This window comes from Triticum urartu, chromosome 4 (assembly GCF_003073215.2).
Source record: "Triticum urartu cultivar G1812 chromosome 4, Tu2.1, whole genome shotgun sequence".
Lineage (NCBI taxonomy): Eukaryota > Viridiplantae > Streptophyta > Magnoliopsida > Poales > Poaceae > Triticum > Triticum urartu.
In genome coordinates this window covers 427225427-427297515 of record NC_053025.1, presented here as the reverse complement: position 1 = coordinate 427297515, position 72089 = coordinate 427225427, and the positions used below count along the sequence as shown (strand labels likewise).

The following is a 72089-nucleotide window of genomic DNA, read 5'->3' as shown; positions in this document are numbered from 1 at the left end:
GCGGCAAGGGAGGAGGCCGACCCGGGCGGCGACGGGCAGACCGGGCCGCGGGGGCTTCCCGCGGGCCTCGGGCGGCGGCGGCGAAGTGGTCCCGCCCCGGGGACAGGTGGCGCTTCCGGAGTGGCCGGCGGGGGGAGCGGACAATGTCCGGCCGGACGGAAAAGTGTCCGGCGGCGGGAGGGGATGGGGAGGTTATGGTTTCGCCCGGATTTTTGGGGAAGGAGGCCTTTATATAGGCATAGAGGGAGCTAGGAGAGTCCAAATGAGGTGCGGTTTTCGGCCACGCGATCGTGATCGAACGCTCTAGATGATGGAGAGGGTTTTGGTGGGTTTTAGGCCAGTTTGGAGAGGTGTTGGGCTGCAACACACACGAGGCCTTCTCGGTCCCTCGGTTAACCGTTGGAGTATCAAACAAAGACCAAATGGCACGAAACTTGACAGGCGGTCTACCGGTAGTACACCAAGGCCGCTTGGCAAGTCCCGGTCCAATCTGGAAATTTTTAATCCCCACACACGAAAAGAGGTAGAAAGGACCACCGGAGGAGATAGGAGCGCCGGAATGCAAAACGGACAACGGGGAAAATGCTCGGATGCATGAGACGAACACGTATGCAAATGCAATGCACATGATGACATGATATGAGATGCATGACAACGACAACAACACACAAAGACAAAAACCCGAACCCGAGGAAATAAAATAACTTAGTGCCGGAAACGGCAAGAGTTGGAGTACATATAAGGTAAATTAAATCCGGGGTGTTACAACCCCGCGGCCCCTGCACTTACCTGCGGACCCGCACGCGTTTGCCCTGCGCCCATGGCCACGCGCCCCGCCGGCGCTGTCAGCGACCTTGCTCCCCTCCTGCCCGCTACTGCGCTACTGCTCGTTACTGCTTCTGCTGTCGATGCTTGCCGTGTTGCTGCTGCTTTAGCTGATGCGCTACTACTTCTTGTTGTGCCGCTAGCTACTGCTATACTCCGCTGCCCAACCGCCGCTGTTGCTCTAGCTGCTCCTGGCCACTACTTACTGCTAGAGTGCTAGTCCAGACTCTACTAATGGTCGTGGCCATGGCCTAGCACATGGTGTGTGCGTCTGTGGGCAAAGCCACCAACAACCGGCCCGTGCAATTAGCTTAGACCACCCACAATGGGAGTAACATAGGTAGTAACATCGCACATATCTAGATGAAATAGATGGTGTGGCAATCAATAAATAAAGAAAGAGAGGCATGTGGTAACATAGCTAGTTACTACTAGTATGAGTAACATCACACATATCAAGGCAAGATGAGTCTATAGCCTAACAAATGAAGTGTTGAATGTTACCACACATATGTTACTCCCCACTATAGAGGTAGTAACATAAAGTAGTAACATGGGCATGTTACTACTCTATGTTACTACCCATTGTGGCTAGTCTTAGGTGCTAATTGCTAGTTAGGTTAACTGCTAGCCAATGACAGTGGCCCCCACTAGTAATTAATCTAATTTAATTAAAGTCTAGTTTAACCATAGACAATGACATATGGGCCTTCTATGTTAATTGAAATTGCAAATAAAACTTTGTTAAATATCAGCCAATGATAGGTGGGCTCGCTGTCCAGTTTGATCAAGTCAAACTGCTGACTGGACTAGCCTAGTCACTGACCGGTGGGTCCTCGCTGGACCTTTGACCAGTCAAAGCTAACCAGTTGACTACTGACTTGGCAGTCAACTGGGTCCCACCGTCATCCTCTGTGCTGCTCTGCTGTGTACACTATTAGTGTGCATGTAGCAATTTATTTTTTATTTTCAAATTTGAACTAATTCTAGAAAATCATATAAAACTTTGAAAAATCATAGAAAATAAATCGTAACTCGGATGAAAAAACTTTGTACATGAAAATTGCTCAGAACGACGAGACGAATCCAAATACAAGGTCCATTTGTGAGCCACATGTCCCTAGCATAGCGAACGTACAACATTTCACCTCTGGTTCATTTGTCCGAAAACGTGGAACACCGGGAATACTTTCCCGGATGTTTTCCCCTTCACCAGTATCACCTACCGCGTTAGGGCACACCTAGCGCCGCTCATTGTCATGTCATGCATTGTCATGCTTATGTTTGCATTATATTTATTGTTTCTTCCCCCTGTTCTCTCCGGTAGACTATGAGACCAATGTCGCTGCTGTCCCGGTCGACTACGGTATTGACGACCCCTCCTTGCCAGAGCAACCAGGCAAGCCCCCCTCCTTGATCAACCCGATATCGCCTATACCTTCTCTCTACTGCTTGCATTAGAATAGTGTGGCATGTTACTACTTTCGGTTAATCCTATTCTGCTGCATAGCCTGACATTGTTGCTACAATTGTTACCCTTACCTGCAATCCTAAATGCTTAGTATAGGATGCTAGTATTTCATCAGTAGCCCTACATTCTTGTCTGTCTACTATGCTATAATATCGGGCCGTGATCACTCGGGAGGTGATCACGGGTATATACTATACATATTACACCTGATACATGTGGTGACTAAAGTCGGGTCGGCTCGTAAAGTACCCGCAAGTGATTCCGATGTGGGGGCTGAAAGGACAGGTGGTTCCATTCCGGTAGTGGTGGGCCTGGGTTCCCGACGGCCCCCGACTGTTACTTTGTGGCAGAGCGACAGGGCAGGTTGAGACCACCTAGGAGAGAGGTGGGCCTGGCCCTGGTCGGCGTCCGCGGTTACATCAATTAAAACACTTAACGAGATCTTGGTATTTGATCTGAGTCTGGCCATTGGCCTATACGCACTAACCAACTACGCGGGAACAGTTATGGGCACTCGACGTCGTGGTATCAGCCGAAGCCTTCTTGACGTCAGCGACTGAGCGGCACGCGCCGGATTGGACTGGAACACCTGCTCTTGTATTCACTACAAAAAAATACACTTCTGTGATGATACATTTTTGTCACAGTAGGTCGCTTTTTTATCATGCATGTACATCCATGACAAATTTATGACAGAATCAAGATAGTCATACATGTGCTGTCGTAGAAGTGTTCCATGACATTACCAAAATTATCATCATGGAAGTGTCCACTTCCATGACGATAAATCATGCGTCACAGAAGTGCTTTCGTCAAGGGTGACCGACACGTGGCATCCACCATAACGGAACACCGTTAAGCTATCGGGTCGGGTTTTGGATCCGATAACCCGTTAACAGCCCCGACCAATGGGGATTTTCCACGTGTGAAATCATCATTGGCTGGAGGAAACACGTGTCGGCTCATCGTTGGGACAGATGTCAACCACTCATTGGACGGAAGGCGCCTATGATACGACGACACGTGGCATGGCCCAACAGAGGCCCATTCCTGTGAAAAGGCCGGCCCGTTTGACTTGGTCAAAAGCTGGCAGGCCAGCCCATGGAAAGCCTATTAACGGCATGTTCAAATATAACCCATTTACAGCTCGCTAACCCAAGGCTCGTTACGCCCTATCCGAATTAGGCCCAGTAGTGTCATCTGGGCCATCCAATATGATTCCAGCCCGTTTTCACTTCTGGCCCATGTATGGCCCATGACGTCTTTCCATATGAGGCCCTATGTAACTCTTGGCCTACTAACGGCCCGTGGTGAAACTGGCCCGTAATGAACAGTGTATCACTTTACACCCATTAATGGCCCGTGGTGAAACTGGCCCGTAATGAACAGTGTATCACTTTATACCCATTAATGTCCCGTTATTCCGTTGGGCCGTTTTCAGCCCATGTTATCTTTCGGCCTTCTCAGAGCCCATTTATTCTTGGGCTCATTTCTAGCATTCGTTTACTTACGGCCCGTTACTGTCATTTTCTGCTTGTGGGCCAAATTCAGCATGTGGTTACAGTCGGCCCGTTTGTGGTCCGTTAATACGTTGGGCCGTTTTCATAGCGTCATCAAATATAGCCTATTAACGATGGCCCGTTATGGTCGGCCCATGAACGGACGATTCCAACTCTAGCCTGTTTACGGCCATAATGCGGCCTGTTATTGGCCCATGTTTGGCCATCGATCATACTGCCCGTATAAGGCCCATTGATGACACGGCCCGTAGAAGGCCCGTTTTTTCTATGGCCCATAGAAGGCCCACTGTTTCTACGGCCCGTAGAAGGCCCACTATTTCTACGGCCCGTAGGAGGCCCAGTGTCACTACAGTAAATATTAGCCCATGGTTATTGTGGCCTAGTTTAAAAAAATAGGTTATTGCAGCCACTAGCAAACTGCGGAAAAGAACTGCAATGACTAGAAGCAAACAAATAAACAAGACAACAAGGAAATAAATAAGCAAGCAACTTACGCTAGGCTATCACGGCTATCACACATATTACATCCACTGGGCATCAAAGTTCGCCACCAGTGCAAATAAACGCGCCGACAAAAGAATATACAAAACTGAGAGCACTTTAGAAGGCACTAGGCCTGGCCAGGTCGCCCCCCCCCCCAAACAGCTGAAGAAGCTGAGTAGACCTCAGTTGTGTCAACAATAGATGCATCAACACTAGATTTAAGGCATGATGGTGCGCACGGCAGTCCTCTGACATCTTCATTGCATCTTTGACTTCAAGTCGGAGCTGAGCTGAAGCAAGCCTTTCCGCTTTAAGTTGAGACTGAAGAAGTCGAACTGATTGAGGCAGCGACTACACAGAGGTTGTCTCACACCTGCTGGTGAGTAGCTTCAACTCATTGTCTTCATCAAGACAGGACCTTGGGGTCATCTCGCTGTCCTCAAGATGGTTTGGCTCACTATCTTCCCTAAAGTTCTGCCTGGTGTAAGAGATACGAGTTTGAAAGAGAAACAAGGAGACACGTAACAGGTTTCACAATTATATAAGCAAATAAATGGATTTGTTCTTCATAAGGAACATGTTTTTACAACTACAATTTGAAACTGGTAGTTTTTGCAAACATCCAATCAGATGTAAACAGCAAAGCAAACAACAGTGGAGGAAATGATGCCTGCCCAAATCTATACTAGAACAAAGTTTGAAGGCTTGAGAAGGATGAACTTACATTACATGTTAACACTGGCTGGACAAAGCCCTTCTCCATGTTGATGGAAGGATAATTCAATAAATTCCCCAAAGAAAATTCTTTATAAGCGTTGCCATTATTCTACATTTTGCAAAGAGTAAATATAGATCAAATAATATTGGAAGAAACAGAGGATAATGAAGCTCAGGTGCAGACTGATGATACATAATCAAATAGCAATTAATTAAGTACAGCGTTACAAGGGAAAAGGGAGAGAGGTACTGACAAGAGCAATGCAGAGCCCATTATTGTTTTGAGATCGTATGATCCTTTGAGCAATGAGATTCATCTGAAATTAGTTTTCATACAAGAGAGAAGGTAAGGCACAAGCAGAAATTTAGGAGTTCAAATTTTGAATTGATATCATAGACAGTACCTGACGCTGGGCTCCCAGCAGTTCTAATAGGGGTTTGGCCACTTGAGTAGGGGTAAAGTGTGGTCCAGTTGGGCCTGTGTTTTCTGTGGCTGCTAATCTATCTGATTTAACAGGTATCACTACCTTTTCCAAATACCTAGTTTGTACTCCTTGACGACCTGCACTCACCCTCTTCCTTTTGGACACCTATTACGAAAGAACAACATTTGACTGGAAAAACATAGTGTGACGACACATGGAATAGGTACAGAAAATGAATAGGTATGGCATATACTCATATATGATGCTTAAACTAAGCAGATGGTGTAACAAAGTAGAAGTAATGCAAGAGGTCAGAAGCAAAATATGTGCGACCAATACAACTTTGCAAAGTTAGAGCAAGCACCTTGATGGGTGAATAAGATAGGCCATCCTCCACCATGCCAAGTTTGTTAGGCAGTGGATCATTCTGCAATATTCCTCTCGTGCGCCCATTCTCATATTCATTTTGATAATGTTCAAAATCTGACATGCATGAAAACATAAAAACAAGTGAGATTTTCTTTGTAATGCAGAAGTGATTCTAATCCAATACTGCCTCCCTGTAAACCCCTTTGTGCTATCTCTGCAATTCTTTTAAAAGATGCCATGCATGCTGTAATTTGTTGTGTGCAATAATATAATGTGGCCTACTACTCAAAATATGAGAGCTTCAGAAGTGATGACACTTTGCAGATGATAGCTTCAACATATAGTAAAGAAGAACAAGTCGACCTGACCTGAAAGATTCAAAATATACTAAGGGAGAACAACTCGACCTGACTAGTCGACCGCAAGAGAAGAGTATCATCTTAAAGAAGAGCAAAAGAGCAAGCAGATTGAAGATATTACAAGTCTTTTAATACAATGTCGGTTGGCCACCCGTGATGTACCAGAGCGCACAGAGAAATACTATTCTTCCGGGTCTCTCCATATGTGGCTCACATGCATTTCGAAACTAAAGTAGGAACATTTAGCTAACCAATTAAACATCTCTCAGTTTTACTACTATCAGCAATAATATCAGATATGAATTTATACAACTAAGCTTGTTTAGCTCGATGGGTGGAGCAGTGCTATTACGACATGAACCACGTAGGCTGATTGTGGTCATCATAAAATGGGGAAAACATAAGCATGATGAGTACAGTGTTGACCGTGGCAGTGGGATGGCAGATCTGAAGCTGCAAACCGCGCAAAGGGTAGTTAGCAACCGATGTTTGCTTTGAAATAACAACTAAGAGTTGGTATGGACAAGAAAGTACGGTCAACAAGTGACAAAGAAATGCAATTATGTAGTCTCTCTATATGTCGCGACATGCATTTGGAAACTCAAGTGGGACCTTTAGCTAACCAATTAAATGTGTCGGTTAACTAATATCAGTATCATATCACAATCATATTTGAACAACTAAGCTTTCGAATTCTGAGTGTTGTGTTGTTTAGCTTAAAGGGTGGAGTAATGCTAGTACGACAGAAAGCACCTACGCAGATCATAGTAGAGTAGATAAAGGGGGAAAACCCTAAGCATCAAGAGAAAAATCAGGAAAGTGGAACTAGCTGGACCAATGAGTGGCGCACATGCTTTTCGAAACGAATATAGGAACATTAGGTGACCAATTAAACGTTCTCTGTTTTAGTGATATGAGCATCATATCAGATTCGTATTTCAACACGTAAGCTTTGGGTTGAGGTCTTGAGGAGCAGTGCTAGCATGACACGAAGCACCTACGATGATGGTAGTGAATATAAAGGGGGGAAACCATAAGCTTTATGAGTATAGTGCTCGTGCCATGGCGGATCTGAAGGTGCAAACAGGACAAAGCTACTTCGCAACCAATGTTTGCTTTCAACTAGCCACTACGATTTGGTACGGACAAGAAAAGTACAGTAAACAAATTACGATCTATTTTCCGGGTGAGATCAATAACTTAAGCACATATGGAAGAGTACCACCTCTCTTGCGACGCCGTGTAGGCCTATGCTGATACGTTGAGGGTGCTGCGAGTGCGATGGCTGTCGGCGGCGGGGAAGAAGACTTTAGATGGCAGACGGCCGGGTCGGGGGATATATCATGTTGCCGTGCACGAGGCGGTCGTAGGAGCGGCAGCGGCAAGGTGGACGACGGCGCCGATGAAGTGAGAGGAGGCGATGAAAGGATGTTGGTCCGGCACCGTGGATGAGAGACGTCCATCTCTTGTAGTGGACGACGGGGTAGGGGTAGCGGCTCCGGCAAGGTGGAGGATGGGGTGGCGGACGGAGGAGGCTGGCCGCAGTGCGGAGGTTGTCGTGCCGCCGACAGTGTATGAATGGGGAAATGAAGGGGAGGGGGATCTCAAACTTTGGGACGCGCTTCTCTGAAATGGGGGAAAGTTACGAAGTTATCCCCCGTTTAAAATTTCGGACATCGCGTCGGTTGGGATAGGAGGGTAATCTCGCATCTCCCAAATATTTGCCGGTAACTATTTCGGGCGAGGAGAGGGTGTTTTGCCGCCCACGGTTGGCGCCCACGGTGTATGAACGGGGCTGACAGGTAGGGCGGTTGTGTCACGTCTGATGGAAGTTACACATCTGCCCCTATTTAAAATACAAGCCTACATCGATTTTGGACGAGGAGAGTTTGTTTTTCCGCCCACCGTGTATGAATGGGGAAATGGAGGAAGAGACACATGTCTTTTGGACGAGCTTGAATCAAATGTGTTTTGCCGCCCACGTTTGGCGCCCACCGTGTCTGAATGGGCTCAGAGGTAGTCGTGTCACGTCTGATTGAAGTTACTAGTCTACCCCTATCGACAGCAGTGTAAATCCTGTCGATAAGGATGTCAAGTGTCAAGGGTAGACAGTAATTTCCATCTCGCAAACACTTGCTTCGAGCAGCCCACAAATTATAGTGGGTGTTTAGCCGCTTCGTTCAAAACTTGGGAGAATTAGCATTCACGTTTGCCCTGGGACCTGGCAAACTAAATTCAAATCCAATTTGTATTCGATTATGAATATCCACATATAATTATACGTTTTGTTATTTATTTCTTCAAAACCACAACAAAGATTTATTCCACCTTTATATATGATTATGATTTAGAAATGTTGTGATCTTCGAATTCAGTAGGTTGGATACACTCTGAGTCAAACACTTATTTCATCCAATACAATATGCTCACACAACAAACAGTTCACCTTATGTCAATCATACAAGTTCTGAGGATTACCTCGCCTAAAAGATTCAGATCATTACAACACATGGACAACATAGGGGGTTTTGCAACATAATCCATTCAGAGACATGACACAAAATGCAAGTGCAGTAATCTAATGAAAATTTCAACTGGTATCTAAAGAAGAACCGGGATTATCTTGGGCTTCAGATAGCAGAAACAGCAGGACCTCCTCCATCTTCAAATGCAACATTCTTACTTCCTCCAATTCTTGGGTTGCTTGCATAATGCGTGCCGCTAATTCCGTAATTTCCAGCCTCAAGATAAATATTACCTCATTCATGGCAGCCACACCATCTCTTTCTGCCTCTAGTAGAGCCTCAAGCACTATAATATCTATGCTCAGACTGCTCTCTAACGGTGTTGCCTCTGAACTGCTACCATATGGTAACATGGATGGCGCACTGCTTCCACAAATAGATTCTGGGGTTGTACATTGTGTCCTAGTGTGAACAGCATCCTGAAAGGTTTCCGCTGGACATCAGTAAGAGATAGTTATCGTATGATCCAGGCAGTAAGCTTACATGGTAAACGATGGGCGAATTATTGCCGAGCATGGAAAACTATATTTAAATGGTTCGAAGCAGCATCAGCAGAAAAGAAATTAAAATGGTCAGATGAAACTAGGGATGTAAGTGGCAAATAAATGAAATCCGCCAGTCCCATCTAGTTAGTTTTTGCTACCTCCCTAGTTCATTTTCCTCAAAAAAACAAAAACTCTTTTGAACTATCATACCACTAGTGGACTTTAATCGGGATTAAACCGGACCCAGTTGACATCCCTAGTTGAAAGGGAGTGTACAACCGCTATATTTAAGTTGCCAAGGCATCTACGCAGTTGAAATAATCTAAGAAAGCACTTAACAGTGTGGCCTCATATAAACTACGAAGACAGTCATGTGATGAAGTTGAGAGGAAAAGGTAAGGACTCAAATGAAATAGGCATGCATTTCTTTACGATAGTACAGCAGGCACTACTGACATATTGGCCAACTCAGGTATAGCGTAACAACAAATAAGTATTCGAATCAAGCAATACAGCAAAGCAGACAACTGAACTATTTGTAATTCGGTAGGATTACACGTTGAGGGCACAAGCCAAGAAAGCAGCCCACTCGCATTACATTTCACATGTACTAAAACACACTGGCTTACCATATGTTGCTGTGAAGCCTAGATGCTATTGCAATGTTCTTTGAAGATATCGTCAGCATCCCGTGGTTGCAAATCTAGTTATTGTAGTTTATTCTGCACCATCTATTTAGGTAAAATTAATTTTAATCACATGCACTGGTCTGAATTGATCATCAATGGTTCATCTAAACTAATGAAAGAAGGGTGTGTGCATACACGACAATACTCCCTCCGATTCTTTTTACTTTGCGTATAACTTTTTCTTAGTTTTCTCGTATTAGTCTGCGCGTTGCCGATTCCTAGCGCTGGTTTCCTTTTGTGCCCCGCCCCATCCGCCTCTGCCCTAATTAATTGGCAAATTAGTCCAGAAAAATTAAACCAGTGCCCTCCTTGGTATGCGGGTCAAGAGTTATGGGCAGAGTAAATAGAATCAGAGGGAGTATATCTGCTTCCCTCTATTTTTATGCTTGTTCGAGGTGCCAACCCCAAAAGAACAAATATTTTGCTTGATGGGGTTGGCAGCTCCATAATTAATAGAAGCATCAAATTAGTCATGCAACTTGGGAAGATCAAGAACACACAAACAAGTAATGAACAGAGGCTCAGACCAGTGATGTAATAGCTAGCATCAGAAAATATAGGGTAAAACGAACAAAAAGCAGTGGAACCACATGCTAGTTTGCTGATGTGTAATTAAGCATAGAGAACATTAAGCAATCTGATGGAACCAACAGGTGGCATCAGAACAAAACTAAAGCATATTAACTATATGTGCATTGGTATGTAATTTAGCACATGTAACATGTTCACTGCTAGAAGTATGGCCCTACAGGTGCAAGCAGAATAACGCGTCTCACGAAAAATTGAATGATGCCCTGAAGAAATTCAAAGGTGTGGTGCTTATGCTAGGAAAGTGAACGTAGGCGCTAGCCGTTGGATAATAGTACCTGATTATCGGCGGCATATGGGTATTGTTGTCATACTTGATAGCTAAGGATCAGCGATGGTGCTCGTGTTGCGGTTGAGTTTGGGCCGGCTATCGCCGTCGCTGAAGCGGCTCCCGTGCTACGGTTGCGGCGCCTGTCGACATACCAGAAAGCTCATCTGTGGTAAGTGAACAGTTGCACGATAAAGAGAAGAACTGAAGGAGTACAAATCGAAATAACCTGATGAGGCTGCGGCGTCGGTAAAGTAGGGCCTATGGAGTTGAATATGGCGTCCGTGGAGCGGGTCCGGTGCAGTGGACGAAGGCTTCGGCGGGCGCGTTGTACAGTGCTTTCGGTGAGGCGGATCTGTTGCGGCGTATGAGGGCTTGTATGAAGGGCCAGTGAAGGGGCGGACGAGGGAGTCAGTGAAGCGCCTACGCTGTGGTGGACGAGGGCGCCGGTTAAGCAGATCCGGTGCGGTGGACCATGACGGCGGTCAAGGAGATCTGGAGCGGTGGACAAGCCAGTCGCTGAAGCGGCTCCGGTGAAGTGGTGAGTTGGTAGTTGGGAGTTCCAAGGTGCGGAAGGTAGATCCGGCAGGGTGTGAGGTCCACCGCTGCGGCAGAGGACTAGATTCGGCGGCTTGCCGTGGTTGGGGGGTCGGGGAGGGGAAGGGGAGGGGCTCTGGGGAATAATGTTGGGGGAAAGAGGGGAAAACAATGGATTTACCAAAGCAGCCCTTTTCCGTTCATGTGGCAGGGGTAAAACAGGAATATCGCAGGGCTAAACTTTCGGGCGCGTGATATTTCGATGTGAGCGGGAAGTTTGAAAGCTTTTGGCACCTAAAATTATAAGTATTCTGCTCTCGTACGGCCGACTATGATATCATGGCCGACAATTTGTTTGTTTTGCACGCAAAAAATGTGCAAGTTCTGAAAATCAATGTCTCCAACTCGAAACTTAGATTGTCCATTCAATTCAAATATGGATCATTGAGCTACTACAAGCAAATACCATCATACGGTCCAATTCAAATGAAATTCCAAATGTGTTTATCCTAAATATGATGACAAAAGCAAAAATGTGTATGTGTATGAATAAAGTGGACGATTATAAAGTTTGAACATGCCCGTATGTGTATATCTCTAGGTTTGATATATGAATTTGAAATCACGAAATCCCGGCTTAAAAATGTACCTCCGTTTAAATGAATTACAAAAGCTAATGATGGAGTCGAATTCCAAAATTCCAATCTTAGGTTTGTAATTCTGGTACATCAAGGTATATCACGCATGTTCAAAAGTATCGTTATCTCATAGTACAAACTGTGAAACAAATTGATCAGCCATGAGTGCACAATATCTCAATTACACTAAAGTCCCTCAAATATAGACACCTCACTCTTTATTTGAAGTCAACCCCCCCCCACCACCACACACACACACACACACAGAGAGAGAGAGAGAGAGAAGTCGTTCTCTCCCCCAAACACCAACACACGAGCACATTAACACCCCTCTCTCTTGTAAAGTCCGTACCCCAACATAGGTCTCTATCACTTTGTCTCTCGGGCATGCACACATCTCTTCCCTCACTCTCTATGTCTCCCGCTATCTCTCTTACCCAAGCACACGCACTATGTAGAGTGTATATTTCCCATACACACAAAATGTCTCCCCCAAACATCTATGTCCCTAGTTATGTGGTTCTCGCGCACTCACCTCACACACCACCCCCACTTCAAACAAGCACACTTTGTCTCCTTGTGCACCACTCTCCTCTTTCTATCTCTCCCACATGCGGACCCGCCCCAGCTCCTTCCCTGTATACATATATGTCGTGACTCTTTGCATAGCTCCCTAATGTATAATCATTCTCGATTTCACACATTGTTCTCTACACCATCTATTCTAGCTCTCTCATGAAGTCCCTATCACACACGCGATGACTCGCTTCCCTTGCGTCTCCGTTCATAGGCCAATTTCGGACAACATCAACATTGTCTCCCTATCTATACGCCATTTATGGACACAAACGACCCCTCTCGCCCCTCTCTTCCTCTCTCTCTCTCTCTCTCCGGCGCTAGCCCTCTCTTTCTCTCGCTCTCACACCCCTCTCCCCCACACACACTCAATGTCTCTTCCAAATAGTCTGCCCCCCCCCCCCCGCCCGCACCCGTGCTATCTCGCTACTACACATGTCACACCATTCCCCCTTCCCTTATACTAGGTTTACATCATCAGTGGTCTCTCTACTCCACATACACTTGCTCCCTCTCACACACAAACACGTGCACAAACACACACAGACACGCACAAACACCCATTTACCTGGATCCTCATCTCTCCTCATGTCTGCATGTGTATCTCACACACTCACTCTCTAATTATGTATATGTGTCTCCACGTTACACAACACAAAGATGAAGGAAATATGCCCTAGAGGCAATAATAATGTTATTATTTTATTTCCTTATATCATGATAAATGTTTATTATTCATGCTAGAATTGTATTATCCGGAAACATAATACTTGTGTGAATACATAGACAAACTAAACGTCACTAGTATGCCTCTACTTGACTAGCTCGTTAATCAAAGATGGTTATGTTTCCTAACCATAGACATGTGTTGTCATTTGATTAACGGGATCACATTATTAGGAGAATGATGTGATTGACATGACCCATTCCATTAGCTTAGCACCCGATCGTTTAGTATGTTGCTATTGCTTTCTTCATGACTTATACATGTTCCTATGACTATGAGATTATGCAACTCCCGTTTGCCGGAGGAACACTTTGTGTGCTACCAAACGTCACAACGTAACTGGGTGATTATAAAGGAGCTCTACAGGTGTCTCCAAAGGTAAATGTTGGGTTGGCGTATTTCGAGATTAGGATTTGTCACTCCGATTGTCGGAGAGGTATCTCTGGGCCCTCTCGGTAATGCACATCACATAAGCCTTGCAAGCATTGCAACTAATGAGTTAGTTGCGAGATGATGTATTACGAAACGGGTAAAGAGACTTGCCGGTAACGAGATTGAACTAGGTATTGAGATACCGACGATCGAATCTCGGGCAAGTAACATACCGATGACAAAGGGAACAACGTATGTTGTTATGCGGTCTGACCGATAAAGATCTTCGTAGAATATGTGGGAGCCAATATGAGCATCCAGGTTCCGCTATTGGTTATTGACCGGAGACATGTCTCGGTCATGTCTACATTGTTCTCGAACCCGTAGGGTCCGCACGCTTAAGGTTTCGATGACAGTTATATTATGAGTTTATGAGTTTTGATGTACCGAAGTTAGTTCAGAGTTCCAGATGTGATCACGGACATAACGAGGAGTCTCGAAATGGTCGAGACATAAAGATTGATATATTGGACGGATATATTCAGACACCGGAAGTGTTCTGGGTAATTTCGGAGAAAGTACCGAAGGGTTACCGGAACCCCCCCCCCCGGAGAAGTAATGGGCCATATGGGCCTTAGTGGAGAGAGAGAAGGGCAGCCAAGGTGGGCCGCGCGCCTCCTCCCCCCCTGGTCCGAATTGGACTAGGAGAGGGGGGCGGCGCCCCCCTTTCCTTCTCCCTCCCCACTTCCTTTCCCCCTTCTAGTAGGAGTCCTACTCCTACTAGGAGGAGGACTCCTCCTTGGCGCGCCAATAGGGCCGGCCGGCCTCCTCCCCTTGCTCCTTTATATACGGGGGCAGGGGGCACCCCTAGACACACAAGTTGATCCACGTGATCGTTTTCTTAGCCGTGTGCGGTGCCCCCTTCCACCATAATCCTCGATAATATTGCAGCGGTGCTTAGGCGAAGCCCTGCGATGGTAGAACATCAAGATCGTCACCACACCGTCGTGCTGACAGAACTCTTCCCCGACACTTTGCTGGATCGGACTCCAAGGATCGTCATCGAGCTGAACGTGTGCTAAAACTCGGAGGTGCCGTAGTTTCGGTGCTTGATCGGTCGGGCTGTGAAGACGTACGACTACATCAACCGCGTTGTGCTAATGCTTCCGTTGTCGGTCTACAAGGGTACGTAGATCACACTCTCCCCTCTCGTTGCTATGCATCACCATGATCTTGTGTGTGCGTAGGAAATTTTTTGAAATTACTACGTTCCCCAACAAAAGCCCCATGTACATGTCTCTCTCTATCCTCCACACACATAGACACAAAGAATCTGTTATCATTGCCTCAGTCTCTAACATATCACACACGCACACACTCTCTCTCTCGCGCGCGCAAACACGCTCAACAAGGGTTTCCATGTGAATAACTTACCATCTATTCATGAACAGTCGTGGCAGTACGGCGAACACGAGACGTGAAAAAGAATAAATCTACACGTGCTTAGACCACCTAGTATGACTACTAGGACTAGAGCAAGCCAAAAAGTGCGCCGCCGTCACCCCCTCCTTGTCGGCGACGGGAAAATCTTCGTTTTACACAGTCGAGAAGTCATTGTGCTAAGGGCCCACATGCCGAGGCATTGAATAGAATGTAGATGCTAGTTTACGGAAGCAAGTATCGATAATACGTTTGTATCTCCATACTTATATTTCTTCTCTTATAAAAAACCGAGTTGGTGATGATGGTATGTGTGCCATCTTGCAATATAGACCGTCTGATCTATATCTGACAGATGGAAATTAAACTAAAAGATACCCGCACCCCTCTCCACATTTGCAGACAAGGCCTTCCCTTGTTCATCCTTATCTCCAACAAACCTCATTGTTGAGCAATTAAGAAAGGAAGCCTCTCGAACAAACTGGCCTCGTGGCCGCTGCCGGCGTCGTCAATCCCCATGCCTCCGCTCAGTTCGACCACCAACCACCACCACACCCCAATCCTTCACCTTATCTCATATTTCTCGAGATATCATTAGTTTTTACACATGGGATTACTCCCGCAAGGGTCAATCACAACAAGTGTTTTATAAAAAAAATGCATCTTGATGTTCCGTGCAATGCACGGATCTTGCTAGTACTCCTACACAAGACTAAGTTGGTGATGCTGGTGTGTCTGCCATCCGTCGTTTCTGACCATTAGATCTACATCTAATGATTGTGAGGTAAGTTGTTGCCTTTTCTCACCAACATCCCACTTATCTACCAATTTGCAGAAAAACTCATAATTAGTATCTTAAAACCAACCACATCCCTCCCTGACCTCACCAAAACAGCCCAAGGAATATATTCTAATTGAAACATAATATATCTCTAGTGACATATGTATATCAAAATTAGAGTGTTTTGTACCAAGTTTGTGAATAAGTATTATTCTAATTATGATTCGTTGCAACGGACATGAACATTGCTAGTATTTCCAACCATGCATTTCTTTTCCTAGTATTCCATAGTTTCGAGTTTTCCATCAAGATATTAGTCACTCATGGTTGATATTTACTTTCAATCATGTACACATATGCACTATGTAACTAGCCTTACTTATTGGCTTCCAAAGCTTAACTTTCACTCCTACTTACAATATGTAGAGTATTTAACAAAAAACTACCACTTTCAACCAGCCCTAGGAGGAATCTATTGTACAAAAAATAGCAAAAACATACCCAAAATTTCTTAATCCACGCCAAAAACTACCTAGTACTCCTACCGATTAGGTTCGTTTAAACCCATTTATGACAGGGTTGGCCCACATGTCCGTGTTCACGAGGCAGCTTAAACCAACACATTTTGTTTGACCGTTGACAAGTGGGACCCAGATCTGACCTTCTATCCTGTTATTCCCCCTCAAATCATTATTTTTCCTGAACATTACTTCAAACAGTACTGATGTGTGTTCGTCGGTGGCACCGGTGATGAGCAAGTTGGCCGCCGCTCCGCCAGACGGGCCGGACACCGCGCTGGCCTCTGCACGGGTTGGCAGGCTGGCCCGAGCATGACTCACGAGCGAGCAAGCCGCCGCGCTGGCCTTCGCTCGAGCCAGATGGCTGGCCTTAGCGCGGCGCGCGCGAGCAAGCCGCCGCGCTGCCTTGCCAATCTAGCTAGCAAACCTTGCAGGCAAGTAGCTGGACGAAGCTATCTTGGCTAGCTAGCGGCCGCGAGCGCCGGACGGAGCTGGCATCCGGGCTGCCGCAACATGGGCTCCGCACTGCTGGCGATTTTGACCTCGCCTTCTGCCGGCGGCGGTAGCTGCGTCCCATGGCCGAGGATGACTAGGTGGACGGGCCGGAGGTAGGAGGTCACTCGAGGATTTTTGTTGGTAAGAGCATGTACAATGGTTGATAAGGTAGTCTTATCTTAAGTCTGCCATGTATGCAAGTGGTAGTAGTTTCTTGGCATTTTAGTGGTTTCTTGCATTATTAGAGCAAGTACAATAGAGCTGAGTCAGCGGGCTATAAGAAATAAACTACTACTACATGTTGGCTATAAGATGGGCTGTAGATGACATGGCACTGGCTTATAGCCAGCAGCTGGCTATACTATTAACCATGCTCTCAGGGGTTTCTTGTAAGGAACAATGTACGTACTACTAGCGACAAAAGGCGATTCTAGGTTGCGTTGTACTCCAACGAGTACTACTAGTGGTCGCGGGAGTGTATACCTCGTTTTGTGAGTTCGATCTTGGCCGAACGCACGACGGCCTTCTTTAAAAAAATAGTACTACTACACTTCGCTGCGAGCCAATATTTTACACGGGTAGTTTGAGTTTTGAAGTCAAACGGACGTGCGGCCCCACAATCTGGGTGCACTGGACAGCCTGGCCACATGAACGGGTTTTCCTTCCCAGCATCCCGTGGATCGCGTGCTCGCCCTAGCCGCACCTCGCTTGCAGCTTCCGGCTAGTAGCATATTTAAACTAGCGCCTCCCAATTAAGCCCGAGTAGCCGGAAAAGCCTGGCGGGGCATTGGGAACTGTGCAATATGGCTCTGTACGTAAAGTGCTCTACTACTACTCTGTAGCTTGTGGCGTTGCATGCATGGACTTCACTCCATTATCGGCTCTACTATAAAAGAAATTCCTCTTGCCGTGTTTTTTTTGAAACGGAGGCAAAAGCTTTGCTTCATCTCATTCATAAAGAAGGAACTACTAACAAAGTTCGACGAGATCCATTACACCTCCACAAATAGAAGCGAAAAGCCTAGTCTCGCTGTATCAAATAACTCAAATGTTCTGCCCCCGCAGTAACCGTCGTTGATAAACAGGCTGCTAGTGTGTGCGTGAGAGGAGCGGCTGAGTAGGCCAGCTACGTGAGAGGAGCGGCTGAATAGAGCACCGAGAGTACCCACTAGGCCACTACGCAGGTGTACTTCCCCTGCATTGATAGTACAGCGATGGTTCTAGAGAACAGTAGTACCCTCCACTTCCAACTGTAGCTCCTTGGCCCTGAGATTCAAGAGTTCAAAACTGGTGCACTATACTAGACTAGACTAGAAGTACAGTACATCGCACTACTAGTTGAGAAAAGTAGTACTAGTACTGTTACAGTACAAGTACGTACTCCTCCGTCACATAATGTAAGACGTTTTTTGACACTAGTTGGCGTGTACAAAAAATGGCAAAAACATACCCAAAATTTCTTAATCCACGCCAAAAACTACTACCTGGTGCCAAAAATTTCTTACTAGTGCTATTATTTATAGTATAATGCAATCCCATAACGTTCCATAATCCCTTTCTTTCAAAAAAAATCACTTCTGGAGAGAAGATTGCTATCTCCACACGAGCTTCTCATAGGCCAGCGCCACCGCATGCAGTCATGTGAGAGAGAGGGAGACATCCATGCAGCATGCAGAGAGAGGAGAACGCGGGCGGATAGCCAATGGGCTGCATGGGGCATTTATAGCTGCTAACTCCTCCCATCCATGTGCCAGGGGTATTTCTATCCAGAAAGCATGCAGCGAGCCCCTGCCTTGGTATCCGGGTCTGCTCTTATGCATAGAGTAAAAAGAATCGGAGGGAGTACTAGTAGTAAATAATAGCCTCACCCCTTCGCTGAGGAACGATCTACAGTTGGAAGGGACGAGGCCCTGCGGTTACTACGCTCTTATCTCCTCCTCGCCAGTTCGCCCCCCCCCCCCCCCCGAAGAGAAGGTTGTTCGTTGCTGCTCCGATGGATTCGCCAGGCGGTTCTCCTCCTCGTCGGGGTTGGGAGACCTTGGACGACGATCCTGTGGGAGAAATCGCACGCCACTCTGACGTCCTCACCGCCGCAAGACTCGATGCTTCCTGCACCAACTTTTTCAAGACGCTACTTAAACAGGCCATGCTTGTTGGTCTTCCATGCATCCTCGAGGAGAAGATTCTTCTATGGGACAATCCTTCGAACAGTCCACCGCTCCCTGGCCATGGTTGCATGTTGACTCCGCTAGAGTTGCCGACGTTGAGAGGTAGTTGGATTTTGTCCGGGTCAGTTCCATTTCCATCCCGTAATTTCTCCGCTGCCCACCGTCTTATATATAGGTCTGGGTCGGTGCCAACAAAGATTGGCTTGCATACCTCCGGCCGGATACCACCATCATTTTGCACAACATCCACAGCAGTGCGGCCCTTCCGGTAGACCCCTTCTCCACCATTGGGATCGGCCTTCCGGACTGGCTGGGCAAGAATACGTATGATGATGCCTACATGAGATTGAAGAAGATAGCAATTGCGGACCGGCCAACAAAGCGACACGGCTACGACGATTACTATCTCATCGCGGTATTCGACATAAGGATTGCCATCAATGCATGAGGCAGTAATGGCAGAGGCTGGCACATGTTGGCGGCGGCAGATTTGTACCCCTACACGTTCGAAGACACCGTGCGCCATCTAGGCCGCATCTTCGCGGTGACAAGCCAGGGGACTTGTTTCATCTGGTTAACATCCTACGGTACCGGAGATTACAAACGGAATGCACAAACCATCATTTTCATCCCTAACGGTACTCCATTATTTTGCAGGGACCAGTCATCCCCCGATCAAAATAAGATCGCCGATCCTGGATGTGCATTTGCATCCGCGATTCGGTCTAACCTGGAACCTTGTAGCTGACTTTGGCATATTGGGATCAACTATCTTAGCAGTCATTACCCATGGTACCACTGATGTGCAACATGGTCACATAATCTACCACGATCAGACCGTCACCATCTACCCAGGTATTCTATTTTTTAACCCTCTCGCCTTCTCTTTCATTGTTGTACTAGTAGTATACTTTGTAGTACTAGTAGGAGTACTTTTTACCTTGGAGGACGCGTATAGCTAGCTAGGCCCTTGAAGACTTGAACCCACTAGCTGCCACCATTTTTGTTTTTCCATGTCTTACTATCTCATCCATGTAGCCAAGAGTGGCTATATATAATAAGCCGGTTATTTTACTTCCTCTATACCGGAGTAGTACTATTTGCTGCACAGTATTACTGACCGCCACATTTGAGCACAATATTATTATGCATGGACCTTGACTATGTACGTCACCATGTGTCCAGATCTGGGATGTCGCGTGTACCAGATGAACGGCGCCGAGTTCGACCCCCGTGATGCTACGTGGGTGCCGAGGAACACTCTTGGAGAGTACTCGCTTTTCATCGGGGACAGCTACCCCATTGTGAAGCGGATGCCACCTTCCGTGCACGACACGGAAGGCCTGTCGTTCATGAAGCATGGTTGTGTCTTCAGTGCGCACCACCGGATGAACGACATGCTGGGACACACTATCCCTGATTTATGCCGCTTCAGCTTGGATGAGTCTCCATCGTGTGGAACCGGACTAGAAAGCTGCGACAATGATTCCCATTGCCCACCGCTATGGATCGTGCCATCCATGAAGAACACCTGGGACTGGAACCTGGAGGAGGACATGTAGCCCATCTATAACATGTATGTGGAGTACGGTAATTGTGGACGGTAGCGCTGTGAATATATGTAGACTAGTCGTGCACAAATTTATCACATGAGTTGGAGATGAACTTGTGTGGCATACTAGCATTTGTCCTTTAGAATTTATTACTAGTAAATGTGTTATGTGTACGTGCAACTTGTGTGGTTGTTGCACGGGCTCCAACACGCTCTTTGAGAAAAAAAAGGTGGCACAGCTTTGGATATACGTGACGTGGCGGCATCATACAGTAGCATCGTTCGCTATAGTTGTACTAGTACACTCCTACTAGGACGACAACTCCTATAAAACCTTGCGCTTGGCTCTTTGCCACTTTGGGAGGTTCAACAGTTCGTACTCGTGTGAACCTTGCACTTGGCTCTTCGCCTCTTCGGAAGGTCCAACAATGATGATACTATAGTACAATATGCTTCTGGCAATCTGACACCGATTGAACTTCTGCACTTCCACCGCGAGGGCGGGGGCGAGGGCGAGGGAGAGGGCACTGTAGTCAAAACCCTCTCCTCGTCCTGCGAACCACCACGCGCGTGGGCGAGGGAGAGGCATAGTAAGCAAGCTTCTCCTCGTTTGGCGAGTTGACGGCACACATCAAAGCAGTACTAGTAGTAGTAGTAGTAGTAGTCCATACTACGTCCTTTCCGATTAATATGGCTTAATTTGAAACGAGAAAAATACACTGGTGGTCAACGTATGTAACAGTACGCTCTTTACGGTCATTATATATAGTTTTGTGGCGATTATGTGATCACTAGCTCATCATAGAGCACCGTATTGCACCCTACTGACCGGCCACATAGTCGACGTTGCACTTTGTTGACTGGTTAAATTGTCACCTGGTTTCTGGGTCCCACCTGTCAGTTGGTAGAGCAAAGAAATCAGTTAAACAAAACTTTACGCAGGCGCGACACGAGTCCAACCCTTGCGCGCGAACCGCCCTGGCTGTGTATGTGAGTGCATGCACGTGTCCTCCCTCGGTCTTCCAACAAAGAGTGTACTACATGATGTACATCTAACTTCTAATGTGTTTATCCTTTAATCTAAATCGATATTGATTGACTAATGCACCAACATGTGCTGTAGGTATAGGCTACATGTCTATCCTTAATTACAGCATGCAACGGCCTTCATTTAATCTTCTTATCTCAATGGTCGCATGCACACATAAGTCTGCTACTTTTGGGCGTTAATTATGCCCTGGTCAATGTGTAAATCTCTAAATGTACAGTCTTTCACGGACGTAGGGTGTAGGTTGAGCACTTGAGCGTGAGCGTGTGTGTTGCGTCGTGTGCTGTGTGCCGCATGGGTGCGTGAGTGTTGCGTGCGTCCATGTGTACGTGTGAGTGTTGCATGCTGCATGCATGCATGCATGGGGCTTACTCCCTCCCATTGGCATGTCCATTTGGCTATAGATTTCAACAAGTGACTAGGTACGGAGCAAAATGAGTGAAGTGAGCGTAGAGGCATAGGGATACTGTAGAAAGGAAGTCCTCGCGATCCATTTATTCCCCATCTCGGTCAGAGAGAACTATTCAACTAGTCTTCGCAGTGAAGTGACAATACACAGTGCAGCAGATGGGACACGTAATTAATAAGCTGAACCAGCGTGTTGGTGTTACTAAATCAGTCGGTTATGTTTGGTAGTCTCAAGTCATTGAAAGCATGCACAGCCCACATATCTTATTGGTTGATATGCCACAAAACAAAAAACGAGAAGGGAGTTAATATACGGTGCCTAAGTGTTTTGGGATTATTTGGTTTTCATAAGGTGACTTACACACCTAGACGGAGGGAGTAGTAGAATTGAGATTGAATGCACTTTCTTCCCCGTCTTCCACTCTTCTTCCTCCTCTCTTCTTCTTCCTCCTCTCTTCCCCATCGTCGGCCGCACACCATTTACCCCCGCTCACTGCTCGCCCGCCCGTGCCATCTTCCTTGGTAGCTCGCGCGTACCATATCCCCCCGCTCACTGCTCGGCCACACGAGGAGAAGCTTCTTCGCTCGCCCGCCCGAATCCACTTCCCCGCTGGCTCGCAGGCACCGAAAACCCCAATGGCAGAACCGACTGACACGCAGAGCCGCGATTGGAATTCCCTCCCCGATGTTCTCTTGGAGCAGATTTGTAGTCGTATGGACCTACTCAGCACCGTCCGTCTGGCCGCATGCTCGGTGTCTTTGTACCGTCTACTCGTCTGCAACCGGACGGCTCTTTTCAAGACACCCTGCTTGCTGATGCCCGATCCTCGCAGGTGGCCTAGACACCGACTTGACGATCCTACGGAGGTTGCCGTGGTGCCCCTCGACATGCTACCACTACCCGTCAACCTGTCCTTCATGCGCGGCCACTACTGGGCGGGCATGAAGGCCAACTGGATCGTCCTCATCCACCACACCGGTAGTCCGTGGCGTCTCATGGATATCTACACCCAGCGAGAGATCACCCTTCCATCATTGGATACCGCCGCCATCGAGCCTCGTGGCCCGCCGGACACTCCTGCCTACCACGCACGAGACGCGTCAAGCTTTTGGCATGACCTCTGTTTGCAGAAAGTTGTAATCTGTGAAGTGCCCACACCATCAGAAGACTACATGGATTACAAGCTCACTGCCTTGTTCAACAAGGGATTAGTCTATCTGGAATCCGGTCGCCATACATGGTTATGGCTCATCATCAATCCTGTTGAGGAAACATTTCTGTCTGATGCTATAGTGCATGATGGCATCGTTTACGCGGTCGACGCACAGATTGGCTACCTATATTGGTGGAATCTATCGTCGTGTAATTGTTCTATCTCATCTCATCTTTACCTTATGAATACGACCGCCTGTTCATTTGTTACAAATTTAGAATGCATAGCATGTCTATAACCACATCATTGCTATATGTTCCTCTCATTTCCTAGATTTTTATGACCACACATGTTATTGTTAGAGTTGATATGAGAACAATTGGCATCTAATGATTGTTAGAATACATATTATGAGCATAACATCATGATTGCTATATGTTACTCTCGTTTACAAGATTTTTATAACAACGCATGTTATTGCTTAGAGTTGATATGAGAACAGTAGTAGTAAGTGCTATGGTAGAATATGAGTAGGCGCTGTCATAGCTGTTTTCCTCTCATTGTTACATGATGTTTGAACCATGACATATTGCTAGAATATGAAAGCCATTGGCATATTTTTTTAACTTGGGGTATGATTATGACCACGGCATTGCAATTCTCTGTCTATGATATGTGTCACTGTTATAATAATCTTAATTCCATACATACTCTGAACATGATTGTTTATTTTTGTCCTTTTGGTCTCCAATTTGAATTGTTGTAGTAGACGCAAATGCGCTGGCTTCATGATTCCAGGACGTGGAATCATACCAGCCGATGGGTGGTGGTTTATCGCTCGTTCAGCTGACGACGGTCATTTGATGCTCATTCGCACGTACCAAATTGACCAAACCATTAGATCAAACCACATGCAGTACAATGCGTGGGGCGTTCGTGACATTGATGGCTATGGCTGCTTCGTGTTCGAGAAAGATCCCAGCTCCGTTGGGCCAGGCGTATTCAACTGGAGGCGGGTTTACAGCCTCGTCAACCACTCCTTGTTCCTCGGGCTCAATTATCCGATCATCCAACCAATCATCGATCATATCACCGGCGATGATTACTATGTTATGCAACTTCCATTCGCGAGGGGGGGCTGTGTTTACACATCATGCCATGGGTTTCATGAATCACCATATCCAGAGATTCGTCGACACAGCTTGTTGCCAGATAATCTTTAGTGTGTGAAAGGCATCAAGCTTCCATGTGATGGATGGCTTTTGCAAACCCAACATGCGGCGATGTGGTTCATGCCAACAGCAAATATGCACAACTTGATTCGTGCTAATATCTAGACTGAGCCATGTATTCTACTGCTGTAGCACAACCCTCTTTTGTTGGATATTATGTACTGTTGTTAGTTTGAAGCACTCCTCTGGTTTGAAGGATAGATACCTTCCTGGGATCAAGTGCATCCTAACTCACCTGCGTAGGATGTACTGATAATGATGATGGAGATGTTATGCAGAAGGCATATATATCAGTTAGGCTTCAAGTGCATACTTGTTAGTTAAACCTATGTATAAATCGTGACAATAAATATGACTAGTAAGTAGTACAGTAGCAGTACTAGTATACGTCGGTCAAATTATTCATCATGTCCGCACATTGAATTGACGTGACAACACGTTGCGCGTGAGGTGACACAAGAATCCCGGTGGCGTGTTCGGGTATTCTGGACTTCAGATTTGAAGTACTACTTATCTATCGAAATCTTTCATCATTCACTTAAAACAGTCGATTGATCATACATTGAGTACCATATAACTGGAGTTACCGATGCAAGTCGAAGAAGGATTGGCCCGTGCTGCCGGCTGGCGTCAAGTTTGATCCCACGGATCAAGAGCTGATCAAGCACCTTGAGGCCAAAGTGAGTGCTGACAGCGTGAGATTTCAGTCTCTCATCGATTTGTTCATACCAACCATCAACAGCGAGCACGGCATATGTTACACCCAACCTGAGAAACTTCCAGGTAAGACACCGATCGGCCGTCTACTTGCACAAACATATTCCTTTGTTTATAGCTCTATTTTTCTTTTTAGACGCAGACCTGGTGAAGCAATTACAATTTGACAGTTAATAAAAAGTGAAACAAGTGACTGCAACATGCCAAAGATGTTATGAAAATGCCAACTAGGTACGCTAAAACCTGTATTCCACAATACTGCAGGTATCACACTGAGTGGCCTAAGGAAGCATTTCTTCCAGCCCAATTCCAGGGCGTTCAAAAGGGGCGCGTGGATGCGTCGCAAGACATGCATGCGATGTGGCAGAAGACCGGCAATACCTTGCCGGCGATGGTCAACGGCCGGCAGACGGGCAGCAAAAAAGGTTCTGGTGCTGCACACCAACAAGAACTTTGACCAGCAGAGGACCAACTGGGTGATGCACCAGTACCAACTCGGGGACCTGGAGCAAGAGAAGGAGTGGGAGCTGGTCCTCTGCAAGATTTTCTACCAGACGAACACTAGGGCCAGGAGTAAAAAGATTATAAGTTAGTTTGGTATTGGTAGTTGTACTACCTTGTCATCCGCAAGTTGGTATTGTTGTTAACGATCTTTTGGTATGAACTTGCATTTGCTTCCAACCATCATGCCGAGGGTCGACGTGGATATAAAGTTGAATCATTTGTTTTGAAACAAATTTTCAGGCACCTGATTTTTATTTGATGGGTAGCATAAGCACCCACCGTTCGAATTCCCAGTTCTCCAATTTTTTTGAAACAAGTGCATGCACTTATTATCACGATAAAAAAATATCCGTGCCGCATCCCAGTTATAAGTCTGTACTTGCAGAATTCTCTCGTTTATTGAGCACATATATTGTTTTTTTAGGTCGAGCAAGTTTCAACTGGGCTGTAGATTGCCCAGGGTTGTTTTGTTTTTAACAGGCCCAGCCCATGACGACAACGGGGCACAAAGATCCAGCAGGTATCTACTGGCCTCTGGCCCGCCAGCGTTAGTTATATTTTGTATTACAACATCCGCAGGCAGTTTTTTTATTGAATCAAACACACAGCCCAGTTCTATTTTCTTCTTGAAACGCATGTCCTACATCCGTTTTCTAATCTCTACCTATAGTTTTACTAGTTCATATACACGTATCATTATATTGAAAACACATAAAATTCCCTTCTCATATTTACATCCTTATTTTTGTTGTTTTTTCCCACCCAGCGCTGTTTTTTACCACTGGTTTTCCCTTAAACCAACTAAATTGTCCCACGTCTTATTTGCTTACAAAAACAAAACGATTTTTTTGGCAAATCAATAAATTCTTAAAAAAATGTTTATCATTTCGGGATTACAACAATTCGGACTCCACCGAAATATGCAAAATAAGGTTGGACTTTTTGACCGTGGTCCTGGGCAGAAAATGGGTTGTAATAAATTACTTAAGAATTAGCAAATGAGCTGCAAATTATAAAAAATAGCAAATGGGCTTTATGTTGTCTGACACAGATTTGGAGGCTGACTTGTGGGCCTACTAAGTTCATGCGTACAGAAGGTTTCTCAAAAAAGAAACTTAGTCAACAATCGACTCTACCAGCGTCAGACCGTTAGATGTCAATCTAACGGCAATCGTGCTTCTTCAGTCTCTGATCTTCCTGCCCCAGCCGCCCAAACCAGCGCCGTCGGAACCGCCTGCTCCCGCCTCCCGTGGCCGATAGTGCTGCCGGGAAGGCCTCACGGCCCCATCATACTCGCATCCCTGGCCGGTCTATCCTTCTACTCACCCACACCACTTATTATTTTCCGGCGATGGCAGCCGAACCAGTCAACCCTCGTACTCTCCACCGCGTGGGCAGCCACTGCCGTGTCTTCCCCGGCTCCGTGTCGTTCCCTTTGTAGGCCTCACCGTCGTCCACTGCCATGGTGCTCTCGGTGCGGCGTGGTCAATGATGTCCATCCAACGACCGTAGTGCTTCTTCAACCTCTGGTCTTCTTGCCCCAGCCGCCCAAAGCAGCGCCGGTCGTGCCGCATGCTCCTGACTCCCATGGCCGGCTGTGCTGCTGCGAAGGCCTCATCGTCCCCATACTACTCCCACCGCTGGCCAGGCCATCCCTCTACTCACCCACTCCCCCTGTTATTCTGCGGCGACGGCAGCCTCACACCGCAGCCGAACCAGTGAACCCTCGTACTCCTCTCTGCATGGGCATCCACTGCCGCGTCTTCCCCGGCTCCACGTCGTACCCTTCCTAGGCCTCGCCGTCGTCCACCGCCGTGGTGCTCTCGGCGCGGCGTGGTCAATGTGGTCAACGACCGACTTCCATCGGAAGAGCACTGTACGTGGAGAGGCTGACAGCTGGGTCCACGGCAGCCGCAAGGAAGTGCCTCCTTATTACACGCAACATAATTATTCTTCCACCTGACAGCAGGGACCCACCGGGCGGGCCACCAGTATTTCGCGGAAAAAACATTTCCCCCCTGACTGCTGGGACCCACCGGACGGGCCACCGTATTTTGCGAAAAAAAGGTTTTCCCCTGACTGCTGGGACCCACCAGATGCACCACAGTATTTCGTGAAAAAAACGTCCCCCCCCCCCCGCTGTCAGCTTGGACCCACCGGAAGTGCCTCCTTATTACACACAGAAAAATGAATACTCCCCCTGCTAGCTGGGACCCAACCTGGTGGGAGGCTGACTTGTGGGCCTACTAAGTTGACGAGGATGGAGGGCTTTGTCAACTTAGTCAATATGAACGATTCTAGCTCCAGTGACCGTACGATGTCCATCCAACGGCCGTAGTGATTCTTCAACCTCTGGTCTTCTTGCTCCAGCCGCCCAAAGTTGCGCCGGTCGTGCCGCGTGCTCCTGCCTCTCGTGGCCAGCTGTGATGCCGCAGAGGCCTCACCGCCCCTACTACTCCCACTGCTCGCTCATGCTATCCCTCTACTCACCCAAACCCCCTGTTATTCTGCGGCGACGGCATCCTCACGCCGCAACCGAACCAGTGAACCCTCGTACTCCTCTCCGCGTGGGCATCCACTGCCGCGTCTTCCCCGGCTCCGTGTCGTCCCCTTCCTAGGCCTCGCTGTCGTCCACCACCTTGGTGCTCTCGGCGCGGCGTGGTCAATGTGGTCAACGACCGACTTCCATCGGAAGAGTACTGTACGTGGAGAGGCTGACAGCTGGGTCCACGGCCACGGCCCAGTTTTTTTGTGATTTGCCAAGTAAATCGCTTTGTCAGGCCTGTTGGGCTGCAAATCTTTCAAGACGAGGAGAGCTTCATTCGGCTGGCCGAGAAAATGGCCCATCAGTAATGAGAAATGGGCTGTACATTTTTAAAACACATCAAACCGGCAATTAGTTTAAAAAATTCATTTCGAGATTTTAAATTACATTAATTTTTATGCGTGGAGAATTTGTTGGATTTTATATTGATATACATTTATTTTTAAAATCAGTTTGAATGTGAGTCGAAATTTCGGGATTAAAAACAGTTCAGACCGCACCGAAATATGCAAAATTTCATTAATTTTTTAACCGTGGCCACAATATGGGCTGTAATGCTAACAAAAATAATATGGGCTCCAAAAAACCTTAAGAATTAGCAAATGGGTTGTAAATTATTAGAAATAATGGCAGATGGGTTGTATGTTGTTTTTCACAGATTTGAGGCTTTCCTAAAAAAAAGGTTGACGCACAAGCACTGACTATTGGATGTCCATCCAACGGCCGTCGTGCTTCTTCAATCTCTGCTCTTCCTGCTCCAGCCGCTCAAACAAGCGCCGGTGGGACTGCCTGCTCCCTCCTTCTCGCGGCCAGCTGTGCTGTCGTGCAGGCCTCACCGCTCAACCGTACTCCCATTGCTGGCCTAGCCATCTCTCTACTCACCCACACCTGCTGTTATTCTCCGGCGACGGCAGACGAACCAGTAAACCCTCGTACAGTCGTACTCCCCTCCGCATGGGAAACAACTGCTGAGTCTTCCCTGCCTCCGTGTCATCCCCTTCCTAGGCCTCACTGTCGTCCACCACCCTGGTGCTCTCGGCGCGGCGTGGTCAACATGGTCAACGACCAACATGCATCTGAAGTGGACTGTACGTGGAGAGGCCGACAGCTGGGTCCACGGCCGCACGCAAGGAAATGCCTCCTTATTACGTGCAAAATAATGATTCCTCCCCTGACATCAGGGACCCACCGAAAGGGCCTCTATATTTCGCGAAAAAAACGTTACCGCCGCTGACAGCTCAGACCCACCAGCTATATCTTCGCACGCAAGGAAGTGCCTCCTTATTACGCTCAAAAAAATGAATACCCCCCCTGCTAGCTGGGACCCACCTTGGTGGGAGGCTGACTTGTGGGCCTACTAAGTTGATGGGGACGGAGGGCTTTGTCAACTTAGTCAATATGCACGATTCTAGCTCGAATGCGATGTCCATCCAACGGCCGTAGTGCTTCTTCAACATCTGGTCTTCTTGCTCCAGCCGCCCAAACCAGCGCCGGTCGTGCCTCGTGCTCCTGCCTCCTGTGGCCGGTTGCGATGCGGCGGAGGCCTCACCGCCCCCTACTACTCCCACCGCTGGCCAGGCCATCCATCTACTCACCCACACCCCCTGTTATTCTGCAGCGACGGCAGCCTCACACCGCAGCGAACCAGTGAACCCTCGTACTCCTCTACGCGTGGGCATCCACTGCCGCGTCTTCCCCGGCTCTGCGTCGTCCCCTTCCTAGGCCTCGCCGTCGTCCACCGCCCTGGTGCTCTCGGCGCGGCGTGGTCAACGTGGTCAAGGAACGGCTTCCATCGGACATGGACTGTACATGGAGAGGCTGACAGCTGGGTCCACGGCCGCAGCAAGGAAGTGCCTCCTTATTACGTGCAAAATAATTATTCCTCCACCTGACAGCGGGACCCATCGGACGGGCCACCGTATTTCGTGAAAAAAACGTTTCCCCCTGACTGCTGGGACCCACCAGCTACATCTTCGCAGGCAAGGAAGTGCGTGACAGTCGGGACCCACCTGGTCGAAGCGTACGTAGCGTTGTCATTCTGGTCGCGAACGTGTACGTACATACTGGTCGATGTAGAGGCGCGCATGTGTCGTAGTAGAGGCGCGCACGTAGCATTTACACGTACGTACAGCGGCCAGGGTGCAAGAAAGAAAATACGGCCACGTATGTGTACATACGGGCGGGGTCTCGAACGCCTACTCGCGCATACGTACGGCCAGGGCTCGTGTACATGGCTGGGTCGGAACAGAGAAACAACGTCGTCGTGTTCATGGGGAGGCAACGGAATGCGTCGTGTTCATGAGGAGGCAACGGAATGCGTCGTGTTCATTGGGAGGGCTTGGACGGAACATGCGATGGAAACAAGGCCTAGCGTACCGCAGAACAGGGGAAACAGCCTTGTGTTCGACCGGCCACGTTTGAAACGGGATCCTGTTCATCGGGAGGGGTCTGGCGTACCGCAAAACGGAGGAAACGGACCTCCTACGGTCGAAACGGGGGTCCTATTGATCGGGAGGGGTGTGGCGTACCGCAAAACGGAGGAAACAGACTTGTGTTGGAGCGCTACGGTCGAAACGGGGGTCCTATTCATCGGGAGGGGTGTGGCGTACCGCAAAACGGGACTCCACGGGATACTGTTCATCTCCACCGTCGACCTCCTCCAGCCTCCACGGGCTCCTGTTCATCCAGCCTCCACGGGCTCCTGTTCATCCAGCCTCCACCGCGCGCTACTCCACTGGCTACTGTTCAACCACCCATCCACCGTCTACTGTTCATCCAGCCCTCCACACCACGGGGTCCTGTTCAACCACCCCTCCATGGGCACCCCTCCACCGTCTACTGTTCATCCAGCCCTCCACACCACAGGGTCCTGTTCAACCACCCCTCCACACCACGGGGTCCTGTTCAACCACCCCTCCACACCACGGGGTCCTGTTCAACCACCCCTCCACCGTCTACTGTTCACCCAGCCCTCCACACCACAGGGGCCTGTTCATCCACCCCTCCACGGGCACCCCTCCACCGTCTACTGTTCATCCAGCCCTCCACCACACCACGGGGTCCTGTTCATCCAGAGGCAACGCCACCGCTCACTGTTCATCCAACCCCTCCCCCCCCGGCGCAACGCTCACTGTTCATCCCATCGATCGGCTTCAGTTAGCAGCAGTAGCGAAGGAATTGCTCGATCGGGTTTAGTAACGCGTAGCCTGCAGTGCAATCGCTCGGGTTCAGTTAGAGCCCAACGCCTCGCTCGGGTTTAGTTAGAGCCAACGCCTCGCACACACGCGTGTACGTGTACGAGAGAAACGTGCATCGCTCGGCCCCCGACCTCCTACCGTAACCGGGAACTCCCCGAAATTTTCCTCCCCCTCGCTTCTACCACGGTTTTTTCCGTCATGAACGGCCCAAAGAATGTCATGCAGCTGCGTCTCTGGCCGCCCAGGACGAAAAGCCCATTTTGTGTCATGATTATTTGTCATAGAAGTAGGAGCCCACCACATCTATGATGATACCGGGTTTTGTCACAATTATCGTCATAGAAGTGTCATATGTATGACAGAAAAAAATTTCGTTCGGCCCAAAATGTCACGGATGTGTCTTTTTTTGTAGTGATTAGGGAGGCTAGGTCTGCTTACCGGCCACGTTCGCAATGTGTAGGTGAGCAACGGGCGATGGGCCCAGACCCCTGCACCATAGGATTTAGACCGGCGTGCTAACCTCTCTGTTTTGCCTAGGTAGGGTTGCGACGTGTTGATCTTCCGAGGCCGGACATGACCCAAAAAGTGTGCCCGGCCAGAGGGATCGAGTGCGTTGGGTTATGTGGTGCACCCCTGCAGGGAAGTTTATCTATTCGAATAGCCGCGTCCCTCGGTAAAAGGACGACCCAGAGTTGTACCTTGACCTTATGACAACTAGAACCAGATACTTAATGAAACACACCCTTTCAAGTGCCAGATACAACCCGGTGATCGCTCTCTAATAGGGCGATGAGGAGAGGATCGTCGGGTAGGATTATGCTATGCGATGATACTTGGTGAACTTACCATCTACTCTCTTCTACATGCTGCAAGATGGAGGTTGCCAGAAGCGTAGTCTTCGATAGGACTAGTTATCCCCCTCTTATTCTGGCATTCTGCAGTTCAGTTCACCAATATTGCCCCTTTACACTGATACCCATGCATATGTAGTGTTGATCCTTGCTTGCGAGTACTTTGGATGAGCACTCACGGTTACTTTTCTCCCTCTTTTCCCCCTTTCCAATTCTTCCTGGTTGTCGCAACTAGATGCTGGAGCCCAGGAGCCAGACGCCATCGTCGACGACGACTCCTACTACACCAGAGGATCCTACTACTACGTGCAGGCTGCTGACGACGACCAGGAGTAGTTTAGGAGGATCCAGGTAGGAGGCATGCGCCTCTTTCGATCTGTATCCCAGTTTGTGCTAGCCATCTTATGGCAACTTGTTTAACTTATGTCTGTACTCTATTGCTTCCACTGACTCTTGTGTATTCGAGTTTATGTATTCCAGCCCTTGAGGCCCCTGGCTTGTAATATAAAGCTGTATTATTTTAATGGGACATTTACATCTATGCCCTTAACTCGAACCCACTACTCAGTTTTGCCCCTAATTTTTAGGTATGCTCAGTTTTGCCCCTCCGTCGTTAGTTTCACTTATAGAAATGCCCTTCTCTGCCGTTACCGTCCGGTCAAAGGTCTTTGACCGTCCTGAAAAAATAGCAAAAAAAATCAAAAAAATATGAAATTTGGTGGGATCGAAGATAGTCATGTCCGCAAGGCGCGTGCACATTTTCATGCCGTTCGGACAGTCCGGGAGCTCGTGTCAAAGGAAAACATAAATTTTGTACGCATGCGAGCAGTAAATTCAAAAAAAATAGAAAAAAAATCAAAAAAATATGAAATTTCGTGGGACTCAAGATATTCAGGTGCGCAAGATGTGTGCACGTTTTTTTTTGTGTTTGGACATTGTAGGAGCTCGTGGAGAAAAAAAACAAATTTTAGCTCAAAAAACTTTGAAAAAATGCACTATTTTGTTTTTTTTTCTCTAGAGCGCCCCGTACGTCATTTGATCACCAAAACTTGCAAGCACTTTGTGCACTCAAGCCTCTTTGACGCCAAATAAATTCAATTTTTTTGAACTTTTTTGCTATTTTTTTCGAATTTACTGTTCATAGGCATAAATTATTTTTGTTTTCCTTTGCCACGAGCTCCCGGAGTGTCCAACCAACACAAAAATGTGCACGCGCCTTGCGGACATGACTATCTTCGATCCCACCAAATTTCATATTTTTTTGATTTTTTTTGCTATTTTTTTCTGGATGATCAAAGTACTTTGACCGGACGGTAACGGTGCAAAAGGGCATTTCTATAAGTGACACTAACGGCAGAGGGGCAAAACTGAGCATACCTGAAAATTAGGGGCAAAACTGAGTAGTGGGTTCGAGTTAGGGGCAGAACTGGAATTGGCCCTATTTTAATTTGTGTCTAGAGTTGTGTTGTGATATCTTCCCGTGAGTCCTTGATCTTCATCATACACATTTGCGTGTATGATTAATGTACGGTCAAATCAGGGGCGTCACATTTGATCCTTCAGATCTACGACTTTCTTAGGCGATGGTTGTTGCTCTGATGCGCTGGTCCTATGGGGTCTTAGCATGATGACTTGCCGACTATCTACTACAATAAGGTTTCCCTGACTCCAGTGAGGGAGGGGCGATGACGGCGGCGTGCCTCCGACTCGCTGCAGTGCTTGTAGTCGTTGCTAGATGGTCCACAGACATGGTTGTAATTTTATTACCTCTGTTGTTCTTTGTACAACCATGATTGAAGATGAATAGATTGGAAATTTCTCAAAAAAAGCGAAGCGTCACATTTGGTTTTTACTTATGTCCCGTTATTGATGAGTTACTCAGTGAATACAACTTAGTGAAGAGTCACAATGATTTCAAAAACATGTGCTTGATGCAACACAAATGGCGTGCACAGAGACCATGTTCGCATTAGAGATCTGGTGGCTCGTTTCATTAACGATGAAGTGATTGATACGTCTCCAACCTATATATAATTTTTGATTGTTCCATGCTATTATATTATCCATCTAGGATGTTTTATATGCATTTATATGCTATTTTATATGATTTTTGGGACTAACCTATTAACCTAGAGCCCAGTGCCAGTTTCTATTTTTTTCTTGTTTTTGAGTTTTACAGAAAAGGAATACCAAACGAAGTCCAATTGACCTGTCAATTTTTGTGGATTTTTTATGGACCAAAAGAAGCCCCCGGAGTAAAAGAGTTGGGCCATAAGAGTCCCGAGCCATCCACGAGGGTGGAGGGCGCGCCCTACCCCTGGGCGTGTCCCCCTATCTCGTGGACGACTCGGAGACCCCCCTGACGTGAGTCCGACACCAAAAAATTCTATAAATACAGAAACCCCCGAAAAGAAACCTAAATCGGGAGTTCCGCCGCCGCAAGCCTCTGTAGCCACCAAAAACCAATCGGGACCCTGTTCCGGCACCCTGTCGGAGGGGGGATCCATCATCGGTGGCCATCTTCATCATCCCGGCGCTCTCCATGACGAGGAGGGAGTAGCTCACCCTCGAGGCTGAGGGTATGTACCAGTAGCTATGTGTTTGATCTCTCTCTCTCTCTCGTATTCTTGATATGGCACGATCTTGATGTATCGCGAGCTTTGCTATTATAGTTGGATCTTATGATGTTTCTCCCCTCTATCTCCTTGTGATGAATTGAGTTTTCCCTTTAAAGGTATCTTACCGGATTGAGTCTTTAAGGATTTGAGAACACTTGATGTATGTCTTGCATGTGCTTATCTGTGGTGACAATGGGATATTCACGTGATCCACTTGATGTATGTTTTGATGATCAACTTGCGAGTTCCGTGACCTCGTGAACTTATGCATAGGGGTTGGCACACGTTTTTGTCTTGACTCTCCGGTAGAAACTTTGGGGCACTCTTTGAAGTTCTTTGTGTTGGTTGAATAGATGAATCTGAGATTGTGTGATGCATATCGTATAATCATACCCACGGATACTTGAGGTGACATCGGAGTATCTAGATGACATTAGGGTTTTGGTTGATTTATGTCTTAAGGTGTTATTCTAGTACGAACTCTAGGATAGATCGAACGGAAATAATAGCTTCATGTTATTTTACTACGGACTCTTGATTAGATCGATCAGAAAGAATAACTTTGAGATGGTTTCGTACCCTACAATAATCTCTTCGTTTGTTCTGCGCTATTAGTGACTTTGAAGTGACTCTTTGTTGCATGTTGAGAGATTGTTATATGATCCAATTATGTTATTATTGTTGAGAGAACTTGCACTAGTGAAAGTATGAACCCTAGGCCTTGTTTTGAAGCATTGCAATACCGTTTGTGCTCATTTTTATCATTAGTTACCTTGCTGTTTTTATATTTTCATATTACAAAAACATATATCTACCATCCACATTGCATTTGTATCACCATCTCTTCGCCAAACTAGTGCACCTATACAATTTACCATTGTATTGGGTGTGTTGGGGACACAAGAGACTCTTTGTTATTTGGTCGCAGGGTTGTTTGAAAGAGACCATCTTCATCCTACGCCTCCCACGGATTGATAAATCTTAGGTCACCCACTTGAGGGAAATTTGCTACTGTCTTATAAACCTTTGCACTTAGAGGCCTAACAACGTCTATAAGAAGAAGGTTGTGTAGTAGACATCAGTGATGCACCCAGTTGGCTAGTTTCAAGATGATGAAGTATTTTTTCATGAAAAATCATTTGTTTCATCTACAACATTGGTCACAAAAGGATGAACTCGTTGAGACATGATATTTGAATGATTGTGAGTAGCAAAGTTTCAACAGTAACCGCTGCATCCCACCTCATAACAAAGGGAACAACAACGAAACGTTTCCTCCCTGTCCTTCCATGAGCTACTCCCACACTAGGGTTTTCCCACCTTCCGCCATCGCCGATTTGCCTCGTCTCATGTGGCGGCTATGGAGGCACGGTGGATCATGAATCCTGCCGGTGGGAGGGCTCATGCTTCAATTTAGGGTTTTTTTTTAGTTTGTTTAGGGTTTTGTGTCCTGCTCGGGAAGATGAGGCGGCGATGGCTCCCTGAGATGAAATAAGGTTCTTTCAGCCTAGCCCCCGTCCTAACAATGCGTCTAGTGTCATTTGAGGGCGTGTGGAGGTGTGTCTCCTGTGGATCTTGCGGGATTCAGTCGGTGTTTGTCTTCGGTGGACTTGCTTAGATTCGGTCGGTGTTTGTTTGTGTTCGTGTTTCTACATGTTGGTTCGATTTACACTTCATTTCACCGGCGACGGTTACTATTTTGGTGTGCTGGTCTTTTGGGGTCTTAGCACGGTGACTTTCTGACTGTCTACTACAATGTTTGCTTGACTCTAATAAGGAAGAGACGATAACAATGACGCGACTTCGGCTCGCTCAAGTGCTTGTAGCCAGTGGCATAAGCAGGGCTAAACCACATCAAAGGATTTGTCATGCGCCCCATACCATGTCCCTTCTTGCATGTGACGCTGTTTGTAGTTATCGTCAGGTGGTCTATAGACATGGATGTGATTTTTATTGCTTGTCTTTATTTATGATGAATAGAAGAGAAATTTTTCTGAATTTTGTCCTTGCTCAGCAAACATCACGAAATAGAAAAATACTCGTAAGTACTCAGTGGTGCTGGCAAATCCCAACGCAAATTCCCTTCTGCCCCACGTGACCCACGAATTGGATGCGTGGCTCGTGTTAAAGTTACACACCCGGATAACTGTCACGTACGTACGTGCCTGCTTCTGCACCGGCCGATGCCAACAGCGCCTATATTTTACACTTTCCAAAACGAAACTACCCGTGGTTAAAACGATGTAATAAAGCACTGCTAGTCCCCTTCCGTTGTTCTTACCGCGATTTGGACCTCTGCAAACCCAGCACGAAATCCCTCGATCGCCCGAATCCGATCGAAGCTTTTCTTCCTCCGCAATCCAAATCTCGCGCGCGCTGCGATGGCGGCCGCCGCCATCTCCCACCTCCGCCGGGGCGCGCAGCGCCACGCGCTCCTATACCTCTCGCGCCGCCACTTCTCCTCTCCGTCCTCCCTCGCCGCGGCCGCCCCGCTCGCCGCCGCTGCTCGCCGCCTTCTCTCTACGTCGGTGGAATCCGGCACGTCCTCGAAGGCGGGAAGCTATAAGCCCCCGCCCCTCGACCCCTTCCGCGCTGCCCTCGCTTCAGCGTCGCCGCCGCTGGAGTCGCCTCCCCTAGAGGAGCCCCCCGCTACCCCGCCGCCCCCGGAGGTAGCTTCTGCGGCCGCGGCGCCCGAGCAGGATCCGGTGGTTTTGCAGAACGAGCAATTGGAGGGCCTGAAGGCAGGGCTGGAGGCGGTGAGGAGTAGGGAGGAGTCGCCGGAGGAGAAGGAAGCGTGGTGGTTGCTCAACCGCGCGGTCGTGAATTACTGCGGCAGCGCCGTTGGCACGGTGGCAGCGAACGACCCGTCCACGGCCAACCATATGCTTAATTACGACCAGGTCTTCATCAGGGATTTCGTGCCGTCTGCCATTGCCTTCCTCCTCAGAGGTGAGAGCGACATCGTGAAGAACTTCTTGCTGCACACCTTGCAGCTCCAGGTGAGTCACATTTACCTTAAAATGGTTACTGCTACTATACACGTCTACTCTATGAGATACTTCCTTCAGGTTAAATGCAGTAGCCACAATGTTGCAATGTGCTATATAGATGTTATTGTGGAATTATATAATGCCATTTCAGTGTGATGGCAGAGGAAATATCTACAATTAGTGTATCTCACAAATGGCCTTTCTAGATAACAGCAATAATGTACTCCCTCAGTTCGAAATTAATATTGAAGTTCTAGCTTTGGTCGAAACTTATTAAGTTTGATCTAGTTTGAAAAATAAATCAATATCTACAACGCCAAATTAATTTCATTAAACATACTTCTCACTATGTATATTTCATGTTGTAGATCTTACTATATTTTTCTATAAATTTGGTCAAAGTTAAACTAGTTTGATTCAGGACAACCTTAGAACTTTAATTAATTTGGAACGGAGGGAGGATATTGTGAATTTTAGACCTCTTGCTTTGGTGTTGATTATTTTGGCATTGCACACATGTTTCAAAAACTCGAGTATTAGAGAACAGAAACATAGTGACTAGCATTTTTCTGCTCTGCAAGTTTATTGGCGGGATAACTCTGCAAGCATTCATTTAAGAATGTAAGGCTTGATTTGAATATATTACACCTTCCACCGTCTGCTACCGGTGTATGTTGTCCATGCCTCCACTTCATAATCTGATTGTAACAGTACTGTGTTAAATTTGGAAGTTCACCATGCAGTTACGGTGTATTTGTTTTGGGCTTGAGCGCAGTCCGTGACTTAGGTTAGAGTGAGTTTACCCTGTTCCTTTTGATTTGGCCATACGGGTGACTGCGTTGCGCTTTGGCAAAAGTTGAACATTCTTGCTGCGCTCAAATAGGGATAAAATGAGTAGGTGCAAGTAGGTCCGTGAGCTTACAAGTTGCATTTGCATATGCATGTTCAGAAACTCATACATGTGTTTTAAATAGCTTAAAATGTGTTATTTTCTCTCGCTTGCATATAATATGCATGGGGCTAGGCAGTGAGCACTGAGGTATAAGAAAAATCTATTGATCTGTGACTCAAATTGAAATGTTGCGGATCAACAACTAAATAAATCAGTTGGATAACTAACCAATACTGATATGATCAGTGTATGGTATGTACTCAAATCTGCATGCGGAGGCACAAATTTGCTAGAGGTACATTGGCAAGCCAAGAAACTGACCTCTCTCTGCCTATCCACCATGGGGTTGGTAGTTGTATGGAGCTCACAGCACCATGGTTCACTTAACATTGATGTGGCACAGTCTGGGTGGCACACTTAGCATTCACCAGCAACTTTTTTCGCTGCTGCAACATGGCTTGCAGCTGTATACTTACGGTTGCTGGCAGCGATGAACCCACCAGTGCTCCTGCTGAGGCTGTCCTCGAGCTGCAGAAATGTGATGCCATAGAACACATTGAAATTCCCTGTAGCTGCCGATCATCTGGTTGCTGGTGACCTTACAGCGTTGGGCACTGGCCAACCTGGACTCGTACGTGACTGCAGATTTCTGGACAAGGAGGAAATGTCACGGAAGGCACACAGCAGTGGAGCCAAGAGCTGATAGCAGCACTGTAAGAGGCTGAAAAACGAAGGGCAAAGATAATGATGAGGAGGCCTTGCAGAAGTTGGAGGTGGTGGACTGAACTCTTGAAAGAGATGTAAACAAAGGTAAGGACAGTGCCCCACCAGGGAAGATCTGGTTGGTGCGGCCCTTGTAGAAAACCGTGCACAGCTTGACATACGTCCTGAGACACAAAAAACAGCCACCCTCTAAATAGTATGTCTTAGTTCACTGATCTTGGGCCCGTTCAATGAAGAGGAATGGGGGCTAAGTGATCTGCCTCACACTGGTGGGCGGCCGCAGTGCTGCATGAGTGGGGGAGTAATAGCTGCTGCACAACTCAGCAGCAACACATGCACTCAATTAGAAACAACAGCAGGGGCCCTTCCTCTCCCTACCAGATCAGAGAGAGAACAGGGAGAGAGAGAGAGAGAGAGAGAGAGAGAGAGAGAGGAGGTACGCAGTGAGGAGGATAGGTGAAGAAAAAAGTAATTTCCATCTCATTGCCACAGCGCCACCTTTTTCCACATAAATGACATGTCAACTAGGTAAACAACTAGCAAAAAAAGAAACTCCTAGGCAGACTTATTTGAGGCCTGTTTAAGAACGTATGTATGTTTGTGGATATAGTTGTACGAGGAGTTTTAAGCATCTTATAGTTTGACTTCTGCAAGGCTACATTTCCGTAGTACTCCCTCCGTGCCTGAAAAGAAAGCGTATAAATTTTGTCTGATGTCAAACTGTGCAAAGTTTGACCAAGTTTGTAGGAAAAACTACCAACAACTACAATATTAACTAGATAGTAGTTGTTGACAGATTTCCCTACAAACTTGGTCAAATTTTGCACCATTTGACTTCAATTTTTTTTTGTATGCCTTCTTTTCAAGCACAGAGGGAGTACGAAGTTGGCTCACTGAGATTCGGAGCAGCACCATAATGTCAGCTGTTATGACCTACCATATGTGGTGCGACATGGTTGTCTATATAGACATAATGTGGCTAGAGTAAGCGAGCAAGATATCATGTTGCCATTAGCACCAAGTGCTAGTGATAACCCCGCCTTTGTCTTGTAATAATCTAATTCAACTTTATTCTCTAGATAATGCCCTGACATTCCTCTTTATATTTAGAATATCTTTGCAAACCCAACATGATAATAAGTTACCATTTCAGCTTCTCCAATCAATCAAAACAATGAAATGCTGTCCTATAGTTACATCTTTCAGTCACAATATTTTTTTCCTCGACTATTTTTCACTCCCTAGTAACTCGATTTGTAGAATAATTAATGGATGTGGGGAAAAGTCTATGCAAGTTTCTGCACTAGTTAAATTAACTTGTTTTTCTCAGTCATTCAATTCCGGACACTATATAATTGGATAAAAATGTGAATCTAGTTTTCACACATGGTGTGAATCTGAATTTCTAGAGATAGACAGAAGCGATTTTAGTGCTCGAGTTAATTCTGAGTAACTTACTTAATATTGGTTTAATAATTCGATAATAAGTATCTTCTGAGATAACATGAGTGTGTTCTCCTCAAAATAAGAAACATATACTCCCTCCGTTCCTAAATATAAGTCTTTTTAGAGATTTCAATAAGTGACTACATACGGAGCAAAATGAGTGAATCCACACTCTAAAATATGTCTATATACATCCGTATGTAGTCTCTTATTGGAATCTCTAAAAAGACTTACATTTAGGAACGGAGGGAGTATTATTATTATTATACTGGAAACATGGTTTTGTGCTTCATAAAACAGGCCTGGGCACCAAACCCCTGAAAACAGCATCGACAAATTGTCTTGAATAGCGTCCTGTGAAATAACTACAGAGTTGATATTCTCGTTGTCCTGGATATCATTGATTATCTAAGTTGCGAGCGATGTTCCTGGAAGTATCTCTTTATCTCTCTTTTTGTACCTTTTTAGAGTTGGGAGAAGACAGTGGATTGCTACAGTCCTGGTCAGGGGTTGATGCCTGCTAGTTTTAAAGTCAGATCTGTGCCTTTAGATGGAAACAATGAAGCATTTGAGGAGGTTCTTGACCCTGACTTCGGAGAGTCAGCCATTGGGCGGGTAGCACCTGTCGACTCTGGTGAGTATGTTGAGCGCGCTTGTGTTATACCTTTGACGGCAAGTTTTGTTTTCATGGATTTTCATATGAAATTATATTTTCTCAGGACTTTGGTGGATAATTCTACTGAGGGCATATGGTAAAATTACTGGAGACTATGCACTACAAGAAAGGGTTGATGTGCAGACAGGCATCAGACTAATCCTGAATTTATGCTTGACTGATGGATTCGACATGTTCCCTACGTTGTTAGTCACCGATGGATCATGCATGATTGATCGGAGGATGGGAATCCATGGGCATCCTCTTGAGATCCAGGTAAGCTAATCTTGTACACTTCATGTTGATATAGTCAAGTATCGTGTGGTAGTTATGGCCTTATGGGGTAAGAGGATATTTGTTCTGTTCTAATAAAAATTCTGAACTGGCAACTCAAATGGAATGTCCATTGTAGTTTGACACTTCACTTTGTATATGCGAGGCTCGCAAATACGTAGGAATACACTGTATAAAGAGAGTGTTCTCATATTGAACCTAACAGGAGTTTTTCACAGGCTCTGTTCTATTCTGCTTTGCGCTGTGCCCGTGAGATGGTCAGTACAGATGATGGATCTAAGAACTTGATCCGTGTTATCAACAACAGGCTCAGTGCTCTGTCCTTTCACATAAGAGAGTACTATTGGGTTGATATGAAGAAGATAAATGAGATTTATCGCTACAAGACCGAGGAGTACTCACATGATGCTATCAATAAGTTCAACATCTACCCAGAGCAAATCCCATCCTGGCTTGCAGATTGGATTCCTGATAAGGGTGGTTACCTTATAGGAAACCTACAACCAGCTCACATGGATTTCAGGTTTTTTTCTCTTGGAAATCTCTGGGCGATTGTTTCCTCTTTAGCAACTCAAAAGCAAGCAGAGGGTATCCTGAACCTCATTGAAACCAAATGGGATGATATAGTTGCAAATATGCCTCTCAAGATATGCTACCCTGCTCTGGAGTATGAGGAATGGCGTATTATCACTGGTTGCGACCCCAAAAACACGTAAGCAACTGAAAATTCTTCTATGTGCCGTGTATGTATTCAGTTTGCGGGATTTTCAGATTCTGGTGCTTATTATGCTTTGCACAAGAACTGAATCTCTCTGAATGAAAAATACAAATAAGCATCACTTGCTTCTAACATTCTAAGTAGTATTCTTTTGGCCCCATGATGAGTCTTACAAATAAGCATCACTTGCTTCTAACATTCTAAGTAGCACTCTTTTGGCCCCATGACGAGTCTTTACCTATGTTATTAATCGAAATTCATTGCTAGTATTGATCAAGTTGTATTCTTTCGGCATTTCTCTTGCAAAAAAGTATGTTTGGGTATTTGAGCACTCCTTGTAAGATTTTCGTTGTTGCTTGCAGGCCCTGGTCGTATCATAACGGTGGATCTTGGCCTACATTGCTATGGCAGGTATAGATTCTCTAATAACTTTTCTTGCTTTGCTTAATGTTTTAATATTATTTTTTGCGATCATAAGATTAATTATTTGTCTGTGTTATAACTCAGTTCACCCTAGCCTGTATCAAGATGGGTAGGCCTGACTTGGCAAGGAGGGCTGTTGAAGCCGTGGAGAAGAGGCTCTCAGATGACAAGTGGCCAGAATATTATGACACCAGGACAGGAAGGTTTATTGGAAAACAGTCGAGGCTATATCAGACATGGACAATTGCAGGGTTTCTTAGCTCTAAAATGCTTTTGGATTGTCCGGAGATGGCATCAATATTAATATGTGACGAAGATCTCGAGCTACTGGAAGGCTGTGCTTGTGGCCTGAGCAACAGCGCTCGCATCAAATGCTCCCGTCGTGCAGCCAGGTCTCAAGTCCTTGTGTAGTTCCATATACTTTTGCTTGACAGCCAAGACCTGCAGTGCTTCTTCTAATTTACTGGACTTTTAAGACACAGAAGTTGGCACTTGTAATCTCACCAGGGTATCCACTTCATATGCCGGTTATTTTGGCAAGTTGGTGGTCCCATAATCCATCGATACAAGAGTACACTGTTGTATAGGTTTCACGTAATCGCAATTGTGTACACGAGGCCAATTAACTCAAGTTGACTGGCAGTTTTATACAGATACTATCATGTAAATATTACCACTTGTAATCAATTTATTCTGATATAAAACCGCGGACTCTGACAGTGTGTTCCTGTTGCCCCCGATATGCTGTCTCGCGCTTGCACCCCGTGAGTCAAACTGTCAGCGCCGTAAATTCGTACTGCATTTGCATTTTGTTCCCGGCCAGCTAATGTGTGCGTCCTGCCCTGTGCAGCACTGATAGACAAGACTCGAGCAGTCAAGATCTCTGAAATTGGCTTTCTTACTGCGCCCTCTTTAACACGCCGCTGGTTGGTCCATGCATGCAATCCCTGGCACCTAACAGAGCAGGTAAATTTTCATCTCTGGAGTAGTAGTTGTTGATGGTTCTAGTTTCTACTGTAACTTGTTGTGGCTTTGAACAAATCCAGACTCAGTCTCTTGAACTTTGCTCTGCTAGTCAGCTGTAAATTTAGAGCATTTAACCTTCTGGACGAACTGACTTGACAATGGTGACCACTGAGTCTGCCTGGCCACTTCTTAACGCGCTTCAGCTGCACAGGTTTTTACTTATTGCCTAGGTGTTTTGTTACTGTTTCTTGATCAGAACACAATCATGGGCTTTGCCTAGGAGCAATAGGGTCTCCACTGCCTTGTCTTTCAACCTGCACCGGGAGGTCACAGACGCAACCACCCTGCTCATCTAGTCTGCCATCTAGTATGTCTTGTACACATCGCTCGTAGGAGCCTGGAACTGCGAGGTCTCCCTTGCAGACAGGAATAAGATCTGGGAAGATCTTTAGCGTGCCAACTGGTTTATTTTTTTAATCAATTGGGCTCTAGGATCTGCAGTATTCATGGTCCAATCTTACGGTCATACGCCACCCATTTATGGTCATTTTATGATGTATCACTGGGCTGCTGTGCAGAGTTGAGGTGAACACAGTGGTCCAGGGCAGAGGGCCTTGAACAAAACCTGGTGGATTCAGAACAACGAGTGAGTAGAAAACATGGTAGGAGTATTTCTTTTTTCTTTTGAAAAGCATGGTATGGTAATGTAAGTATTCAAGAACCATAAAAGATACACTTTAAACTCGCTACTATGAATTGCTAGGATTATCCAGACTCGAATCAGTATACCGAGCTTAGCAATGTAATCTCGTTTTGAAATACTCCTACTAGTAGGAATTCCATTCTTGAATCATCATGGCCATGGATATTAGGAGTATTATACTAGTAGGAGTAGTAATTATTTTTTTTGCGAGGAAGTAGGAGTAGTATTATTGGTGGGGTGGTTTCTGGCTGTACATCTATACCTACCTCATTGATTTCACTGCCAAGAGATGGCAAGGCTAGCTACTCCTAGCTAGTATCTCTTGGAAGAATCGGTGTGGCACAAGTTCTCTTCTCAAGAAAGATGCAAAAGATATGGGGCCATAAAACTGGATCCGTTGCCATGCATGCGCGTTTGGATTTTGACTAGTCGGGTTGCTGCAGTAGTAACACCCACACCAGTCATGCATTGCCTTTGCACCAAAAAGATAAGAGCCATGCATGCCTTGAATGCCCTGCTCTGAGGCTTCCCTGTTGGGCAAGGTTTAGTTGTATCGATACTAGCACGACTTAGCAGCATTTTCGCCCCTTTGCTTCTCCTAGCTCATCGCTGCTCCTGTTCTTGCAACTGTTCCTGGACATGGCGTGGATTCCTGCCTTTCTGTTGCCTGCCCACAGTGCTGTTGCTTCACTGTTTCAAATTAATCCATTTTGTCCACTTACCACTAACTTCTGAGCTGAGAAAACTGAGGCTTTGCGCCCTTATCAAGCATGCATGCATGGCAAAGCCTTGAAGCGTTTTGGAAGCGTAAAGTAAATGCTGCTGCATGCGCTTTCAAATGTGTGCGGCAGGGGGAGAGAGAAGATCGAGAGCGCAAAAAAGCATTTAAGGACAAAACTATACCCCCTGCGTGAGGCAGCTGTCCAATTGCGCCAGGGTACATAGCTGCCGATTGTGAGAATTTTTCTTTTCTCTTTGGAGGGGACAGATGGAGGTGGTGGGCACCTCTTAAATGCCCAATTGTCCATACCAAAGGGTAGAGTAGAGGAAGCAAAAGAATCAATAGAGCTTCGTGCTTGTCATGATGTGGACCTGTTGCTCTCCATTCATAGTAGTACACCTTAGCAAAACAAAAATTTCATAGCCTGATAGATAGTGATATCTGATAGTATCAGGTGTTGGGTTTAATCCCCTAGAAAATTTAGTTGAAGATTGATATACACCAGGAGCAGTAGTAGTATCCTTCATTGCAGCCAGATCTCTTGCTTTCGTCTCGGTGGGACCATAATTTCTACTACCTTATATAAGCTTAAGATCCCCTATCTACACTAACTGATATAAAGGCACAAGTCTAGAATGTTCAGTGCTCGCCCCTTTTGTAACTTAGCCCAAGGAGAGGCACGTGATGAGCATTCTCTTGCACTATCTAAACCTATTTTTCGACCCTCAAGATCAACAGCTAGCATGCGTGTCTGCACTTTGGTTTGCCACTAGTTATGCATTGTCTGTCACGTTTGTTGCCTAGGGAAAAAATGTTCTTCCTTTTGTCTCGTTTCATTGTTTTAGTCTAAGAGGCAATGATATTTGCATAGCCTTAGCCTTTGAGCCCCCGGTGCCCTTCTAGTCCCTTACGCTAGAAAGGCTACCCATGTGAAGAGCACCAGCTTGATCAATGCATGCAATGGCAGCATATATGCATGCATGCAAGCATGTGTTAGTGTTAGAGCACTCTGCCCCCCTAAATTGTATAGTTTCACATTCATGCTTGCAGCAGCAGCAGCAGCAGGAGGCATGCATGTATGTATCTTGTGTCGTGCAAGGATGGTAGGTTGATTCATTTGATGCCTTTCAATGTCCCATTTACTGTACAGAGAGACTCGTGCAAGGATGGTACGTTGCTACAGACGCCGGGTACCCGCAGCCCCTGCAGCCCCGCGTCGCCCCCGTCTCGGGCGACTCGGGTGGCGCTCCAAACCCTAGCCGCCGGGCCTCCATCTCCACCCTCCTCTCCCTCCGTCGGAGCCGGAGGACGCCACGGGACTAAGACCGGTGGCCGACGGCAGTGACGGGGGATCTCCTCCCTGCCTCGCGATGGACGGGGTAGGGCGGGACCTCTTCCCGTGAGGTGGCGTGGCTGCAATCCGGATCTTGGCGGCATGGCAACTGGTTTCGGGCGGAGGCCTTGGGCAGCGGAGTGGTCGTCAGGTGGCGGTCCGGTGGTGGCGGCGCGGATTGAACGTCGTGGAGGACCTGGCTGGAAGATCGGGCCGGGTGCATGTGGAGGTGGACTCCGGCCATGGCCTGGCCGGGGTGATCGCCTCGCTGCGCGGCGACGGCCCCGGGCGGTGGCGGCCGGTGAGGCCCAGATCATCCTCGACTGCATAACATGGACGTACCCATGACCAAGGTGGAGTTGCTCCGACGGTCCGACGGATTTCACCCCGGACCTCGTTCGGTATAGAGACGGTGAAGACCGTGCTTGGGATTCATCCTAACGGCTCTTCCGGCATGGTGCGGCGGCGACCGGGGGGGGGGGGGGGGGGGCTCCCTCCATGCTCCATTGGTGGCGCCCTTTGGCAGTGGCCGGAGCGTCAGGATACACCACGGTGGCAGTGCGGTTGTGGATGATCGCCAGATCTAGGCGGCCAGCTCCGGGGTTTTGAAGGTGGTCTTGAAGATGCATAGGTTATCGGTTGGATATTCTTCGGACAGATCTGAGTGAAAATGTGGTCTTTGGCCGGCGTCCAGAGCCGGTGATGGTGACGCCCTTGGCATCGTTTTCTTCATGAAGGCATCATTGAGGTGAAGCTCCCCCCCCCCCCCCAGCGCTACCTCCGCGGGAAACCCTCGATCAATTGATCGGATGATGGCGGCGCTTTTATGTCGTTTCCTCCTTGAGGGCGTCATTCTTGGAGGTGTGCATTGGCTCGAGGGACCGGTGGACGGTTTTAGCGGTGGAGCGGCGTTTCATGTCACGCATAGATGATGTGGAGTCTTGGCGGCGTGGTGCAACAGGGTCTCGGCGATGGATGTATGATGAGGACGTGTGAAGGGAGGAGGTGTTGTCTGGCGTCATGGTGGCGTCGACGGCAAGCCTGGCAATGTCGATGTGTCAGTATTTGCTATGAAGATGGATCGGTGGAAGACGTCAACAGCGGCCTCTGAGAGTGTGCCAGACCGTGTGTGCCCCATACCCGGCAAGAGGCTTGGTTGGGGCCTCCGGCTTTAAATGTTAGGCTTCGGTGCGAGGCCTATTTGGTATTCGGATCGGACAATCAAGACCCCTTCATCAAGCAGATAGAAGTATCGATAGATGTTGCCAAGGTATCACTTTGTAAGGTCTTTGTGAATAATTAGTAAAATGATTGTATGCATTGTGGAGATGCGAAGGACGGGGCATCTTTTTAAAACAATAATAATAAAAAATGATACGAGGCTTCAATGGAGCAGTACGGTACTACTAGTGTTTGTTTGATGGACTTCTGCTGCAAGGTTGATGAAAAAGTAATTATGCTAATCTGGCAGCAGTGATAAGTAAATAACCAATGATGGGATAATTGAAATCGTCAGCAGGCATGTAAGAGGCGCTTTTTGGCATTTTGCTCTACGTTCCCGTTTCCTGTATAGGTCACAGGTGTGTATGATTTGTGAGTTGACTCGAGAGGCTTGTGGAGCAACCTTTGTCACTGCCTTTCCCCCTTCTTTTCCTAAAGTGATGTGAGTGTGTGTCCCCTAATTGCTGACCTATTATCTTCCTTGTCCTCAATTAAATTATCCACATCTTGTTCATCTAGTGCTTTTGTATCTTGCTTACCCGCCAAGGATTATTTCTAAACCTCTTTGTTTCACTCCAATAATTGACCATGGATCATTCTTAGTAATATTATAAATTCATAATTTTGGAGATCAATCCAGGAGCATGTTTCTGTGACATATGTACACCTGACCAGATCTCAAGTCACGAGTTTTCTAGGTGCACAGAAAGAGAGAGAGAGCTAGAGATGAAGTACTTGATTCAATACGCTGGCAGCTCCATAAATTCCCATACATTGAGTGCTATGAATTGACTCTTGTAATGATTTTCATACTAGGGCTATACCAACCTGGATCTTCCTCTTCTATTTGAAACTGTTCCTCTTTGTTTAGACTCTTCTTAACTGGAACTGTTCTCCTCTACTTTTCAAGACTATTTAACTGAAACTATCCTGCTAGCTTGTCCAGGATTATCAGTAGACCTGACTGGCTATGGAATAAATAAAGAGCAAAATGCAGCGCTGTTTTTCTTCTCTTTTTTTGCAGGGAAAAGTGTAGTATTGAAGTTGTTCGTAAATCACAAGTACGATGTTGAAAACTTGAAATGCATCATAGGTGATAAGTATGGACTAGGGTCGAATGTTACGATGCTACAAAGATGAGACATAACTGAACTTCTGTAGATCGGCGCAACAAAACGAAATGACAACACACAAATACCGCGGTGCCTCTGCGCTGCCAAAATGAACAGTTCTTCTCAACAGTACCACAGCATCAGAATGTTTCTATTCAAGCAGGAATAGCAAACTTATTACAACATTGGCACACATAAACATGCTCAATTACATGTAGGCTCCTACTCCACGTGCATGAGCATTACGGCAACAAGGACTGTGCTTTTGTATCTCATCAACTGTACTCTCTACAACCGAAACAAAAGAAGGAAAATACAACGTGGAAATGATGAATCTACACACATCGTATGACAAAGGAGGTAGAATCTCCTTCACTTGTCACTCCATGTATCATCTTGTTCCCAATACTTTGAATATAAGAAATGCAACTATAAAAAAATATAGCTCAGGAGGGATAGATGAAAGAAAGATGGAAGAGAGAGGGGTGGAAAGGAACATGGCAAGGAAAAGAAGGTGGAACAAGAAGATGAAGAGTGTGGGAGAAAACGTGATATTGTTGGGTCTTACAAGGTCAAGAAAAGGTCTTGCAAGGTCAAGAAGACCCAAACAACGGGGTGAGAAGAGGAAGCGAAGGGGGAGGATGGTGGCTAGAAGAAAAGCTCAATCAGGATAACACCATATTTTTGCTATGGGTGAATCCGCGCCGACGGTGCTCCCCGTGGCCAGAATCCTCTCGGTCTGCACTCTCCATGTGTGTCCAACTCCTGCCCGCGAGGCTTGGCCGCCTTGCAGCTCGTCCTCTCTATCTGATGATGGGAGACAGAATCAACAAAGAAGAGAAGGGTGCTGTAAGCCAGGGGCAAAACATGTGGAGATTGCTTCGTGATTAAGGCAGCAATCACTGGATGGCCGAGAGCTCGTACCTCGAATACCAGTGTCCAAGACCGCCGTCGGGGTGGAGGCAGCTGCGACTCCATGAGGTACAACGGGAACCGCGGGGGTGGCCGGCGAGAGGCGGTGCGGTGGTGGCGACGCCGAGCCACAGCAGGGCGGCAGCTCCAGAGCGTAGCGGTGGCGCAGGATGTATGGGAGATTTCAGAGCCGCATGGAATCGGAACCCACTGGAGCTTTGGGTAGGAGAGGGAGTGAGGAAGGGATCGGGCATGGTTGCTGCGTCTTATATGAACTCGGCCAGCTCTAGGTACTCTGCACTCTGGCCATCGGACGCCGTCCGATCTCTCCTGTGCCGTCCAGATCCAGGCGGTCAGCTCTGCCTTGGCCACTTTTGCTGTAACACGCCCATTACTATTGACTATTTGCGAAACGAACCCCGCCACCGTGCCCCAACCATAACCTCTTCATCCATGTACAGCAGGGTCTCTGGTCTTGCAATCAATCTTCACCGTAAAAAAGTACCGTCAAAGGTAAAACTATTGCTTCCTCGGCGTCTCTGGTGGATTTGTGCTCATGAGCTAATGAAAGGAAAATGTAAAGCAGGTGAACTATGCTCTAAAATTACCCGATTGCCTATGCATACAAATTACCGTCAAAGACGAGAATGACATTTTTTTATTGAAACACGGTTCCTAAGGCCCGATTCATTAAAAAAAGGTAGAAGAGAATTGTATGGTTAATTAACGAGAAACCGGGCTAGGACCGTCACATCACGCCTGCAAAAATAAGGTACACAGGGCGACATGGCAATCCACACAAAAACACACACACGACGAGGAGAAAAGCGCCGTCGAGGTTGCAGCTCGGCCTCATCGTCATCACGCCTCCGCGAGGGCGAGTCCGACTCCATCGACAAACACCAACGAAGCCCTCACCACAAACAAGTGTCAAGGCCCGCGCCGGTCCATGCCAAACACTCAGCCGCACGCGCCGGTGACCAGCCAGTTTGGACTTTGTCGACGAGCATTGCAGGAGAAAAGCATCGGGCTTGCCACGAGCCATCGCTGAAATCGACCACTTGCCTCGTGTCAGCGTCGCCAAGTCATCCTCAACAGCTCCTACTTCAGAGAGACGAAGTGAGGCATGACGACCCCCCGAACACGCTGGAAGAGACCGACTACCAGAGCACAACAACAACCCTGACTTCGCCCGAAGCCACCATAGTTGCCACATACAAGAAGTGAGGCACGACGACCCCTCGAACACGCCACAAGAGGCTGACTACCAGAGCACAACAACAAACCTGACTCCACCGAAGCCGCCATCGCCCATGGAGCACGCAATGCCGTGAGCGTCCAGCCCATGGAGCGCACAAACTAGATCGAGAACTCTTCAAGGCGACACCGCAAAGAGGGAAGTGACGATGTCGACGCCGTCGCCTGACCCAACCGGGTCTTAGGCTTTCACTCAAAGAGCAAGATCGGAGGATGTAGAGGGATGCGGGACTCCATGACGACGCCTCCAAGGAGGTTAAACGACGCCCATAGACGCCGACGCTGCCTGCTGGTAAGACCGACCAAGCTTTTGCATGGAACAATCCAACACCATCAGTACCCCCATGCACAACACCTCTGCTGGCCCACCCGCCTCTCGCAGAGCCACCGCGTCGGAAGCACCAGAGAGCCACCAAGCAGCACACCTCCCCGCTGGCCAGTCGCCAACCAGCCAAATCCGACTAGATCTGGCATCCCACCACCGCTACGCCACAATAGAAGCCACCAAGGTCAGCGTGTCGTTGGCTCACGCGAGGACACACCCACGGAGCAGGAAGGGAGGAACGCGCCCTCCCTTACTTGGCGGAGGAGAGCAGCCGACCTGAAGACTAGCAGTCTGCCGACAAAGCTACCGCGGCTGCTGAGGGTGTCTCGGATTAGGGGGTGCACACCACATCGGCCCACAGTTCATGGGCTGGGCTAGGGACCCACTAGCAACCGAAGAATGGCCTCGCATGTCGTGGCCGTCGGCGTGATCAAGATGAAGTTCTCCGGAGACTTGGTGTACACTTCAAGGCATATTTGAATGATCGGCATGTTTATCCCCAGACTATAACCGGCCATGTGTAAACCCTAGTGATGGTGTCCTGGACTAAGGGGTACCAACCTAGTTGTCCCACCATCCATGGGCCGAGCTTATGGCCCGCCAATCTCACAAGTAAGGACTCCTGAAGCCTCGAACCCCAGCGTGATCAAGATGGACTTTACCGAAGACTTGGCGTGTACTTCAAGGACTACTCCGGCTGTCGGCGTGTATGTTCTTAAGTTGGTAACTGACCATGTGTAACCCTAGATCCCCCCGACACCTATATAAGCCAGAGGGTTTAGTCGGTAGGGCCACAATCACGAATACTAGCCTTAGGGTCTTGAACACAACATACGATCTCGAGGTAGATCATCCTGTACTCGATACTCCATCATCAATACAAACAAAGCAGGGCATAGGGTATTGCCTCTTCGAGAGGGCCCGAACCTGGGTAAACATCGTGCTCTTTGTCTCCTGTTCACCGTCGTTCCTAGATCCACAGCTCGGGACCCCCTACCCGAGACCCGTCGATTTTAGTACCGACATTGATGGCCCATGCAGGTCCCACTATGTGGTAAAAAAGGGTCGATGGCTCGTCTTTAGATCGATAACAACATCGGCTGCAGTGACGTCTTTATCCCCGGGTAGCTTTTCGCGTTCGGCACCATCATTCTTCATGCCAATTCGACTGGCCGGCTCGACCGTGTCGAAAGCTTCCCAAACCAAGTCATTACGTTCGGGAGTCTAGAATACACCGCCGACTCTCGCAGTGATCTCACCCTCTATGGCTAGATGCCAGATCGGCTTGAGAATTGCTCAAACACCATGGCCTTGACCCCGGAGTCGACCCCTGATCCGGTCCTCAGATCAGATCTCGCATCAGAGCAAACCTCGAGTATGGACCTGATCATCGTCATGTTGGACCCAACCCCAAGCACGTGCCCGACCACTGTCTTATCGGCTCTTGACCTTGAGTCAAGTCTGAGCGGCGATAAGCTTGGATCTGATCACTTCAGCGTCGGACCAAGAGTCAACCCTGGCCAGCCAAGACTCCGAAATTGCGCCAAGCAAACCACAAAGCATATTTCGTATCAATCTGGCTTGCAGTCGGGCCATGGACATCGAGGATCTCTCGTAGCTAAAAGAGATGCTAGATCGAATATAGAATCTGACAATCGCATTCTCAGTTTATGATCAAATCGGATGTAAAGCCGACGATAGGGAACTTTATATCCCTCTCACCACCCACCTAGTCGCTACGGCCGAAGACTTAGCTGACGTATTAGACCATGCCTCCGAGGAGGCAACTAACATGGATGAGGATGTCAATCGCGCATCAGGAGTGGCGTCGCCTATGGCTGTATCCCATACATGCAATTGGGACGCAACATCTACCTACGACGTCTACATGGTCGACACACCCAAAGATCCACCCAGGAGCCGACGCCCTCGCAGGCGACCAAAAGGCGCTGGCGGGGTCAAGAGTCAGACCAATAATACGGGAGCCGCAAATGACGGCTTCGCTCCAAATAACGCCGACAACAAGGGCAACGGCAACAACGCCATGCTGGCTCAGGTTAATGGCCCCACAGGGATGTCGGATAATGAGAATCCTGAAGATCTCGAAGATGGGGAGGATGGTAACTACCTCCCTGAGTCCGGGGAGGATGTCAGCCTCGGACCCAAGGACTTTATAGTCCCTAAGGACCCATAAGAGCAAGAAAGATTTCGGCGACACCTCGTTGCAACCATCTAGAGCATGAAGAAAAAGCAGCAGCAGCTTCACGCAGATCGAAACACGCTAAACGACAAGTGGGTAGAGATCCTCGCAGTTAAACAAGAACTACAAGCACGACATGAGGGACAAGTTATATCTTACCCACGTTGGTGTCTACTCCCAGAATTCAATGACAAAGTCGCCGACAACGTGCCTTTCAAGTAGGGTCGAGCTGACCAACTTGACCTCCCTCCTCGGGGACGAGACATTCCAACGGGAGAAAATAGAAATCCCCTCACAATACCACGCCATGAAGGCAAGGACTGGGTCCAATACCCCGAGTCGTATGATTTGCGAACGTAGTTAAATGCAAATCCGGTCCCAGCATGATCCATTTATGGATCACGACGACACACGCCTGCTGGGCAGGTCTACTACCAGGCCTGGTTGGATAGGCATGGGAGGGCTCGGGAACAAGCATATGCTCGGATGCCAACTGATATCCGGCATGATGCGACTCGTTTTCGAGGGCCTGCGCACCCATATGCTTTATAGACGAGGTCATGGAACACCAGTTCCCCAAAGGGTTTAACCCCGGGAACATCGAAGCTTACTATGGAACTACTGACCCGGCTATGTGGATTGAAAATTTCCTTCTTCACATTCACATGGCTTGAGGATATCTCCATGCCATTAAGTACCTTCCGTTGAAACTCAAGGGATTGGCGAGACATTGGCTCAGTAGCTAAAAGTGCAACTAATCCCTGGGTGGTTTTGGTAATTCATAACAACATATAGCTCACTGAACTAATACCCATTCAAGTTTAATATTTCAGAAAGTTCAATGAATGGCATGACATGGACTAGAGATGTGGACCCCTCAAAATGCTAAGGACACATATTGGCAAAAACTCAGGACTCTTCATTTCTATTTTAGTGATCCAAGATCACATTGACTCCATAGGAAAGCCAATACTATTAAAAGGGGATGAGGTGTTGCTTAATGGCTTGCTTGCTCAAATGCTTAGTGATATTGCTCGAAATCTCTCAACCAATTTCTCATTCCAAATATGTCAAAACCCTAAACTCCAACTCCGCCCCACCGGTTCATCTCTGAGTTCATATGACATAGCCACTGCCTCCTAAATAGTTTGGTCACACCAATACGGATCTCGGTCTCACCGAGATGGCCTTGTCATTTTCTGTTGCCTGTTGCAATTATTTCGATCTCACCAAGTTGGCTTGACATTTTCTCTATTGCCTTATTGCTTCACTTCGATCTCACCGAGTTGACGCAATCGGTGCCACTGAGTTGGTGTTTTCCCTAAGGCCTAGCACATTGGTCCCACCGAGATTCTCAACATTCACATTTTGAACTAAATCGGTCTCACCGAGTTTTTCTATTCGGTATGACCGAGTTGGGTCAAATGTGTGTAACGGTTGGATTTTGTGTGGAGGCTATATATACCCCTCCACCCCCTTCTCCATATGTGAGAGAGCCATCAGAACTTGCCTACACTTTCAGCATACATTTTCTGAGAGAGAACCACCTACTCATGTGTTAAGATCAAGATATTCCAATCCTACCACAAGATTCTTGATTTCTAGCCTTCCCCAAGTTTCTTTCCACTCAAACCATCTTTCCACCATATCCAAATCTACGAGAGAGAATTGAGTGATGGGGAGATTATGATTTGAAGCACAAGAGCAAGGAGTTCATCATCAACACACCATCTATTACCTTTTGGAGAGTGGTGTCTCCTAGATTGGTCAAGTGTCACTTGAGAGCCTCCGTCAAGATTGTGGAGTTGAACCAAGAAGTTTGTAAGGGCAAGGAGATCGCCTACCTCGTGAAGATCTACCCGAGTGAGGCAAGTCCTTCATGGACGATGGCCATGGTGGGATAGACAAGGTTGCTTCTTCGTGGACCCTTCATGGGTGGAGCCCTCCGTGGACTCGCGCAACCGTTACCCTTCGTGGGTTGAAGTCTCCATCAATGTGGACGTACGATAGCACCACCTATCGGAACCTCGCCAAAAATCTTCATGTCCCCATTGTGTTTGCACTCTCCAAACCCTTCCCTTTACCTTCATATGTAATGTTTTACTTTCCGCTGCTACACTCTTAGAATTGTATGTGTAGGTTGATTGCTCGACTTGTGCTAATTGCTAAAATCTGCCCAGAACTAAAATTGGGAAAATGTTAGATTTTTATTTGGTCAAGTAGTCCAATCACCGCCCTCTAAACCTACTTCAATCCTACAAGTGGTATCAGAGCTTTTGGTATCCATTTGCCTTGATTTCCATAGCTTTGGTGATCATAGCCTTGGTTTCACGACCTAGGAGAGTATGGCGCCTAGTGAGGGAAATTACCACCGTAGAGGTCCTTACTTTGATGGTACTAATTTTGCTAGTTGGAAGCATAAGATGAAAATGCATATTCTTGGTCATAACCCCGCCGTTTGGGCTGTTGTACGTATTGGCTTGCAAGGTGATTTCTTCGAGGATGGATAAGAACCGGATCGTGAAGCGACAACGAAAGAAATGAAGATGTTGCAATACAATGCTCAAGCTTGCGATATTCTCTTCAATGGAATGTGCCCCAAAGAATTCAACAAAATCAGCCGCCTTGAGAATGCAAAGGAAATTTGGGATACTTTGGTTGATATGCACGAAGGTACCGAGTGTTGGGGAACGTAGTAATTTCAAAAAAATTCCTACGCACACACAGGATCATGGTGATGCATAGCAACGAGAGGGGAGAGTGTGTCCACGTACCCTCGTAGACCTAATGCGGAAGCGTTAGCACAACACGGTTGATGTAGTCATATGTCTTCATGATCCGACCGATCCAAGTACCGAACGCACGACACCTTTGAGTTCTGCACACGTTCAACTAGATGACGTCCCGCGAGCTCCGATCCAGCAAAGCTTCATAGGAGAGTTTCGTCAGCACGACGGCGTGGTGATGGTGATGATGATGCTACCGACGCAGGGCTTCGCCTAAGCACCGCTACGATATGATCGAGGTGGATTATGGTGGAGGGGGCACCGCACACGGCTAAGAGATCAATGATAAATTGTTGTGTCTATGGGGTGCCCCTACCCCCGTATATAAAGGAGCAAGGGGAGGAGGCGGCCGGCCAGGGAGAGGCGCGCCAAGAGGGGGAGTCCTACTCCCACTAGGAGTAGGACTCCTCCCTTTCCTAGTAGGAGTAGGAGGGGTAAGGAAAGGGAGAGGAGGAGAAGGAAAGAGGGGGCCGGCCCCCTTGCCCTAAACCAATTCGGTTTGGGCCTTGGGGGGCGTGCCCCACACTTCCCATGCTGCCCTCTATTTCCACTAAGGCCCACGTAGGCCCATTAAGCCCCTCGGGGGGTTTCGGTAACCTCCCGGTACTCCGGTATATGTCCGAAACATTCTGGAACCTTTCCGGTGTCCGAACATGGTCGTCCAATATATCGATCTTTGTCTCGACCATTTCGAGACTCCTCGTCATGTCCGTGATCATATCCGGGACTCCGAACTACCTTCGGTACATTAAAACACAAAAACTCGTAATACCGACCGTCACCGAACTTTAAGCGTGCGGACCCTACGGGTTCGAGAACTATGTAGACATGACCGAGACACGTCTCCGGTCAATAACCAATAGCGGAACCTGGATGCTCATATTGGCTCCCACATATTCTACGAAGATCTTTATCGGTGAAACCGCATAACAACATACGTTTTTCCCTTTGTCATCGGTATGTTACTTTCCCAAGATTCGATTGTCGGTATCTCAATACCTAGTTCAATCTCGTTACCAGTAAGTCTCTTTACTCGTTCTGTAATACATCATCCCGCAACTAACTCATTAGTTACAATGCTTGCAAGGCTTATAGTGATGTGCATTACCGAGTTGGCCCAGAGATACCTCTCCGACAATCGGAGTGACAAATCCTAATCTCGAAATACGCCAACTCAACAAGTACCTTCGGAGACACCTGTAGAGCACCTTTATAATCACCCAGTTACGTTGTGACGTTTGGTAGCGCACAAAGTGTTCCTCCGGTAAACGGGAGTTGCATAATCTCATAGTCATAGGAACATGTATAAGTCATGAAGAAAGCAATAGCAACATACTAAACGATCAAGTGCTAAGCTAACGGAATGGGTCAAGTCAATCACATCATTCTCCTAATGATATGATCCCGTTAGTCAAATGACAACTCATGTCTATGGCTAGGAAACATAACCATCTTTGATCAACGAGCTAGTCAAGTAGAAGCATACTAGTGACACTCTGTTTGTCTATGTATTCACACATGTATCATGTTTCCGGTTAATACAATTCTAGCATGAATAATAAACATTAATCATGATATAAGGAAATAAATAATAACTTTATTATTGCCTCTAGGGCATATTTCCTTCAGTCTCCCACTTGCACTAGAGTCAATAATCTAGATTACACAGTAATGATTCTAACACCCATGGAGCCTTGGTGCTGATCATGTTTTGCTCGTGGAAGAGGCTTAGTCAAAGGGTCTGCAACATTTAGGTCAGATGTATCTTGCAAATTTCTATGTCTCCCACCTGGACTTGATCCCGGATGGAGTTGAAGCGTCTCTTGATGTGCTTGGTTCTCTTGTGAAATCTGGATTTCTTTACCAAGGCAATTGCACCAGTATTGTCACAAAAGATTTTCATTGGACCCGATGCACTAGGTATGACACCTAGATCGGATATGAACTCCTTCATCCAGACTCCTTCATTTGCTGCTTCTGAAGTAGCAATGTACTCAGCTTCACATGTAGATCCCGCCACGACGCTTTGTTTAAAACTGATCCAACTGACAGCTCCACTGTTCAATATAAACACGTATCCGGTTTGCGATTTAGAATCGTCCGGATCAGTGTCAAAGCTTGCATCAACGTAACCATTTACGATGATCTCTTTGTCACCTCCAAAAACGAGAAACATATCCTTAGTCCTTTTCAGGTAGTTCAGGATGTTCTTGACCGTCCTGATACACTCCTGGATTACTTTGGTACCTCCCTGCTAAACTAATAGCAAGGCACACATCAGGTCTGGTACACAGCATTGGATACATGATAGAGCCTATGGCTGAAGCATAGGGAACATCTTTCATTTTCTCTCTATCTTCTGCAGTGGCCGGGCATTGAGTCTTACTCAACTTCACACCTTGTAATACAGGCAAGAACCCTTTCTTTGCCTGATCCATTTTGAACTTCTTCAAAACTTTGTCAAGGTATGTGCTTTGTGAAAGTCCAATTAAGCGTCTTGATCTATCTCTATAGATCTTGATGCCCAATATGTAAGCAGCTTCACCGAGGTCCTTCATTGAAAAACTCTTATTCAAGTATCCTTTTATGCTATCCAGAAATTCTATATCATTTTCAATCAATAATATGTCATCCACATATAATATTAGAAATGCTACAGAGATCCCACTCACTTTCTTGTAAATACAGGCTTCTCCAAAAGTGTATAAAACCATATGCTTTGATCACACTATCAAAGCGTTTATTCCAACTCCGAGAAGCTTGCACCAGTCCATAAATGGATCGCTGGAGGTCTTAAGATTCGGACGGACTTAAGCATTGCTACGGGTGAGAAGGTCTCATCGTAGTCAACTCCTTGAACTTGTCGAAAACCTTCCGCAACAAGTCGAGCTTTGTAGACAGTAACATTACCATCAACATCTGTCTTCTTCTTGAAGATCCATTTATTCTCGATGGCTTGTCGATTATCGGGCGAGTCAACCAAAGTCCGCACTTTGTTCTCATACATGGATCCCATCTCAGATTTCATGTCCTCAAGCCATTTTGCGAAATCTGGGCTCATCATCGCTTCCTCATAGTTCGTAGGTTCGTCATGGTCTAGCAACATGACCTCCAGAATAGGATTACCGTACCACTCTGGTGTGGATCTTACTCTGGTTGATCTACGAGGTTCGGTAATAACTTGATATGAAGTTTCATGATCATCATCATTAGCTTCCTCACTAATTGGTGTAGGTGTCACAGGAACTGGTTTCTGTGATGAACTACTTTCCAATAAGGGAGCATGTACAGTTACCTCATCAAGTTCTACTTTCCTCCCACTCACTTCTTTTGAGAGAAACTCCTTCTCTAGAAAGGATCCATTCTTAGCAACGAATGTCTTGCCTTTGGATCAGTGATAGAAGGTGTACCCAACAGTTTCCTTTGGGTATCCTATGAAGACACATTTCTCCGATTTGGGTTCGAGCTTATCAGGTTGAAGCTTTTTCACATAAGTATCGCAGCCCCAAACTTTAAGAAACGACAACTTTGGTTTCTTGCCAAACCATAGTTCATAAGGCGTCGTCCAACGGATTTAGATGGTGCCCTATTTAACGTGAATGCAACCGTCTCTAAAGCATAACCCCAAAATGATAGTGGTAGATCAGTAAGAGACATCATAGATCGCACCATATCTAGTAAAGTACTATTAAGACGTTCAGATACACCATTACGCTGTGGTGTTCCGGGTGGCGTGAGTTGCGAAACTATTCCGCATTGTTTCAAATGTAGACCAAACTCGTAACTCAAATATTCTCCTCCACGATCAGATCATAGAAACTTTATTTTTTTGTTACGATGATTTTTCACTTCATCTGAAATTCTTTAAACTTTTCAAATGTTTCAAACTTATGTTTTATTAAGTAGATATAACCATATCTGCTCAAATCATCTGTGAAAGGTGAGAAAATAACGATACCCACCGCGAGCCTCAATATTCATTGGACCACATACATCAGTGTCGGCGTTCTGGGAACGGGGGTCCCCAGACTTGCCTGCCTGTGGCATGTGGCGTGGCTCAAGTGGGACCCAGCGCGGCCCATCTTCATCAGCTCAAGCTCAAGACCCTCGCGAGGGGCCAAGCCTCGCGGGGCGGATGACAGAAAGCTTCCTCGGAGGCAGCCTCATCAGGTAGGCTCGCGAGGAGGCGGAGAGATCAAGGCAGGGGTACCTCACGAGGGGCCCATGACGCAAGCCATGACGATCGAGACCAGGCAGGCGCCAGGCGGGCGCCGGCCTACGCAGTGTCCTTATTTCCCCTTTGGTGCAAAGGGGGCAAGCATAGGCCAACGCACCGGGCAAAGGTTACCATTCCGGCGCAACGAGACCAAGACCAGCAGAGTGGCAGGACGGAGGTCACCGTGGAGCCCAAGACGGCGTCATCGCCAGTACTTTTGGCGGTCGAAGACCACCTTTGGTCAGGATAACTTGTACTAGATGTTCCCCTTCAAAATGGCCAATTGTTGGCGCCCTTCCCGCTCATTATTTGGGGAGAGGCCCAGGGCCTCTATAAGTAGAGCTAGCCACCACAGAGTAGAGGGAGACCCCCGGAGAGATCAACACACCCAGAGGGACGACTAGAGATCTGGTAGAACCCCAGCAGAGAGAGAGGCGACTGAACTCACCCCAGCAGTTAATCGCACCAGCTCAAGAACACCTCTCGCGAGGTTGTTCTTCCCTTGTACTGTTCATCATCAGCCCCCGAGGCAATCCACCACACCACCACACTGGAGTAGGGTATTACACCACAACGGTGGCCCGTACCAGTATAAACCTTGTGTCCCTTATGTTGTTCGTTGTTTCCAGCTCAAATCACGCGAGGAGATTGGACGTAGATCGTTAGAGGAGAGATCTCCGCGCACACCCCAGTGTTGGAACCTCAAGGGTCTGCCGGAACCCGAAATCCGACATTTGGCGCGCCAGGTAGGGGTGCGCCAGAATCTTTCTTTCGCTGCTCGCGTGTGATCTTCCGTCGTGTCCATGGCTGACGCTCGTCGGGCTCGCGCCGAGCCCCGGGCTGCTCTCGCCACCCGCGTCGCCCAGACGGCGCCCGTCGGTGGACGCCCTTGTCGTTCCCCGTCACCTGCCGCCAACGCCGCCACCGGCCCGGTGGGGAACGACCAGCAGGCCTCGTCCCAGCATCCTTCGGTACGGCGGGAAGGCCGCACCGCCACACCGTCGCCGACTCCAGCCACTTCGTCGTCCCACGCCCGTCGCGCCCCCACGTACGCTCACGCTGCGCTGCTCCTAGCAAGAGAGCTCTTGCACTACCGCCCCGTCGACGACCTCTACGAGGACTGGCTCGCCCGCATCACCGAGCTCGTCAGCACCGCAGGGGGCTCCCCCTTGACATCCCTCTCGCAGCCTCGCCCTCCATTCCGCGCAGGAGGCGGGGATCAGGAGGCGCCTCCACCACCTCCTCCCCAAGAAGGCGCCCTGGCTCCAAGGCGCGCAGCCCTAGGGCAAGACCCTTCGCGTCCAGCGCCTGCGCAGCAAGAAAGGAGCTGCCAAGAGATCCTCGTCCCCAAGAAGGTGCTCGCGCGCTCCCAGTGCCGGCGCGCCAAGATCACGTCCCTGCACCTCCACGCCAAGACCCCGCGCTGCTCCAAGCAGCGGCACGCGGTAACTGTTGGGGAACGTAGAAGAATTTTAAAAAATTTCTACGCATCACCAAGATCAATCTATGGAGTCATCTAGCAACGAGGGAAAGGGGAGTGCATCTACATACCCTTGTAGATCGCGAGCGGAAGCGTTCGAGAATGGGGTTGATGGAGTCGTACTCGTCGTGATCCAAATCACCGATGACCAAGTGCCGAACGGACGGCACCTCCGCGTTCAACACACGTACGGTTGGGAAGACGTCTCCTCCTTCTTGATCCCGCAAGGGGAAGGAGAGGTTGATGGAGATCCAGCAGCACGACGGCGTGGTGGTGGAAGCAGCGGTGATCTCGGCAGGGCTTCGCCAAGCTCCAATGAGAGAGAGAGAGAGGTGTTATGAGGGGAGAGGGAGGGGCCAGGGACTTGGTGCGGCTGCCCTCCCTCCCCCCCCACTATATATAGGGCCCCTAGGGGGGCGCCGGCCCTAGGAGATGGGATCTCCAAGGGGGGGCGGCCAAGGGGGACTTGCCCCCCAAGCCAAGTGGGGCGCCCCCACCCCTAGGGTTTCCAACCCTAGGCGCAGGGGGAGGCCCATGGGTGGCGCACCAGCCCACCAGGGGCTGGTTCCCCTCCCACTTCAGTCCATGGGGCCCTCCGGGACAGGTGGCCCCACCCGGTGGACCCCCGGGACCCTTCCGGTGGTCCCGGTACAATACCGATTACCCCCGAAACCTTCCCGATGGCCGAAACTGGACTTCCTATGTATAAATCTTCACCTCCGGACCATTCCAGAACTCCTCGTGACGTCCGGGATCTCATACGGGACTCCGAACAACTTTCGGGTTACCGCATACTAATATCTCTACAACCCTAGCGTCACCGAACCTTAAGTGTGTAGACCCTACAGGTTCGGGAGACATGCAGACATGACCGAGACGACTCTCCGGTCATTAACCAACAGCGGGATCTGGATACCCATGTTGGCTCCCACATGTTCCACGATGATCTCATCGGATGAACCACGATGTCAAGGATTCAATCAATCCCGTATTCAATTCCCTTTGTCAATCGGTACGTTACTTGCCCGAGATTCGATCGTCGGTATCCCAATACCTTGTTCAATCTCGTTACCGGCAAGTCACTTTACTCGTTCCGTAACACATCATCCCGTGACCAACTATTTAGTCACACTGAGCTCATTATGATGATGCATTACCGAGTGGGCCCAGAGATACCTCTCCGTCATACGGAGTGACAAATCCCAGTCTCGATTCATGCCAACCCAACAGACACTTTCGGAGATACCTGTAGTGTACCTTTATAGCCACCCAGTTACGTTGTGACGTTTGGCACACCCAAAGCACTCCTACGGTATCCGGGAGTTATACAATCTCATGGTCTAAGGAAATGATACTTGACACTTAGAAAAGCTCTAGCAAACGAACTACACGATCTTGTGCTATGCTTAGGATTGGGTCTTGTCCATCACATCATTCTCCTAATGATGTGATCCCGTTATCAATGACATCCAATGTCCATGGTCAGGAAACCGTAACCATCTATTGATCAACGAGCTAGTCAATTAGAGGCTTACTAGGGACATGTTGGGGTCTATATATCCACACATGTATCACGATTTCCGGATAACACAATTATAGCATGAACAATAGACAATTATCATGGACAAGGAAATATAATAATAACCATTTTATTATTGCCTCTAGGGCATATTTCCAACAGTAAACCCCAAGAGCAAGCCCAATACCAGCAAAAGGCACCGGTGGCCACGGCAGGCTGCCGCGCCCTCACCCCCGAGCTATGCGGCGTCGCATGGCCAGGCAAATTCAAGCCTGACCTGCCCCCTCGCTACGATGGCATGACGGACCCCGCAGAGTTCCTACAGCTCTACGAGCTATGCATCGAAGCCGCCAACGGAGATGAAAGGGTCATGGCGAACTGGTTTCCCATGGCGCTCAAGGACGGGGCCCGCACCTGGCTCCTGAACCTGGCTCCTGGCACAATCTCCTCCTGGGACGAAATGGGCACTTGCTTCATCGCCAACTTCCAGGGCACTCGTGACCGGCCCCCGGCCGTGAGCGATCTGCGTCGCATCAAGCAGCAGCAAGGGGAAACCCTGCAAAAATACATCCAGCGCTTCAACAACGCTCGCCTCAAGATCCCCAAGGTGACTGAATAAGCCATCATCTCGGCCTTCTCCGATGGCGTACGCAGCATCAAGATGAAGGAGGAGCTAGCAATCCATGAAGACCCGTGCACATCCCTGGAGCTGTTCAACTTGGCGACCAAGTGCGCCAGGACTGAGGAAGGGCGCCTTTCCCTCCTCGAACTCCCGGCTGCCGACCCAGAAGAGAAGAAGTCCAAGGCCAAGGACGTGAAGCGCAAGGGGGCTACCGTGCTTGTAGCGGAACCAGACACCAAGCGAGGCAGGGATCAGCCTGAGTCATCCAAGGGCAGCCGATACTGCGTGTACCACGACCTCCACACCCACAACACCAACGAATGTCAAGAGCTCAAGGCCGTGAGAGATGGACGTGTCGGCCAACGCCCCGAGCGCAACGACAGGGGTTATGGCCGAGAGGAGGAAGAGGTGGCGGACGATGGGAAGACCGTGACCCTCGCCAAGGGTGGCGTGACCGACCTCGCGAGGATCGCTGGTAGGACCAGCCTCGCGAGGGAGGCTGGAGAGATCAGCCTCGTGAGGATCACCCGTATGGCAACGCAGGCCTTCCTCCTCTGCCGCCACCGCCAAGGAGGAACGAAGACCAACATCAAGACGAGGGGGTTGGGGGCTTCCAGGAGCCGCGCACAATCGCTTGCATCTTGGGTGGCGCGCAGGCCCCAGCCTCACAGCGCATTTTCAAGCAGTTTGCTCGCGAGGTGAATGAAGTCCTCCCCAAGCTTGAGGCCACGCGCCCTCTCAGGTGGTCTGCGTGCGCTATCACGTTCAGCTCAGCGGATCAGCTCAAGTGCGCGAAGACGGCCAGAGTCCTCCCGATGCGTTGCTCCCTAGTCATCAGCAATGTGCGGGTCACCAGGACCCTCATTGACGGCGGAGCAGGACTCAACGTCCTGTTCGTCGAGACGTTCGACAATCTCCAAGTGCCGTACGATCAGCTCCAACCGACCAAGCCCTTCTCAGGAGTCACTGATGGTTCCACTGTTCTGATAGGGCAGGTTCGCCTTCCAGTCACCTTCGTGCAGCGCAACAACTACCGCACCGATCTCATCGACTTCGACGTCGCCCACATCCGTCTGCCATACAACGCCATCCTCGGGTACCCAGCCCTGGCCAAGTTCATGGCAGTGACTCACCATGGATACAATGTCCTCAAGATGCCAGGAAGCGGTGGAGTCATCACCGTACCCTGTGAAGAAAGGGACGCAGTGTGTTCACTTGAGCGCGCGTTCCAAGCCGTAGCAATCGAAAACCCGGACCACAGGAACGGAAGGCTTACTGAGGCGACCCTTAAGAAGAAGAAGGTTTCTCCTGACCCAAGCCATAAGGAGGCAGACGCCTCCGGAGGTGTTGCGTCAGGATCTGCGCCCAATCTGGGAGCGCCACCCTCTCTCACATAGGAAGGCGCGCTTGGCACCCTCCTCAGGCAGGGCTCGGGGGCTCTTTCTTGGAGAGCCACCAACTTTGCCAAGGTCACGAGGGAGGCGCTCGGGCACCACTTGGAGGGGTGCTTCCAGGAGCTACAGGAGTCAAGAGTCATGCGCGGCAGCCGCCGCTTGCCCACCGTAGCCCCACATCCAGGCGAGGATGGTGGGCTGTGCGTCTGCATCGACGTGCCAGGGCTCAACCGAGCCGCATCTCAGGAGCGCCTCTGGCCTTCACGCATGGGGCGTTGCGAGGGTCCACCTCACAGCTACGTTCGCATGCCTTTCGGCCTGCCGAACGCGGTCGCCGCTCATCAGCGCCTGCTAAGGAGCATTCTGGAGGCTCAGGAGGTCAGGCATCGTGCGGTCCTGGCGGAGATGGAGATGGCCCTCGGGAACCCACCTGTGCCCCCGGAGCCTCCCGAGGCTCCTGGGCCTGGGGGCTCGTGAGGGTCGGCGTCTTCACCGCGCATCGCTCGCTTCTTCAACATCACCCCATCTTCAAACGGCATGAGGTGACACCTTTCTAAGTTCCATTCTTAGCTGGGAGCGCCCACAGGGCCGCATCATTCCCATGCCGCGTGGGTCCATCCCTGCGGCATGTATCCGTTTTGCTTATGCTCTTTACTTACCTTGTTGGGGGCGCCCCTCAGGCTGCATCATCCCCGAGCTGCTCGGGCCTGGCCCAGCGGTGTTTGCTTTTCTCGCTTCTATTTAAATGAATTTCCTCATGCGTGCTTAACACACCCGACCTAATCGCCTGCTCGATTGACGCCTACCTATGGAGCTACTCGCTCCGGCACGACATTTCCGCATGGGTCCGTCCCTGCAACGCCGATAAACCTAAGTGGTCGAGCTCTGGCCGCGGCAGCCCCGCAAGGTACCACCTCACCAGGCCCTCAGTGCCCCAATCACTCCCTTGGAGCGACCGAAGGTTGGCTGGCAACCGTAACAACATGTCTTGTTTCTCTTCATGATTGGTGTGCAGGACCTACTCCAGGAGTAACGTCAGGGACGTCGCAAGCCACCTCACCCTCTCTCCGGCGCGGACCGCTTGCACGTTAAAAGGGGGGTACCTGAGCATCGCGACTCATGGGCTCCTACTGGCTCTCCAGCCCTCACCCCCTGGCCTTGACCCACGGCATCGCGACCTGTCATATCAGCGGCGGCTGAGCTCGCTCGAGGGCCGAGACCTGAGGACGTAGAGCATTAAAGAAAGTGCGGGGGAGTGGGAAGGAGCTTGCGAGGACCTAACCCAGTAGCGCCTCAGCTGCCACTAGGGCCGGGCGCTTCATCGAGGAACTACACCAAACTCAAGAGATAAGTCACGCCCTTACAAGAGTTGGACCAACGCAGCGCCAAACCCTCCCCAGTGCGGCTCTGTCATGGCGACGTTGCCTTTCTTTCTCGCCCAGCGAGGGCTGCTTGAGCGCTAAAGGGGACCTCCCGAGCATCACGACTCGGGGGCTCTTACCGGACCTTGGGCCGCTCACCTCCTGGCCTTGACCACAGCATCGCGACCTCGCATACCAGCGACGGCTGAAGCCTGCCTGGGGACTGGGACCTGTCAGCGTAGAGCGTCGAGTCCTCGCGAGGATAGAAAGGGGGAGCCGAGCCAGGACAGAGCAAGCACCTCGCTTTGATTCATATTAAGGATATAATGTTCACAAAAGACATGGCAGGCGCCTTACATACCCCCACGGGGTGTTGCTTCGATTCTTCGCAGGGAACAAAGGTACTAATCCTAAGGAACGCTAATCGCCCGCACCTCCGCAAGAGACGCCATCATCAACAGTGGGCTGTCCAACGCCAGCGCCAACCCCATCCAGATCAGTGGCGTCGGCGGCTGGACGCAGCTGCCCCGCCCCGAGCACAGCGCGAGCTTGGGGGCTCGTAGCTGTCGTCGCTCGTCTCCGGAGTCGCGAGGAGCTCGGGGGAGCCGCTGGATTCCCCAGCTCCTCCGCTGCCTCCTGAGGAGCTGCTGGAGGGCCGATGGGCGGGCCAGGTCCTCGCCGGTTCGTCGCCCCTGCTGCTCTCCTTGGGGCAGCACTCCAGCCGGCGTCCTTCAGCATCGAAGACATTGAAGAACATCAGGGAGATGCCGTCGTATTCAAGATGAATCACGAGGGCACCTACCGTCCGGCAGACCCGGGCGATTTCGCCCCAGCCCCGGGTCATGAAGACCTTGCCCGGAGCGATGACCGCGATCTCCGCTCCGGTCGCAAGGGTACCGCAGTCAGCGTGCTGCAGTCAGAGCTGCAGAGCCCCGCTCGGCGGTATCTCGAAGGCGAAGGAGGGGGGAAGACGAATCCAAGAGCTCGGAGGCATGGCGGCGTGGAGCACGAGCTCGCGAGAGGAGCGCTCGGCATGGACTCCAGGAGGAACGACACACACCACCGTGATTCATCGGCGTCGACGGTGGCACCGACGATGTCGCTCGATGCCTTCTCCCCCAGGACCCACGACGCGGGCATACAAGGGTAGCGGATACTCAGGCGGCGGCCGCTCGTACCAGGGCCTCGGTGCCTCCTGCTGAGCACTCTCTTCTCGGTGGCAGAGGACCAGCCGCTTCTTCGGCGGAAGTGGGTCAGGACCTTCTCGGGGGGCCTTTCCCTTCTCTTCTGAAGAAAACCGGCGGATTGGTGCCATTGGCGTAAGGAGAAGCAAGAACGAGGGAGAAGAAAGAAAGGAGCGGCAGCAAGGGATGGACTGAAGGGACTCGCGCAGCCCCGTACTTATAGCTGGAGGAGGCCAACTGTCGAGCACCATGATCGCAGGTAATCATGACCGATTTCTCTGCATGCAGGGACATGTCAACTCGTGCGGTTGCCGAGGCGTCATGGGGAAGCGCAGACGCCCACATCCAATCAATCGCCACGCGGCGCCCAAGGCCGCAGGCTGTTAGGGCCCGCGGCGCTTTGCGCTTGCCCCTTCGCTTTCCTGTTAGGCCAAGCCCGGGCGCGCCTTGGGCCCAGGGGCTATTGTCGGCGTTCTGGGAACGGGGGTCCCCAGACTTGCCTGCCTGCGGCCTGCGGCGTGGCTCAAGTGGGGGCCCAGCGCGGCCCATCTTCATCAGCTCAAGCTCAAGACCCTCGCGAGGGGCCAAGCCTCGCAGGGCGGACGACAAAAAGCTTCCTCAGAGGCTGCCTCGTCAGGTAGGCTCGCGAGGAGGCGGAGAGATCAAGGCAGGGGTACCTCACGAGGAGCCCGTGACGCAAGCCATGACGATCGAGACCAGGCGGGCGCCAGGCGGGCGCCGGCCTGCGCAGTGTCCTTGTTTCCCCTTTGGTGCAAAGGGGCAAGCACATGCCAAGGCGCCGGGCAAAGGTTACCATTCCGGTGCAACGAGACCAAGACCAGCAGAGCGGCAGGACGGAGGTCACTGTGGAGCCCAAGACGGTGTCATCACTAGTACTTTTGGCAGCCGAAGACCACCTTTGGTCAGGATAACTTGTACTAGATGTTCCCCTTCAAAATGGCCAATTGTTGGCGCCCTTCCCGCTCATTATTTGGGGAGAGGCCCAGGGCCTCTATAAGTAGAGCTAGCCACCACAGAGTAGAGGGAGACCCCCGGAGAGATCAACACACCCAGAGGGACGGCTAGAGATCGGGTAGAACCCCAGCAGAGAGAGAGAGGCGACTGAACTCACCCCAGTAGTTCATCGCACCAGCTCAAGAACACCTCTCGCGAGGTTGTTCTTCCCTTGTACTGTTCATCATCAGCCCCCGAGGCAATCCACCACACCACACACTAGAGTAGGGTATTACACCACAATGGTGGCCCGAACCAGTATAAACCTTGTGTCCCTTGTGTTGTTCGTTGTTTCCAGCTCAAATCACACGAGGAGATTGGACGTAGATCGGTAGGGGAGAGATCTCCACGCGCACCCTAGTGTTCGAACCTCAAGGGTCTGCCGGAACCCAAAATCCGACAATCAGTATGTATGATTTCCAACAAATCTGTTACTCGCTCCATTGTTCCGGAGAACGACATTTTAGTCATCTTGCCCATGAGGCATGGTTCGCAAGTACCAAGTGATTCATAATCAAGTGATTCCAGAAGTCCATCGGCATGGAGTTTCTTCATGCGCTTTACACCAATATGACCTAAACGGCAGTGCCACAAATAAGTTACACTATCATTATCAACTCTGCATCTTTTGGCTTCAACATTATGAATATGTGTGTCACTACTATCAAGATTTAACACAAATAGACCACTCTTCAAGGGTGCATGACCATAAAAGATATTACTCATATAAATAGAACAACCATTATTCTCAGATTTAAATGAGTAACCGTCTCGCATCAAACAAGATCCAGATATAATGTTCATGCTCAACGCTGGCACCAAATAACAATTATTTAGGTCTAAAACTAACCCCGAAGGTAGATGTAGAGGTAGCGTGCCGACGGCGATCACATCGACTTTGGAACCATTTCCCACGCGCATCGTCACCTCGTCCTTAGCCAGTCTTCGCTTATTCTGTATTCCCTGTTTCGAGTTGCAAATATTAGCAACAGAACCAGTATCAAATACCCAGGTGCTACTGCGAGCTCTGGTAAGGTACACATCAATAACATGTATATCACATATACCTTTGTTCACCTTGCCATCCTTCTTATCCGCCAAATACTTGGGGCAGTTCTGCTTACAGTGACCAGTCTATTTGCAATAGAAGCACTCGGTCTGAGGCTTAGGTCCAGACTTGGGTTTCTTCTCCTGAGCAGCAACTTGTTTGTTGTTCTTCTTGAAGTTCCCCTTCTTCTTCCCTTTACCCTTTTTCTTGAAGGTGGTCTTGTTAACCATCAATACTTGATGCTCCTTCTTGATTTCTACCTCCGCTGCCTTTAGCATTGCGAAGAGCTCAGGAATTGTCTTATTCATCCCTTGCATATTATAGTTCATCACGAAGCTCTTGTAGCTTGGTGGCAGTGATTGAAGAACTCTGTCAATGACACTATCAACAGGAAGATTAACTCCCAGTTGAGTCAAGTGATTATGATACCCAGACATTTTGAGTATATGTTCATTGACAGAACTATTCTCCTCCATCTTGCAGCTATAGAACTTATTGGAGACTTCATATCTCTCAATACGGGCATTTGCTTGAAATATTAACTTCAACTCCTGGAACATCTCATATGCTCCATGACGTTCAAAACGTCGTTGAAGTCCCCGTTCTAAGCCGTAAAGCATGGCACACTGAACTATCGAGTAGTCATTAGCTTTACTCTGCCAGATGTTTTTAACGTCATCAGCAGCATCTGTAGCAAGCCTGGCACCCAGCGGTGTGTAACACCTCGAGAATTGTGCTACAGTAATCCCCTTCGAATGATGCCAAGTCATCACATTTCTGTTGCTAATCCTTGCTTGATCCAAATCTTAGTTCGATCTCAAATTCAAATTAAAGCCTAGTTTTCAAATTTCTCAACACACGCAAAATAAAATGTTAAAAGTGTGGGAAATATTCCATAGATAATTATGGTGGTGACCCAACAGTTTTGTAAAGTATTTTAATGCTCTACTGTGATTATAACAGTGGCTAAAATAATTATTAGATGCTTTTTAAATTATAAAATTTCCAAACTATTTTATTTGCACCTCAAACTAAATGTGGCAGAGGTATAATTAGTAAAACTAATTTAGCCGTTGTTCCTATATTTTATAAAGCTGATTTCTATTCGAAAATGAAAGAAAACTAAAACTGTAAAAAAAGACAAAGGGAAAACCCCCCCTGTTTTCCCCGCGCGTAGCCCACCAGGAGCAAAGCCCACGTGGCCCAGCTGCCCTCCCGTTGTCCTCTTCCTCGCTACAGGGAGGGGGGGAACCGTGGTTGCCTCTGATGCCTGACACGGCCTCGGTACGTCGCCGTGGCGGCCATCCCGCGCCTCTCCCCCGTTTGCCCCACGCGTATAAGACCGTCCTGGCCTTGTCGACGAACCCTAGATCCCCATTCGCCCCTCTCCCTCTCTTCGATTTGGAAGGACCCAAACCGCCGCCGCCATGGAGACCATTGCCCGCGTGCCGTGAGAAGTTGTCCCGCGGAAGCGCCGTCGTCGACTACGTCGTCTTGGAAGAGTCGTTCGAGCTGGAGATCCCCGCGGTGCCCGATCCATCCTCGTCTTCCCCATTCCCCGCCGTCGCGTCTCTGTCTCCTCCTCGACCGGCCTCGTCGAGCCTCGCCGCCCCTGTTCCCCAGCTCGTGGGTGAGCTCCCCCTCCCCTCCTTCGTTCGCCTTTCTTCCACTCGTGGTAGACGTCGTAGGTCGCCGTCCCATCTCCCCTGCCCAGAGCCGCGCCTGTCGCGCCCGAGCACATGCTCGCCGCATGTCCTCGTGCCCTTAGCTGC

The 72089-nt window shown here is 48.6% G+C and overlaps 1 protein-coding gene and 1 long non-coding RNA gene across 2 annotated transcripts; one reads left to right on the top strand and one right to left on the bottom strand.

Moving 5' to 3' along the window:
* Positions 1 to 37034: 37034 nt before the first annotated feature.
* Positions 37035 to 43665, top strand: LOC125551875 (neutral/alkaline invertase 1, mitochondrial). Its single transcript, XM_048715256.1, has 6 exons — positions 37035 to 37801; positions 41322 to 41487; positions 41573 to 41784; positions 42021 to 42514; positions 42883 to 42931; positions 43028 to 43665. Exons 1-6 carry the CDS (start codon positions 37184 to 37186, stop codon positions 43352 to 43354), a joined length of 1866 nt encoding a protein of 621 aa, XP_048571213.1. The 5' UTR covers positions 37035 to 37183; the 3' UTR covers positions 43355 to 43665.
* Positions 43666 to 49101: 5436 nt separating this feature from the next.
* On the bottom strand, positions 49102 to 51183 carry LOC125551876. The gene is made up of 2 exons (XR_007303303.1): positions 49924 to 51183; positions 49102 to 49806 (listed from the first exon to the last, which is right to left on the bottom strand). It is a non-coding gene; the product is annotated as an uncharacterized LOC125551876 (long non-coding RNA).
* Between the last annotated feature and the right edge of the window lie 20906 nt (positions 51184 to 72089).

Coding starts and splice junctions, on each gene's coding strand:
- LOC125551875 (XM_048715256.1), top strand. CDS start 37,184: ATGGCGGCCGCCGCCATCTCCCACCTCCGCCGGGGCGCGCAGCGCCAC. Junction 37,802..41,321: donor TGCACACCTTGCAGCTCCAG/GTGAGTCACATT, acceptor GTACCTTTTTAG/AGTTGGGAGAAGACAGTGGA. Junction 42,515..42,882: donor GGTTGCGACCCCAAAAACAC/GTAAGCAACTGA, acceptor TGTTGCTTGCAG/GCCCTGGTCGTATCATAACG.